Source organism: Plecotus auritus (genome assembly GCF_963455305.1).
Source record: "Plecotus auritus genome assembly, chromosome: 12".
Classification (NCBI taxonomy): Eukaryota; Metazoa; Chordata; class Mammalia; order Chiroptera; family Vespertilionidae; genus Plecotus; species Plecotus auritus.
Genome location: NC_137778.1, coordinates 27427972 through 27500060, shown reverse-complemented (window position 1 = coordinate 27500060; position 72089 = coordinate 27427972). Strand labels below are relative to the sequence as shown.

The 72089-nt window shown below is 39.1% G+C and overlaps 1 protein-coding gene across 1 annotated transcript; it reads left to right on the top strand.

Moving 5' to 3' along the window:
• Positions 1-24520: 24520 nt before the first annotated feature.
• On the top strand, positions 24521-51515 carry GORAB (golgin, RAB6 interacting). Its single transcript, XM_080649120.1, has 5 exons — positions 24521-24684; positions 31522-31879; positions 38839-38940; positions 40889-41029; positions 48658-51515. The coding sequence occupies exons 1-5, from the start codon at positions 24624-24626 to the stop codon at positions 49112-49114; spliced, it is 1119 nt and encodes a 372-aa protein (XP_080505246.1). The 5' UTR covers positions 24521-24623; the 3' UTR covers positions 49115-51515.
• Positions 51516-72089: the final 20574 nt, after the last annotated feature.

Genomic DNA, 72089 nt, shown 5'->3' with positions numbered 1-72089 from the left:
ATGGCTAATTTAACTGACTTCAATGTTACAGACACTTCTATAAGCATAAAATTTTGGACAGGGGGTAAATACAGTGTAGGCAGCAGCAGAGAAATTTCCTGTACTTCTCAAGTTCTTAATAGAAATTGGCAAATGTTCTCTGCAATTTGCTTTTAATGTGGATAGAACTAGTCTCTCATGGAAACATACCTTCCTGTACATTTATTGCATGTAAAAAAAAATGGGGACTGTATCTGGCTATAAGCCACACAGACCACCTCATCCTCTTGCTTAGAGGAAATTTAACAGGGAATTTAAAATTCCAGTTTGTTCATCACACAGAAAACTACCCAACACTAATGGGCTAACAGCAAATCAAACTTGCTGGTATTACAGTATTCAAACAAAACAACAGGGGTGGAGATGTTCAGTAGTGGTTGATTTGTGATTATTTGCTTAGCTGTTAATAGGTATTGTGAGAACAATGACCTTTGTGAGAAAGCATTGCTACTCGTGAACAATGCCCCTCTCACTCAAGAGACTTTGAGTCTCTGGCAGCAGACACTAAATTTTAAATTTCTTACACCCAACACAAATCTATACAGCAGCCAATGAAGCACGGAGTGACTGCATACCCAAGATGAACTGGATAGAACACCTACTTTATGGCTCATGAATGATACTGAAGCTGAGGGTGGCATGTATCAGGGATTTGGGCACAATTCTACTACCAGGTTAAGAAAAATACTGAAAAATGATGGTGTAAAGTGATATTACTAGGTGTACCGGTTAATAATACGGATTTTTTTTCAATAGATGAAGTTACACATATGTTGATATATATGCGATTTGATATGTATACTATTTTGTTGTATTGACAACAAGCTTCAAAACTTCATATGTCAAATTTGCTGAAGGTGTTAAAATCATAGGTATTTTTACACTTAAAAATGTCGAATTTCATGCCTTTTAAAAAAAGAGCATTTGCGGGAAGTTTTAATTCATTACTTTATTTTAAAGAAAAGTGCTGCTGAATACTTTGGGAAGCTTATGGTGAACATGCTCCATCTCAAGATACTTGTGAATGCTGGTTTAAACGCTTTAAAAGTGATGATTTTGATGTGAAAGACAAAGACGTCCAGGTCAACCAAAAAAGTCTGAAGACCAACAATTACAAGCATTATTGGATGAAGATGCGTGTCAAACTCAAAAACAACTTGCAGAAAGATTAAACGTTGCCCAGCAAACAATTTCTGATCGTTTACAAGCAATGGGAAAGATTTTAAAGGAAGGAAAATGGGTGCCACATCAACTGAATGAAAGACAAATGGAAAACTGAAAAGTCATCAGTAAAATGTTGCTTCAATGGCACGAAAGAAAGTCTTTTTTGCATCAAATTGTGACTGGCGATGAAAAGTGGATTTATTTTGAGAATCCCAAATGCACAAAATCATGGGTTGATCCAGGTCAACCATCAACATTGACTGCAACAACCATCAACATTGACTGCAAGGCCAAATCGCTTCAGAAAGAAGACAATGCTCTGCATTTGGTGAGGTCAGGAAGGTGTGGTGTATTATGAGCTTCTAAAACTGTTAATACTGATCGCTACCAACAACAAATAATTAATTTGAACAATGCTTTGATAATGAAACAACCAGAATGTGCCAGAAGACACAGCAAAGTAATTTTGCTTCATGATGATGCACCATCACACACTTCAAAACCAGTTAAAGACACATTAAAAGATCTTGCCTGGGAAGTATTAACCCAACCGCTATATTCACCAGACCTTGCTCCTTCAGATTACCATTTGTTCTGATCGATGGCACACGCACTTTCTGAGCAGCATTTCAAAACATATGAAGAAGTAGAAAATTGGATCTCTGACTGGTTTGCCTAAAAACAAGAAAAGTTCTATTGGGATCGTCTCCACAAATTACCTAAAGATGGGGAAATGTGTAGCTAGCATTGGACATTACTTTGAATAAAGCACTTTTGATGTTTCTCTTGAAATTATCGTGTTTTCTTTGATTACAAAATCCACTACTATTAACTGGTATGCCCAGCATGTGGAGAAAAGTCTAATTTGAAAGTGGACCTTAGTCTTGAACTTGATATGACTCAAATTCCCAGCGCTCTTTGGTATACAACCAGGTAGTCTTAATGAGGTCATGGAAGATGATGTGGACTGTTTAGAGAGGAGTGCTGCTGTTCTGAAGAGAATTCAGAGGACTTTTCAGAGTAAACAGTTTTAACATGCTCAAAGGAGCTTCTAGAAATGGGAATTACAGCAGTGAAGTTAAAGAAGATGTCAAAAGCACTGACCTCTAAGAAAGTGAATGAGGAAAAAAGGGAAAAAGAGGCATCTTTAGACAAACTCAGCTCTGTCTGGATTCACAGAAAGAGGCAGGGGAGTATTAACTCAGGAAGAGAAAGCTGAGGAAACTATGCCTCTAAGCAGTCTGGTCTTTCTTCCAGGTGGTGATATTTAACTTTCTTAGAGAAAATAATCTGGGAATGTTAGAACTAGAAAGAATATTATTGAAATCTTTTCAATTGCATCTGCCTCAATCCCATTATCATACAGATGGGGAAACTGAGGGTCCAGAGGTAGTGAATGACCCAAGGCTGCACAGCTAGTAACTGGCCAAGTACTAGAACTCATCTTTCAGACTCTGGGGTTCTCTGGTTTAGGACCAGAACACTCTGGATCTAGAACTTGTTCCTATACCAACTAACTATTGCATATGAAGCTATTCTGCGAGCTCTTTGCCCAGGTTTCTCTTCTGCACTGTTTCATAGAATTATTAGAATGAAGATGTGGCATGTAGCATTAAAAAATAAATAATTACTACCAGATGGTGTTTCTTAGAGTAGCAATGATAATTAACTTTGTATCTTTCCCAGGTTCTAGCATAGATATTATGTAAATAATAATGAAATATTTCCATTTTAATAAACTCAAAAATAACCTGAGATTGTGTACAACAGGAAAGCCTACTTCCAAGAAGTCTGTTATGTTTTCAAAACAATGAATGTACTCTTTGAGATAAAACAATACTCCTCTGCAACATAGTCTTAGACCTAGTAAGAATTTAGAGGTATAGAGCTGGTTGGAAAAAAAAATTGATTACATTTCCAAACTTTGGAACTTGACAAATAATTTCTAATTACTATTAAACTTATTTTTATTTCCCTATTTTAGTAGAAGAAAACCCTACTGAAACTAATCTTTCCTACATTAGCAAACTAAATAAATTTTAAAAGATATACAAGACCACTGAGACATTTAATAATTCAATGCAACTGACATCTACTTAAAAATATTATCAGCATTTATGAACCAACTCATTCATCAAATATTTCAGTCAAGTTATAATTCAAGGTTAGCATTTGAATTTTCTAAAAATAGAAGTACTCCACTGATACAACCTGACATTGTTTCATTCACTACCCATTTTATGTGGAAGAATACATACCAGATATCTGAATTCATAAAATGTTGGCCTTTAAAAATTTACCGTTTCTATTCATCTGTTTTCTTAAATGTATTTGCTAACAAATTCTTTTGCATCTTCTCCAGATGACGTTCATCATTCCGCACATAAAAATGACACCCTCTCTCATTTCAGAAGTGGCAGTATTTCAATGGGTGTATTTTGTGAAATTTGAGTAGCTTTCTGCCAGTACTGCCGGGGAGGAAAAACTGATCCAAATTGGCACACTTGATTTTGCCTCCAGCTCTACAGCATAGCAATGTTATTGTCATCATCAGAAAGTTCCAGGACCAAATTCTATTGAGTGAAATAGGGCTGTTGCTAAGGAAATAAGATACCTAACAGAAATGAAGTTGATCCTCAAATTTGGTTTCCCTCACTGAAGAATTCCAGATAGCATATTTTAACATATGGAGCCTTCATTGCCATCAAGGCTCTCTTGGGTTCTTAAATTCCTATAGATTAAAATCTTTCAATTTGCAGACTCTGAAAAGTGTTCCCAGAGACATGGTTGCCATCCTTATATCTTGACAGAAATGCCATGGAAAGTTCTCACACAAGAAGTTTGGTGTGTCAAAATGTAGTTATTTGAGGTGGACTTTGCTATCTCAGGACAGGCAGCAATATTTTAATGTCCATTCATAGCTTCCTGCATTTTTTAAAGTTTAGGAAAATCTTATTCCTATTTCACTCACAAAAAAGTTCTACAAGAAGAAAGAAAGAAAGAAAGAAAGGAAGGAAGGAAGGAAGGAAGGAAGGAAGGAAGGAAGGAAGGAAGGAAGGAAGGAAGGAAGGAAGGAAGGAAGAAAGAAAGAAAGAAAGAAAGAAAGAAAGAAAGAAAGAAAGAAAGAGGGAGGGAGGGAGGGAGGGAGGGAGGGAGGGAGGAAGGAAAGAAGGAAGGAAGAAAGGAAGGAAGGAAGGAAGGAAGGAAGGAAGGAAGGAAGGAAGGAAGGAAGAAAGGAAGGGCTACAGAGGATAAAAGACATCCATATACTTGGGCCTGAGCAAACTGGAGAAGAAACTCAGAAAACAGAAAAGGAGTGGAGTAATCATCCCTTCCCCTCTCCTCACCCATCCTGGTGTTCCCCAGTAAGGCATAAAATAATTTCCAGAGAAACATGAGATTTTTCTTTATCAAAGAGGGGCAGAGGTTATAAAAAGGTTGAGAAAAACCTTTAGAAACCCACCAACTGGAGAACTATTTCAACCTCACTGAGGACAACATATTCTCCCCAAGAGGCATGCTTTAAGAAGATGATGAATTGAAGCCTTTAATCTCCACGGTAGTAAATGGAGCCCAAAAAATCAGATTATAAACATTGGAATAGTAAACTGGTTCCATCAAAGATTGTACAGTAGTGTCTGTGTCAGACCTTTGTTGTTATCATTTCTCTCAGAACAAGATCCTGGAATATTCAAGGACTCATTTTTTTTACACAACTGCTTATTCTACATTCATTTGAAAAGGAAAATAAAAAATAAATATTACTCATAATTGTCAGTTTATGTGATTTAATGTTATTCTTTTTTTAAATTAAATTCATTGGAGTGACACTGATTAGTAACATTGTTTCAGGGTACAATTCTGTAATACATCATCTGTATATTGCACTATGTGCTCACCACCCAAAGTCCAGTCACCTTCCATCACCATATAATTGACACCTTTTACCCTCTTCATCCTCCCCCTACTTCCCTTTCCCTCTGTTAACCACTATACTGTTGTCTGTATCTATGCGTCTGCTTGTTCATTTGTTGCTTTCTGTTTTACATCCCACATGAGAGAAATCATCTGGTTCTTGTCCTTTCCATCTGACTTTTTTCACTTAGCATGATCCTCTCAAAATCCATCCATATTGTCACAGTTGGCAGATTTTATCCTTTCTTATAGCTGAGTAGTATTCCATTGTAAATATGTACATCTTCTTTATCCAATCATCCATTGAAGTTGTTTCTGTGTCTTGGCTACTGAGAATTATACAGCAATGAACATAGGGCTACATATACCTTTACAAATAAATGTCTTCAAATTTTCCAGGTAGAAACCCAAAAGAGGGATTGCTGGGACATAAGGTAGGTCTATTCTTAATTTTTTGAGGAACATCCATACTGTTTTTCATAGTGGTTGTACTAGCTTACATTCCCACCAGCAGTGTATAAGCATTCCTTTTTCTCCACATCCTCTCCAACACTTGTTTTGTTGATAACAGTCATTCTGATAAGTGTGAGGTGGTATCTCATTGTGGTTTTGACTTGCATTTCCCTAACAGCTAGTGAAGTTGTGTATCTCTTCATATATCTATTGCCCATTTATATGTTTTCTTGGGAAAAGTATCTGCTCGGGTCCTCTGTCCATTTTATAATTGTATTATTTATTTTGTTGATAAGTTATATGAATTCTTTATATTTTTTGGACATTAGCTACTTATCAGAGGTATCACTTGCAAATATTTTCTACCATTAGATTGGTTGCCTTTTGTTTTATTGATGGTTTCTTTTGCTGGGCAGAAACTTGTTAGTTTGATGTGGTCCCCATTCACTTATTTTTTTATTTTACTTCCCTTGCCATGGGGGTCAAGTTCACAAAAGCCAATCTGAGACCAAGGTCCATAAGTTTTAATACCTGTTTTTGTGTATGTACTTTATTATTTCAGGTCTTATATTTAAGCCTTTTTATCTATTTTGAATTAATTTTTGTGCGTGGTATCAAATAGCATTCTTGTTTCATTCTTTGTATGTGGCTATCCAATTTCCCAACATGTTACTCTTTTTAAAATGGCTTTTCGCTTAAGTGAGACTTGCATCAATATACCCATTTTTTTCTATAAAAGCAAAATATTTTTGCTTATACAAAATAAGTTGCCTTCTGCTACTTTAGTACCTCCCATTCTATTTTTCTTTGCATTGAGATATCTCCTCAGTGTGTATTTTTAATCCTGTATCTTGAATGCAGTTCCTCATTAAGGTTAAACTTTTAATAAAAGTATTTCATGCCAGTAGAAAAAAATCACCTCTCCTTTGGGCAATAATAACTAGTTCAAATGATTTACACAGCTCTGAACAACTGTAGAAGTGGCAAGTTTGATATCTCATCTGCTGCCAAATTCCTGAATGTTCCAGGAAAGTTTATGTTATTAATGACAGTTCATGATTATAAGCACAAATTTATATTGTCAAAATTATCAGCTGATACTTCACTTTACATTAATAGAAACACTTCAGTGTTTACATTATAAAGGGAATGAACACACTGGAGACAACTGAATTGTAGCAATACTACGCTGTGGGTGATTGTTAAGCACATTGTGACAAAGATTCAGGGTCTGGTTGATAATGCAGTTAGAATAAGGATGGGCTCAAGGCCAAGCAGACGTCAAGAGCTCAGAATCTCAAACAGCAGTGGAGGTATTGTTGAGTATGTAAGAGAAAGGCCTATGCAGCTAGTAAACATGTTACATCTCCCTGGGTGAGGGATACATAAAGACACCATTTACTGCCATTGACGTATCCTCACTGTTTAAATGCCACGGTTGGGACTGGCTGACCTGCTGAACAGAGCTGCTATGCAGATAAAATACTGGACAAAACAACTGAGCTCATCCAGATATGAGTTGAAATAAGGTCATAAAATCAGTCATGGAAAACAGCTTTTGGATCATCTGTAGCAACTGGGTCAATCTTCCCCTCATGCCCAGATGAGCAACTCCAAACTCTTTTGCTGTATGCAGATGTTTTATCCCAGTTGACAGTTTCAGATGAGGCAACAACTGCATAAGGTGGACTTAATTCTAGAGATCTTCATTGGCAGTGGGTCCCTGACATCAAACTCAGAAGTGCTCTTTGAAAACCAACTGTCTAACTCTGGGTACCCTGCATAAGCCATTACATTTGTAATTCTGACGACTGGTTATCTTTGTCATCTTACTGCCTTGCAAGCCAAGACAGGTTCACATGAGCCAATTTTCCAGGGGATGAAGAAAAGGAATAGACAATAAATAGTAGATGCCACTGGTGATTGGATACAAATTAAGAAAGAAATCATGACATGGAGGATTAATTTCAAAGGACCCACTATAGTTAGTTTGGTGAAGAAAACAAAGTAAGAGTAGCATCTCCTAAGACTTTAGTCCAAACTCAATTATTTGCTTAGGATAGTGAATTCAGGGAATCACTCTTTGGCTTAATGATAATTTCTAGATTTTCTTTGGAACCTAATGAATCATTTCTGACATTTGAGTCTCCACATAATATAAAAAGGTATCCAACAATTTGGAGATCAGAAAAACAAATAGTCTATATATTGGTTTGCTTTGAATCAATATGGACTGGATAAACTTAAGAGTATTTTCAGCATTTTGATGTCAACTTCTTTATCACTTATATGACTAAGGCTAATATTCCATTTCTCAATCCTTATGATGCCTTTATTTCAAGAATGCAAATTCTACTTAGCATTTGAATATCCACTATGCCCAAAACACTAATAAATAAATAAGGAATGTCTCTGTTCAAGGGGCAGTAAATGCATAAAAATGTAAGTTAACCTCAAAAGGAAGTAGAGCTAGTCACCTGGGGTAAAGATTCTTACTAACAGACACATAATTGTGCAAGTATGGAGGTAAAATTTCATTTCAATATACTTTTTTTTTTCTAGAAAAAGGGACCATGGTTTTTATCAAACTAAAAATTGGTCAAGATCATTATTTGCAATTTGAACTTTCTATTTCTATTTCTAAATAGCACCAGATGTTTGTTATTTCTAAGATAAGGGAGAGAATACCTGATACAATCCAAAGTGACCTTTAGTGATTTTAGTTTGAAAAACTGTTTTTCTTGGAGTAACTGGCCACAAATCTGCCATTCAGATGGAGCTGTTTCATTGACTAGGAAAGGGAGGAGAAGAAAAGGGGAAAGCCTCAGAAAAAAAGTAAAGACAAATCTTAAAATATTAAAAAGCAATTAGAAATGTGAAAATAAGCAGCAAAATATTTCTTAACATAAATACCTGAAGTAAACTCAAATTCTAAATAAACTTAGGACTAACAGTTTTTAAATTACTTTTTGCCAAAGCCAAACCTCTTAAGATACTAACTGGTCTATATTAAGCTAAAAGAGACAGATAGGTAGGTAGGTAGGTAGGTAGGTAGGTAGACAGACAGACAGACAGATCAATCTATCATTGATACCAGTCTCCTAAAATTCAAAGTCATAGTGACCTTATTTTACTACCGGTAGTAGTTTCTGAACAGCAGAATACACCCTCTTAGTAATATAAGTTTTAAAATGTTGTGAGCAATCTGACATAACATAATAGTCATCAAAGCAATTAATGGGAATTAAGCATTAAAGGAAGTTAATTAAGTAAAGATTGCCTACCTATTTTCATGCAAGCCAGAATCCATTATTTGAAAAATTAATACATTATTTGGGGCTCCCAGCATTGGAAAGGAGGAACTATCTTGCTGAATATCATAATCCTAGAATAGACACTTGATAAATTTATGCTGAATGAGTGGAGTCTGAAGATCCCAGAAACTCGGCACTCCTGGGCTAGTTGGTATTAGCCCCCCTGCCATCATAAAACCTGTAGCACTTGCAAGTGGTAATGTATGGGCTCTACAATGAATCCACAGGGAAGAGAGTTCTCAGCAATATTAAAAATGTGGGACTCATTTTTTTGGAGCTGAGTCAGAGGATGGTAATGACCTGGGGAGGAAAGAGAAGAGGGTTACAGGTAAGGAAGACTTTGTAAATGAAATATATACATTACATTCATTAAAATACCTAGACCAACTTATGTACAACCAGTATCTAAGTGGTAGAGGGGATAGTACTTTATTCATTCTTATAAACTATAGTGGTTGCTATCATATATAAGCTAGTCAAACATTCCATGATTTAATAAATGCCTGAACATGGATTTTTCTTACATATATATGCATGCTGGGTAAGTGCAGCATGCATAAATCAGAATCTTATCCAAAATTCTACTCACAAATGACAGATTTTCAACAGTCTGATCTTACCATTCAGTTAATAAAAGCACTTTGTGTCTGAAATATACCTATTCATGACATGCAACTCGTTTTATCTTGTTTCCATATGGATGGGACTGGCAATGGGGAAAACAATGACAAATCTGTCTCCACTGAAAGTATTCTACCAACCTTCCCTGCTCCCTAATTCATCTCCTGTTCCCTTGTTCCCCAACCAAGTGGCCCCAACTAGATGCCATTGGTGATGACTGCTGTTGGCTGCATCTCCTCACTTGGGCCCATGTCTGTCCAGCAATGTGAAGGTCTCTGCAGCCCAGTACCCAGTGCAGTGCCATCTGTCTCCAGTATTCATTACAGAGTGAACTTGAGGGCAAAACATTCCATTCCTGTCCTCAGTCCCCTCCCCCAGTTGAGCACGGGTCAGGCGTTAGGTAAGGGCTCCTTTGCTTCCCCCACTTGCACACTCTCACAAGCCCCCTTTGTTCCCTGCCCTCCACCCCATCTATATGCTGCAGCAGCAGCCGCCCAGATGTTCTCTATCAAAGCCTGAGCCATGCCAGCAAACTTTGGCACGCATGAAAGTGCACTGAGTACTGGCCCTCCAGAAATAACCCCCCCCCCCCGATTTCTGCAAATATTTTTAAATGTTAATGGGTTCCACTCACCCACAGCCTAGAGGAAGGTTACAGAACAGGGCTCTGTGTGTCCAGCAAATTAGCAGCCCGAGGATACTGCTTGGCGCCTGGGTTCTGTCCCACCCTCCAGTGTTGGCTGGGGTTCTCCAACCTTGAACTATGGAGGCCAGTTTGCCAGCACATAGCTTTCTAGTGACAGGGGTTAGATGGGTGGTTGACAGGAAAGTTGCTTCAAGCTACAAAAAGAAAGGGCTCTATCTTGCTCAAGTTTCTGAGAGCATGAGAGATCCTTTGAGCATAACTGAATAAAAATTTTAAATGTTTATTTTTTTCCTCTTCCTTCTCATCTTTTTTTTCTGTTTAAAAACTTTTTTTTCTGGTTCAACACATAGGCACAGAACAACTTTATGTGTGCACTGGTACTCTGAGGATCATGTCCCTACTGTACCAATGATAGAAAATTGGTACAGTAACAAAGAAGCCTTGGTGCCAATTTTAATAAAATGGAAATTTCGATCTTTTCTATGGTGGTGGGAAAGTGGCATGTATTTGGAGGAATAAGAGTGAATGGCATATATTTATCACAGGAGTCACATTTATCTTACTTGCATTGTGACAGCTGTTTTAGGGCCCACCTGATTAAAAGCCATTCTTAAAAGATTCTTTTTAATCCTGTCCTGATCATCTCACTTGTCACTCTGGAACAAACTGCTTAGATGTTATCACCTCTAGGCCCTTGTTTCTCCATGGCTACAGCTCCGTTGCTTATGAGGTCACAATGCTTTAAGTTGGTAGCCCACCCACATGACTTGCCCTCCCTGCCCTCTCCCCCGACACACACACACTCCCCACCCCTCACCCACACACAGAGTGGCTCTCAGGTCTTGGGTCTCCTAGATGCGAGCTTCAGATAATCACACCATGATTCAAAGACCTCAGAATGCGCCAATTATACCACAGCAGTCCTGCTTCAAGTGAAACTTTATTCTACCACTTTATAGTGAGGAGCAGTGAATTAGGAGGACACCAGTGAGATCTAATGGCAGAGAAAATACAGGGTTACCCCATTCAGACAACAATGAGAATCTTGATAAGCAGAACCATCTACTGACACAGCAGCCTGGGCACTGAGAATGGAAACCAAATCTGACTGCCTATGTTCACAAGATTTTCCGTTATGCTGTCTTCACTAGCATTTTTAAACGCTTCCAGAACTGTCCTACCCAAGCAAATGGTTTGATTGTTTTTTACAGGAATTTCCCAAAGACCCACTTCACTGGAAAGTATCAATAAACAGGTGAGTCCTCAAGATTCTTTGGATCCCTTGCCTCAACTCTTCCTCTTGCTCTACCAATCCTGGACTTATCGCCCTAATCAAGTCCCCACAATGAAAGGGCATATTTAAACCAAACTTCCAATTCTCAATAAATTCTGGCCTTACCTTTTCCCCTAGCCTAGCCCGTTCCCAGACATTGCCAAAGCTTCTCGAGGTGGTACTTATTACCTCACCACAGTAAACAATAAACTCAGCTCTATCTTACCAACAGATTGTACTGATGATATTTAGGGAGCCAGCTCTTGACACTTTTATTTAACTATAACCTGAGATGGTACTAAGATTTTTAGATTCTGAATTTTAAGCTTAAAACTAGGGAAAGTTGGGTAACTTTTCCAATTCTATCTCTTTCTCTAAAAGTTCTTTTTCTCTATTATTTAAGAAGTTCTGAAATAATTTTTAAAAACTAAAATTAAGAATTCCAATGAGTTCATTCTAAACTGAAATTAAATAATTTTAAAAAGCAAAATTTTACTTAAAAAGCTAAAAATATAAGCAGGGACCATGCCTTTAATCTCCAAATAAATAATGACAAATTAATTTGATTCAAACCAAAATGCTGCTAAATGTTTCTATCAATGTCAAATCATTTGTACTTTTCAGAGGTGAAAACAGCTAGAGCACAGAATTTTATTTTTAGCAGTCCCTGCAAGTGTGACTCACCCTGGGCCCATATGGATAAGGCTCCAGCACAGGAACTATCTGGATATCAGGCAAAAGAGTGAAACCAGACAGATAATGCACACGTGGGACTTCACTAAATACATGGCATGAATTACTTTTAATCGGCAACTGGAGCACAGTAATACATGCCTGATAAAAAATACGTATCTCACCCAAGAGCATGATGATAATTATGATAATCATACACAAACTAAACACTCTGGAGGAGAGGTGTGCTGGGTCAAAGGGAAGAACTGCAGGTTAACCACCGCCCTATTTACACAAGCCTTTGTTAAGGGGGGAAAAACAGGAACTGTCAAACCAATGGAGATTTTAGGTACAACAGTATTTCTCAGGCTAAGTCAGTGGGGCCTGCAAATTTTCTTAACTTTTTTTTAAAAGGAGGGTCTGAAAGTTTGAGGACCACTGCTATATACTCTAAATCCTTACTTAAGCCAATAAAAAGAAGATAGACTTCTGGTTCAAGAAGAGAGTTAAATATATTTATCTGTTCTACCTCCCAAAAATCAAATAAAGCATTAAAAGTAAAAATAAATCCACAACAAGCCTGGAATGCTGTAAAGGAAAGCATCAGGGTCCATGAACAGAAATAATTTTCTACATAAGATCAGACTGACTATAAATTCCAAAAAATGACACACATCTTAATTCCATAAAAAATGAAAGGGAGGATATCTTGAAAAGTTGAGTTTACCCAGTAGAACCCTAGATTCAATCTGTGAATCAGAGGCACAGGGCTAGGAGGAATGAGCCCAGAGTGGGCAGGTAATTAATAAGGGCAGCACAACTGAGCCAATCTCCACACACAAAGCCACTTGCCTTGACTTTGTTTCCACCAAGCAAAAAGCACAAGTACTAGTCTCCCATAAAAATGGGAGTTCTAATTCAGAATGGATAGAATGGGCTGTAGGAGAAATCTCTCCCCCTAACTATCACAGGCCTGAGAGATCTCACAAAAGAAAACAAGTACCTCCTACACCCAAGCTTGCCCTGGAGCAAGTCAAACCTCTCCTCTACACAGCCAACAGAGTCAGGGCTCATATACTCAATAAGGAACAAGTATTCTTACCCAGACTGATGAAGTATGTCCTAAAAAGCAGCAGTGATCAGCCTAGCCTGGAGGGGTCTTAAACTCCTTTGTGACATGAACCCCTCTGGCTGTCTAATGAAAATTATGAACCGCTTCTCAAAATAATGGTTTGAAATGTATATATATAAAAAAATAGGATTTTAAATGATGTAAATTACATTGAAATGAAACTCAAAGTAATTTTTAAAATATAAAATATACTTGCTTTTTTATTAACACAAAGGACAAAATCTAGTAGGTCTAATACTACCAAAATTCTGAAGCAGTGATTATAATCCATACTTACAAATTAATGTGATATGAAATATATGTGATTTCTACCAGTGACAAAGTCACAGATTCTGCTAATAATACTCCTGTAGTTTTCATTTTGAGGCCAGTTGAAAACAAATGTGATTTTTCCCATCTAAATGAATGGACACCCTGAATTCTATCCAAGGGCTCCTTAGTGATCTCTGCCTTCAAGTTAAGAACTCCTGAGGTAGACCTTCATCTTCAAATATAAACAAATGACCAAATATCAAACATATGAGAAAGTGAGCCAAATGTTTAAAAAAGCACCAAACTTCCTTAAAAGAAGTAATTCCCGAGGAAAGAAAATTATAGGAAATTAGAAGATTAAAAAAACTTAATTAGTAACTACACATAATTTCAAAAGGAAAAGGTGTCAACTAACAAAATACCTCAGTCAAAACAGGATGCTATGAAAAAGAAGCAGAGCTTTCTTGGGAAAATTATTGTGATTAATAAAACGTAGACAATTGTAGAATGAATGAGACTCAAGATTAAATTAGTGAGCTGGGAGGATAAATTGATTCTGTCAAAATTCAGTGAAAAGGACAGATATTAAAAGGGAGAAAGGCACTTGCAAGTGTGTATGTACATATTCAGATATGTTATGTCTACATACATATATTGAATTTAAAGTGAGATTGAATCTATATATCTACCTACCTACTTATTATAAATTCTTCATAAACTCACCATAAATTCTATCTAGCCTTGGCAGGGATATAAAGAGTACAAATTATTTTTCCTTGATATATGATTTATATTAACTAAAGGCAAGGGTACAGTTTAGCCACATTACTATTTAATCTCCATTTTATTAATGGTATCAAAAGATTATCTGACCCAGAACTGTCTTAACCTTAAAATGGTTTACAGTCTGTATATATACTATAATAATAACAGCATAATATGCTAATTAGACCAGATGTCCTTCCAGACGACCTTCCAGACAAAGCCAGGGCTGTGGGGGAAGCCCAGGTCCCTGGTGCCTACTGAAAGCCGGAAGGAAGCCCACGTCCCGGAGGGAAGCCTGTGCCAGCAGCCAGGGGAAGGCCTACTCTTGCATGAATTTTGTGCATCAGGCCTCTAGTATACACTGAGTGGCCAGATTATTATGATCTCTGAATGCATAATAATCTGGCCACTCAGTGTATATCCTATATAATAAAAGGCTAATATGCAAATTGTCCCCTTGACCAGGAGTTCAACCAGCAGGCAGGCCGGCCAACCGCCCATGTCCCCTCCCCCTAGCCAGGCTCGCCGGACCCCACCCATGCACGAATTCATGCACCAGGCCTCTAATACATACACACACACACACACACACACACACACTGAGTGGCCAGATTATTATGCATTCAGAGATCACAATAATCTGGCCACTCACTGTATATATATACACATACACATACACATACACATACACATACACATACACTAGTGACCCGGTGCAGATTTGTGCACATTGAAAGGAAATTATTTAGAAGGTGGCCAGTGGGGTGGGAATGGTCGAGATGGGCCAGACATGTCCTAGAGCCAACTTCCCACAGTCCCTTCCTGGCGTCTGCAGAGTGAGCGGGTCCCTGTCAGGTGGGGTTCCTCGGCCTGGTCTGCGGGGATCAGGCCGAAACTGGCTCTCAGACATCCCCCAAGGGGTCCTGAAGTGCGAGAGGGCACTCTGCAAAGTTGCCATCGTACAGGGTGTGGAACACAAATGCAAGTGTGCAGTAAACCAGATTCGGGACAACTGTGCCCCAGCACCAACATAACTCCACGGCCGAAGGTGGAATCACATGGCCCCGCGAGGAATTGCGCTCCCTCTTCTCTGGTTTCAGGGTGTGTCACCCGAGAACCACCACTGCCAAATCACTGAAGCTCGGCAGCTCCTGTGTTGAGCATCTGCTCCCTGGTGGTCAGTGTGTGTCATAGCAACCGGTCAGACGGTCGGACACTTAGCATATTAGCCTTTTATATATTTATATATATATATATATATATATATATATAGAGAGAGAGAGAGAGAGAGAGAGAGAGAGAGAGAGGTATATATATGTATATATGTATATACATGACAATAGACACCATAGATCTTTTAATCTTCCTTCTTCCTTCTGGATTTTTAAAATTTTAATTAAATTTTTTATTTTTTCTATCACCATTTATCCCCTCTATGTCCTCTTCCACCTCCACTCCCCCTCACAATCACCACACTGTTGTCCATGTTTGAATATCAATAATAGCTTTACCATATCTCTTATTCACATATGTTGAATCTTATATACTAGTAAATTCAATTACCTACAAGAAAAACTTTAAAATATTCAATGAGTAGACTTCTAAAAAAATACTTGAGTCAAAAGTGTGCACAGATTAAGAGCACAAACTTTTGAGTCAGACTGGGTTAATTCCAATCACTAAGTGTGGCAAGTTAGAGAAGTTACTTATACTCTTTGTTCTTCAGTTTCCTCATGTGAAAAATGGGAGGGATAATAAGGTGGTTGTGGAGGTTCAATAAAATAATACGTGGAAAAACTCTTAGAAGAGAGACTGGCAATAAATGTTAGCTACAATTATATTAATAAACTTTTTCCCTGGAAGACATCTTTCCCAGAACCATATTAGCATTCTATCATACAAATGATTGTTTTGAAGAATCCAGCTCAAGGTTCATTCAGGGCAGGACAAAGATTCTTTCTGAATAACAAATAACACATAAAAAGCGATCACTTCAACTTTTTCCATTTCCATTCCTTTTGTCATGCCACTTTCCCAGTAGTTTCTAACTTGTCATTTGTTCAAAATGCTCCCTCTGAAAAGGTAACTAAAATCCTGTCAAGGCTTTTCCTGGTGGTCTATGCCCAAAGTAACAGTACTAGTCCATCTGACTCAGTTAAACCAACTTTTCCCGTTTAACTTAGACCTTTATGATGAATGGCTTCCAAGTTGCACATTTAGCAAATATAAAGGAATCCCACCGCGGTGGTCTGCTGTAGCCGGCTGGCATCCGCTGGTAAGAGGTGCCTGCACACATCTCATGTGAAGTCCCAGAGTTAGAGTGCCCACATTATACAAAAGGAATATGGTGTAAAAAATAAAAACCAAAACAAGTGTTTCTATCTGTAATATTCGTATTTGTGAATCTAGCTGTCTATTCTGGTTTAAAACTTTGAGCATAAATATTTTCAGATGCAATAGTAACTAGTGCAATAATGAAATGGCTTGATGAGTCCACATACTAAATTAATTTGGAAACAGTTATACATGATGTATGTACTCTTAGAAATTCAGTCTGATTCAAAACTGTTTAAATACAGAATATTTTATTTTGTTCTGGAAATTTTATAAAGGTGTTTTGCCAAAAGCATTAAATATTTGATTCTACTTGTTAAGGTTTGTAGGAACTGCTTTAAATTTATTATAAAAAATAACAGCAACAGCAACACATTTTCCCCTTTCATTAAGGTGGTAAAAAAAAAAAAGAACTTTAAGAGCTTTTCCATAAAAATGCTCTGAAATATTCCATTAAAATTAAAAGGCAACTGCCATTTCACACGTGGTCAGATTTAACTATTCAAAGTTATTTTAGGTCTATCACTCCCCAAAGACCAAACTACCTGAGAGTCCAGCTGTGTTCAAAGATCTATAGAACCCAGCCTCCAGAGTTGGATTGGCTAACACAAAGGGCTGTTAGACCAGAGCTAGGAAGAATAATTCTGAATTCAATATTAGTATCCTGCTTCCCCAAATCCTCACTTGATTATAGGTTTCTTCATGAGAAAATCAGCCTTCAATGGTCAGGGAGAAATCCACGCTAGAGCCAAGAGCTTGAAACAAAAGCCCAATTCCAAGTTTGATAGCGCATGACCCCATGTCAGCATTGGTGAACTTAGAATCTTAATAGCAAGCAATCTTCCAAGATTGTGAGAAACAGTAATTGCATTTCAATTAAAATCTTATGCTCTCATGATTATATCTTTAAAATACTATAATAATATGCATATTAATCATTAAATATTATACTCCTGATATGGCTCTCCTTGCCTAGTTTTGTTTTATAGCAATATTTCTGTTTTTTAAACAGAAACATGGTTCAAACATGTTGCCAAAGAGATACGTAGTTTCACTTCTTAGGGTGGTCCATTATATACAGTATATGTTTAATTAGCCCTAGAATCAGATTGTTAAACACTTGTTTAAATGTCCCAAATATCAAGAAATAAGAGCACTCTGTATTTTTCAGGAATTTACTATTACATTTTGTACTTAAACCTTAACAATCTTTTGCTAGGATCTTTGTTAGGGTCTCCTAGAACCCCAACAAACTGTGACATACTTATTTTTACCTTAATAACGGATGCTAATATCTTTGGAATTTCTTTTTTTGGCATAAGAGAACTGTCAAAAAAAAAAAAAAGGAAACTAAAGATTACGAGATAAAAAACCACAGACACAAATGATACACTAACTAAATTAAGAGGCCAAAAGACTTGTCAAGGAGTATTAACACCTTACTTCCTAAACCAGTGTTAGAAATAGGATATGGGTGTGGAAGTATTTTGCTTGGTTTCCTTTTTTTGTTTCAAGTGAAAAATACAGAACTTAAAGCCATATTTGGGGTATAATTCTGACTCTCCCATTTAATCATTTGCTTGACCCAGACTGAGTGACTTCTAGACTTCATCCAATCTCTTTTTCTCATCAAAAAAAAAAGAGAAAAAAATAATAAACAATATTTTTATGATCTTACTTACACAAATATGGTATAAATATTGATAACTTTCAGGATAGGCCACTGCCTTCCCTTGAAATATCCCTGTTAAGATTTCTTATTGTAAAGTATGGTTATAATGTTATTTCAGGTAAAGGATTTCATCAACTTCACACACCCACAACCTGCATGTAGGCCTCTGGCTTTTCTTCCACTTGACTCAAGGAAGGGGCAATTTCCAGTCTACTTGCCTACACATTTACTGTGAGCTCAACTCCATTTGCTGGAAAGCTGCCATACATTTATGAGAGCCAAAGGGATATTGGATAGTTGTCATCTTTCTCCTGTTCCCTCCCACCGCACCAAATACCCTGGCCAGGTTGCTGCACCTGGACAATGCATTCCCTATGGAGCACCTTGTTACCAAAACTGTGGAAAACTTGGACCAAGTTCAGAGAAGAGCTACTAAAATGATTAAACGACTGAGGGGACCAATTTATAAGGAACTCAGAAATGTTTAGTTAAGTGGTAATTACCCTAAAAAAGGTGTGGTGGCTCTGGCATTACCTTTGCATTCAAAGCTATAATTGGCAAAAGGGCCTCCTTTCAGGCCTTTATATGCAGAAATACTCTGAAGAGGGGGCAGAATCTCACGCTTACTTGACCCTCTGTCATTGCACAGGCTGCTTGGGTGGTATTCACAATCCGGTGTGATGACCTCTACAAACACAGAAGGCAGCACTTCTGAAACAGAGAGCTCATTTAAAAGGCTGAAGGATGCACGAAGGAAAATCTTCTCTGGAATCACGAGAAGCCTGAGCTGTGAAAGGCCAGTCCCTCCATCCCAGTCAAGCACTGTCCACACCCCATCACCTATCTCTGCTTGATGGCTGGCACCATTTCATTAGAGCTGCCGGATGAACACAAGTGTGCAAGTCTGTCAAAACTACACTGCTGGGAGTGTTGGTTAGAATGACAGTTCCCACTTAGCCAAAGAGGAAGACCTAAGAATACCTGTAACAGTTAAGGAGGCCAAAAGAGATCATTCCTCATAGCCCAGCATTCCCCAAAATGTCTTCCAGGTGACATTACTATGTGTCACACACTTTAAAAAGGAAAAGAGCTAAAAACTGGAATAAATGAAGTTAAACCTTGTGTGTATGTGTGTGTGTGTTTCAATAATAACATCTCTCAGAACGACTAATATGCCCAAGTCTCATGTGCCTCATGATAGGGTGCACACTATTTCCCAAATTCAAATTGAGCATGGAATGTTTTATTCCCTAAGCACAGGGTCTTTGTAGCCATAGCCACTTTCATAATGCCTTTTATAACGCTGCTTTCAGTAAATGACAATGAAATGTATGAATCAGCCTAGGCTAGAACGCAGGTCTTAAGTCCCAATTCACTCCTCTTACCGCCACATTGATATTCTAGTCACTCTTCACTTACATGAACCTTTTTGTCCTATATAAATGAAACAAAATTTGTTAATTAGAAGCTACTAAAGCTCAAGTTTGAGGGCCTTCCACTTGCTTGAGGTTTCCCTGTAAGAGAGTATTTACAGTGTTGTATTCTTTCTTCTTAAGGAGTTCCCACAAAGTGGTGTCGCCTTCATGTCATGCAAAACCTACTGCTACCATATAAATTAAAAATGACTCAATGGGTGTTCGCCAAATTTATAAGCTGTGATTGAGAAAGTGTTAAATTATTGACGTTATGACATTAAAATTCACTTTGGATTACTCTGGGGTCACCTTTGAGAAATAGGTATTCATCCTCCTGGCTTGCTAAATTGTAGCTCTAAATAAGAACTAAATCTACATTGACTCTTTGTATCCTCTTCATAATTATATTACCTTCTACAATCTCACTGGTAGAATTCCTCTTTTCTTCTTAAAATATTTATTGCCTCTACCATTCTGTTTTCTAAAAAAAAAACCAAGCACCTTACCCAATAGTCTTACTTCCACTCTCTCTCCTCTCAATATTTTAAGTATATGAATAGTCACACGGAAATCATCACATTGTAAGTATTAGCACAGTTGGAATTTCTTCTGAAGACCATCTGAAGTTTCTGCATCAATTTTTTTCCCCAAGTAGGGACTGACATCTTTAAACTTGAATCTACAGTACTGCAATTTGGCATTCCACTTCAATTCTTTAAAAGCCTCATTTATATTGATATTGTCTTGGAATTTCCTGTAGGCTGCCTCAGATAAAATAATTCCCAGCCAAATCTTCATCTTGTCTTCTCTCTACTTTGACATTATGCCTTCAAAATCAAATCTTATTATTTAATCCAAAACAAAAACACTTTATTACAGAATATTAAATCAATAACATTAACAGACTGACCTTGGTAATTCATTTTACCATGACTGATAAGCCAATGTTTAAACTTTGACTACTGATACTCAAAGCTTTGCAAATTTATTCCAGACTATTCATAATTGAACAAGATATATTCTAACCGCCACACAGAGAAATCACTATCCAACCACTTTGTGTCTTAGACCAAGTCAATACTTTACTTTCTCATTTTTCCAATAAACTTACAGCCAAAATTACAATACGACTGATTGTGAAGGCCAAACATTTTACCTTCCTCTGTTTCATTCCCATCATCTTCCTGAGTTGGTGCCTGTGAAAATATGCTAAGCCCAAAATAGCAGTTGTGCACTGCCAATTCAGCCTCAGTCATTTCCAAGCCCAAGGGGAATTGACAGAAACCCCCTTTACAAGTCTAGTGTTTGTAAATATCCAATGAAATGACTTCATCCAGTCAATTATTTCTGGAGAAAGCTGGCAGAATAACATGGTAATTAAACTGAGGACTGGTGGAAACTGTTAAACAGGAGAGGTATTTTGTTGAGCAGTTCTAGTTAATGCTTTTAATGCATTTTCATTTTTTTAAAAAATGCTTGAGATACTAGTACAATTAAAAAGGAATTGCCTCTTCATATAGATCAATGGAACAGAACAGAGAACCAAGAAATCGACTCAAGCCACTATGCTCAATTAATATTTGACAAAGGAGGCAAGAGCATACAATGGAGCAGAGATAGTCTCTTCAATAGATGTCGTTGAGAAAATTGGATAGATACAGGAAAAAAAAAAATGAAACTAGACCACCAACTTACACCATATACAAGAATAAACTCAAAATGGATAAAAGACTTAAATGTAAGATGTGAAGCGATAAAAGTCCTAGAGGAAACCTTAGGCACTATAATCTCAGACATCTCCCAGAGCAATATGTTTACCCATACCTCTTAAGACAATGGAAACTAGGGAGAAAATAAACAAATGAAACTACATGAAAATAAAAAGCTTCTGCACTCCAAAGAAACCATCAACAAAGTAACAAGAGAGCCCACTACATGGGAGAACATATTTGCCAACGATCCATCTGATAAGGGGTTAATCTCGAAAATATATAGGGAACTCATACAGCTTAACAAAAGGAAGACAGACAATCTAATTAAGAAATGGGCAAAGGACCTCCAAAGTGGACATACAGAAAGCCAAGAGACATATGAAAAAAATGCTCAAAGTCACTAATCATATGAGAGATGCAGGTCAAAATGACAATGAGATATCACCTCACACCTGTCAGAATGGCTATCATCCACAAACGACAAGTGTTGGCAAGGTTGTAGAAAAAAGGGAACCCTAGTACACTGCTGGTGGGAATGCAGACTGGTGCAGCCATTATGGAAAACAGTATGGAGTTTCCTCAAAAAATTAAAAATGGAACTCCCATTTGAACCAATGATCCCAATTCTAGGAATATATCCTAAGAAACCTGAAACATCAGAAAGAATATATGCACCCCTTATGTTGATAGCAGCACAATTTACAATAACTACGATTTAGAAACAGCACTTAGGCTGAGGTACACAATGTAATACTATGTGCCAATAAAAAAGAACAAACTCTTACCATTTGCAACAGCATGTATGGACCTGGAGAGTATTATGCTAAGTGAAATAAGCCAGTCAGAGAAAGATAAGTATCACATGATTTCACTCATATGTGGAATCTAATTAATCAAAATGGATGTACAAAAGTAGACCCAGAAGCATGAACATACTGTTGAACCTCAGAGGGAAGGCAGGGGAGGATGGATGGGAAGAGATCAGCCAATGAACTTGTATGCATATATGCACAACCCGTGGACACAGAAAAATGAATACTTCTCATTTCTCTTTGTCAGAATACACGATATTTCACTTACAAAAGATTCCACTGGATGAGAAGGCATAATCTTTTAAAAATGTAAACACAGGGTGTAAAGTTAAGAACTGTCAGTCATTCTCACACTGCTCGTATGAGCTACAGAAGAACTTAATGGAATGTTTGCCAGAGGAACACTATAAAATCAGAATGGCAGGGTAGTTAAGATCTTAGATTCTAGTACTGCTTGAGTCTGAGTCCTAGCTGCATTACTAGCAAGCTAGGCAAGTTTGCACAACCAGAAAACTAACACCTGAGGCCTGTATCATATAAGGCGGTGTGATCCAAATTTATATCACAAGTTGAAAAAAAAAAATAACCTTAAATCTGGTTTAAAGCAACTGCAATTTCCAGAGCCCAGGAAAACCAACCTGTAGAGATAATCTCTCAACCCAAGGTACAGAGAACTCTCACAGAACAAAGAACTTCTTTGAATTTAATCTCCCAGCAAAATATTTGAAGAAACCCATTTCCCCTGAAAGCCAACAGACTTAGAACCTTGTAAACTACAAATTACAAATTTACACAAATGATGTTATCTTTTACTATAATCTTGCTCATGCTTTTGTTCTCGTTCAGGGCTAACAAAACCTTTAAAAATACCATAATATCCATGTCTATTAAGATTATTGACAATTTTGGAAATTCACACCTTGAGCTAAAAAAAAGTTCATGTACAAAATGTAACATGGGGCATACAACGTGATTCATTTTTATTAGATGAATTAGATGGCTGGAATCTATAAATGGGAAACTGAATTAATTACCAGACTGCTACGATCCCCATCTATTACTTTGAAGCTAATCTGTAACTTACATTAACATATTTAGTAGACATTAAAAAAAAAAACTGGATTAATGTCTCCTCCAATCCTTTCGGGTGGCATTAAAAATCTTAAATTTGGGGGAAATGATTCCACATTTAAAAAGAAGCGCTTGTGCACCTAGTTTTCAGAAACCACTTTTAAATTTAAAAGCTCAAAGTTTATAAGGTAAATTCCTTTCCCTTCTGACCACCTATCTAAACCTGAAATACTTATTTCAACCCTTTTCTTTGTGTGGTAGTTTCAATCTACTCCTTTATTTCAATTTGTGTAAAAATATTGACACATCAGTGTCGAAACTCCCTTTGGCTTACATTTGACATCTTAAAACGTTTGCCAAAATAAAAATGTTTTTTTAAATGCTAAATATAAGAGAAATATGGAAAATGTAATAACGGGCCTTTTAACCACCCTGTATGTTTTTTACAACGCTTGCATCTTTTAATCTTCGAAATGTTACTAAACATGAGAATACGGGAGCCCGGAGAGGTGAGGTGTCCAAGGGAGAACCGGAACAACGAAAGCGGGACTTCAGGCTAGGGAAGCCTAAGGAACGTTTGCCCACCCTCCGGGGCTGTTTTCCATTGCCTTCTCGAACCACAAAAACAGAAGAGTCCATTTTTAACGGGGGAGATGTAGACATCTCTTAGGAGAAAGGTCGCAGAATAGCAAGAATTATTCATAAAGTATCAAGGACACAACCCAGTCAACAGAACTCGGAGACGCTACAGAGACCTTGTTAAATGTCTCTGCTCCCTTTCCACGAATTCAATCCCAGTTCTCTGAAATGTACCTTCATAATTAAACACCTAAATCTGAACATTCTCTCGAGTCAACCTGCAGGGCAATTTCAGCGCAGTTTTGAAAGGAACCGGTACAACGACCCACAGAGCACACACCTCCAGACCACTAGGTAGAGGGCTCCGCCCCAGGGAACTGAGAGGACCCCCCCTCCCCCACCCCCAGGTAGTTTGGTCCGCCCTTTCGCGCCACCGACTCGTAGCCACTTCCTAACTGCCTGCTTATCTCCACCCTGATCCTCCTTGATATTTGTCCCCTTATCTGTTGAAGTTATTAACCCAACGATGATAAGAGACGGAAGAGAGAGAAGAGCAGCTCAGGGAAAAGGAATGTCTGCGTAGCCAAGATTTCCTTAGGCAGTTTGTACGGCACTGCCGTGGGCAGCCTGAGACGGAAGAGGGGGGCCTTGGGTCCAAAGCGCGACGCACCGATTGGTTGACCCACCGCTGCGGGGAAGAATCCGGATGTGCCTGAGTAGTCAGTGTTGGCACTCGGGACTCTAAAATTTGGGTACTCTAGGGGTGCTGGCAGCCCGGACGGATGGCGCAGGGCTGGGCTGGCTTCTCTGAGGAGGAACTGAAGCGACTAAAGCAGAGTAAAGGTAACAGGACGTGCCTGCGAAGATTGAAATCTTGGGTCTGTTAGGAGAAGGGGCGGGGCTGCTGCTTTTGAGGGGAAGGGGACGGGGAAGAGGATAAGGTGTTTACGTTGGGGGATGGATCTGTAAATGGGAAGACAGAATTGAGGGGCTCCGGAAGTGGACGTACTTGGAGCCGTGGGGGGAGGGGCGGGCTCAGGGGCCTGGGATCTACTTTTAGAAAAGAGAGTTCAGGGATCCGTTGCAGGGGTTGGTTTTTTCCCTGGGAAAGGAATGGGACCTGGGAGAGGGGGCTGAGCCTATAGCCTGGCGGGCTCATGTAAGAAGATTGTGGTGTAGGTCCAGGGTTGGAGAGTAAAGGAAGGAGGAGGGTCACTCACCATTTTAGAATTGTGATTTATTTATAGCAGTAGATAATGACTGAGCAAAGGGGAACACGGGGGTCTTAATGCAAAACGTCGGTGCTTTTCATAATACATCTGGAGTCTTGCATTCACTTCTGGTTGCCAGATGATTTTTGCTCTTCTTTCCAACCCAGAGAGTCAGCAAACTAAAGGGGGCCTTTGAGAGGTTAGAAGTGATATAAATACACACACACACACACACACACACACACAGACAACACACACACACACACACATCTGTGATATAATCCAGAATTTTGTCCTTCCCTCTCTGGCTTTATAGAATAATCACTGAATGGACTTGTACTATTTTGTTATCTTTTAATAAAGGAATTAAGTTTGTTGATACTTGGTGAGAACTCTTGTTGATATAAATGAGGCTTTGTTGGTGGTTGAAATTTCATAAAATTCTGTTTAGTGATCCCGGTAATGCATACAACTTCTGTGAGTTTATACTACTCTTGGTACACAACTTACACACTGTACTTTGGGAAAAAATGAAAACCCTGTCATGCCTTTTATTAGAGTTTTTTTTTCAGAAAACTGCATGTTGCTCAGATAGGCCTCTGCATTTTTAGATGGGAGGATAATCTAGGGTTGACAATCAGAAAAGGAAGTAAATAGGTAACATAGGGCCAGTGAAGATTACATAGATTGAGGAAAATTTGACTGGTCCAGAGGGCTTTAAAAACTATATCATAAAAGTCATGCTACAGTGTTTAATTAACTGATTCTATCTTGCTTGATGTCATCAAATTCTCTTGCTCTGTGTTTTCAACATCCATTCACTTATTCAGATGTACAGTGTTGCAAGTACGTCTGCTTCTTGTCTGACCTGAAGTTAAAGACATCAGCTTCTGCATTTAGGATGCTGAGATGAACATGGCCTCATCCCTGCCTTCAAAGAATTTCTAGTCTACTGCGGAGACAAACTATAAAAAATGTAATAGTAGATGTTGTTCAAGAACTTGCTACCTATGAGCAGGGACCTCACACTGCTGGGGGTTGGGTGCACTTTGGGAAGATATCACAGAGATTATGTGTGTTAGGAGAGGTGAGTTTGCTGAGGGAAAGAAGACTTCGTGTATAAGTCTAAATAAAGTAACAGATTATGTAGAAGAACATTTTTAAATAGCTCTGCAATTTGGGATAGAGTGGGTGGACCTTAATTTCAAAGCCTATCATTTCATAGCCAGATGTTAGAACATAGACACCAACTGACTGGTCTATAATCCTTGAAGAAGAGAAAAGATGCATCTTTGCATACTTATAGCATCTTTGTATACTCATAACCAAACACAGTGATTGTCAGATCATCCAAATCTGCATCTAAATCTTTTTGCCTTGGATTTCTCATTTGTAAAACTAGAAGAGCTGGATCTTTACTTTTGAAGGTTTCTTCCAACTATTCTCCAGCCATAAAAATATAATTAAATAATCTATGAAAATGAAGTTGGTTACCAGCAAAAAATAAGGATAACAACTCTAGAAAAACCCATTTATGCAGTGGTGGAGATTGAGAATGTTCTCAACACTCTTCATTATAATATTGAAAATCTGGGAATAAACCAACTGTTCATTAACAAGGAAGTGGATAAATAAATTGTGGTATAATCATCCAGTGGACTACTATATAGCTAGTAGGAATATATGAACACATGCATTAACACGTATAACTTGCATAAATACAATGTATGAAAAGAGCAAGTTGCAGGAGAATATATAGTCTGATACCATTTATGGAAGGTCAAAATCACATAAAGCCGGTATATTTTAGGAATATAGGAAGTCTATAAAGAAAGTCAAGGGAATGAAACACAAAATTCAGGGTGGGGGAGGAAGCAAGGAGTGGAACATAAGAAGTTTCAAAGGTAGTGGTAATTATGAAATTAATTACCAACTTAAGCGGCAGTAATAAATAGCCCTAACATATCAATTGTGTAAAAAAATAAAGATTTAAAAAAAATTTTATTCCACCTTTCTGTCTAACATGGGTTGGCAGGTGACTCTACTCCATATGGTCACTCCACACAATGCCTTGGTACCATCCTATAGGAGTTCACCATGGCAAGAGAAGATTGAGAATTAATCATTGGCAATAAATACTTCCACCAATAAATGACATGTGTCACTTCTATCTCATTTAGCAAAAGCAAGTCATATGACTTGGAAGACAGGAAATATAGTTATCTTGTGTATTCCAAAAAGGGGGTAATGTTCTATCTTTAAATAGCAATTATATCTACTATAGCATGTTTTATTTGTTAAACTGTTGTTAATTTTTTATAATCCACTAGTGCCCGGTGCATGAAAATTCATGCACTGGAGAAGGGCGTCCTGACCTGCCCCCTCTCACAGTCCGGGAGCCCTCAGGGGCGGGAGGCAACCCGGCGATCAGGGGAAGGCAATGCCCCCATCACACCTCTGCTGCTGCCACTGCTGGCAGCACAAGCCTCAGGCGGCCCTGAGCGACTGGGCAGCTGCCATCTGAGGCTTGCCTGCACCTTGGGCCTGCCCTGGGCGGCTGGGCAGCTGCCATCCAAGGCTTGCCTGAGCCTCGGGCTGGCCCTACGCAGCTGGGCAGCCAACATCCAAGGCTTGCGTGCGCCTCAGGTGTTGGCTGGGCAGCCGACATCCGAGGCTTGCCTGCGTCTCGGGCTGTCCCTGGGCGGCTGGGGACTCTGGAGGCAGGCGTGTGGAGCGGCCAGGGCCCGGCTGTGCCACGCGCCTGCCACTCTGGTGGGGCTGAGGGGACTGGGCACTGCCATCCTGTGGCTCTGGATGCCGCCAACTTTGAGGGTGTGGCAGTCAATTAGCATATTTCCTTATAGGCTGTGGGCGCCACCATCTTTGTGAGGGTGTGACAGTCAATTAGCATAGTCCCTCTTTATTAGGTAGGATACTGGATGGATTGTGTGTGTGTGTGACACATTATAGAATGTGACTTATTTCATAACTAGAGGCCCGGTGCACGAAATTTGTGCACAGTGGGGGGCAGTGGAGTCCTCCAGCCTGGCCTGCGCCCTCTCACAATCCGGGACCCCTCGGGGGATGTCTGACTTCTGGTTTACAGGCCTAAACCGGCAATCGGACATCCCTCTTGCAATCCCGGATGCTGCATGCACCAGTGACCATACTTTTCATACAGGTGAAAGGCATCTTGCTTTTGTATGGGCAGTTACATTTTTTTGCCCTGATTATAAAAGTAGTCCATAACATGATCCTTCTGAGGCAGTATTGCCATTTTCCCCATCTTATAAGTGGAAAAACTGAAGCAGAGAGAAGTTAAGTAATTTGCTTTGTCACACAGTTATAAGTGTCAGAATCAGGGCTGACCACAAAATGTGCAAGCCAGAATCCATGCATGTCATCACTGCATCATCCTGTTTTTTCAGTGTTAGAGTAGCCTTGCCAGGTTTTAATTTTTAAACCTAAAAGACTGTTCTCAATATATAGGGTAGGGTCCCTAGGCTTGGCCGACGATCAGGGCTGATCTGTGGGGTGGTGACTGGCAGGGCAACCAGGGAGCTCCCATTGGCACCCGCCTTGGCTGGCCTGGCACTGCCCACTCGCCAGCCCCGCCCCCTGTGGACCGGTCATTCTTCAGGTCATTCTGCTGATCAGTCAATTTGCATGTTAGGGTTTTATATAGATAGATGAAAAATTTTGGAAATAAAAAAGCAGTGCAGCTACAATGCTTTATGTTTTCCAGTTGTTGCTGATATATAAAAATACAAATAAGCCAAAGAAAATTTGACAAAAAAATGAAAAGGTAATATGAAGAGATGCTTATCACCATCTATAAGCAGAGAATTGCAAATCAAGAGCATAGTGAAATACTGATTCATACCCATTTGACAGAAATTTAAAAGTTCTTTATCAGATGTGTCTGTTGCAGTGAGTTTTCTCACTCCCTTAACAATGTCTTTTGCACAGCAGAAGTTTTTAATTTTAATGAAGTCCAGCTTAACAATTATCTTCTTCATAGATAGTGCCTTTGGTGTTGTATCTAAAAAGTCATTGCCATAGCTAAGGCCATCTAGGTTTTCTCCTACATTATCTTCTAGTTTTGAATTTTGCATTTACGTCTTTGATTTGTTTTGAGTCAATGTTTGTGCAGCGTGTAAGGTCTGTGTCTGGATTCCTTTTCTTACATGTGGATGTTCAGTTGTTCCAGGTCCATTTGTTGAAAAGAAATTGCTACCTTTCCTCCTTTGTCAAAGAGCAGTTGACTATATTTTTGTGAGCCTGTTTCTGGGCTCTCTATTCTGTCTCATTGATTGGTTTGTCTAGTCTTTCGCTAATACCTACTGTCTTGATTACTCTAGCTTTGTAGTGTCAGTCCTCCAACTTTATTCTTCAATATTGTGTAGCTATTCTGGGTCCTTTGCCTCTTCGTATAAACTTGAGAATCAGTTTGTCAATATCCACAAAATAATTTGCTGGGATTTTTATTGGTATTGCAATGAATCTATAGATCAAGTTGTGATGAATTGACATTATTGAGTCTTCGTATCCATGAATGTGGAATATCTCTCCATTTATTTAGTTCCTTGATTTCATTCATCAGAGTTTTGTAGTTTCCTCATATAGCTCTTGTACATATTTTGTTAGATTTATACCTAAGTATTTTTTTGAGTGCTATGTAAATGGTATTGTGTTTTTAATTTTAAATTCCACTTGTTCATTGTTGGTACATAGAAAAGCATTTGACTTTGATATATTACTCTTGTATTCTGCAACCTTCCTATAATGGCTTATTAGTTCCAGGAGTTTTTTTGTCATATGTTTTATTTTTAAATGGCCTGATTTGTTTGTTTGAGAGTTTAAAAATTAGCGTTATGAATCTTATAGGTGGGTTCTGTGAAAATGCAAAATGAAATGGAAGCTAATGTACAGAATTTGAGAGTCATTATTAATTCAGCTAATGAGTATAACTGAGAAGTAAGCAAGCTCAATCATATTTTCTGATGGTGTGAATAAAGATCAGTAGCCAAGAATAAGTTCCTGTCCCAAGATGCAGGAGGCTACTTTATGTTTCTGGCTAAAGTCAACAACAGTAACATTTTACTTTAGATAGTACAGCTATTTTTAAAAAATGTTTTCTTGCCCTGACTGGTTTGGCTCAGTAGATAGAGCGTCGGCCTGCGGACTGAAGGGTCCCAGGTTCGATTCCGGTCAAGGGCATGTACCTTGGTTGCGGGCACATCCCCAGTAGGGGGTGTGCAGGAGGCAGCTGATCGATGTTTCTCTCTCATTGATGTTTCTAACTCTCTATCCCTCTCCCTTCCTCTCTGTAAAAAAATCAATAAAATATATTTTTTAAAAATGAGGAAAACTACAAAAAAATAAAAATAAATAAAAAATGTTTTCTTTACCCGTCTCATTAAATCTTTACACCAACTCCATATGTGTTAAGTAGAGAGGTAATTTTCAACCAGTTTGACAGATGAGGAAACTGAGGTATGGAATAAATAATTGCTTGATCTGGACAGAAGCAACTCTGGAACTGTGACTCCAGAGCTTTGAACTCTCCCTTGGAGAATCTAAATAATAAGTTTGTATTGCTTCAAAGGTCAATATGCAGAATTTAAAAGCCCTATTTGAGTTCATTTACAAGGACTTATAATATCATTTCCTGAGCATTTTGTAAAGAATATCATTTATAAATTTTATTAAATATAATATGAATATGAGTTAAATTCTCCAGTTATCTTCCCTACAAGGTTAATACTGATATGGACAATATAAAAAGTGTAATAGAAGTCTTATTACTCAGTTTGTAATATGACTTGTTTTATCTTCCTCTATTGCTTTGATCAGGCTGCTATTAAAGTTAGGTTGCATACATTGATTAAAGTCTAACTAGACTTTGGGGAACACAACCTTGGACTGTTCTAGAAGATTAAAGAAAACAATTTAGGATAAACTAGAAATAGGGGACTTCATTTAGTTATACTTTGTGTATAGCATCTTCTTATGTATCAGATTGCCTTAAAATCTGTGAAAATTTAAGAAAGGTGAAGCTCACTTAAAAATTCAACCACCATTTTATTTCTGGAGAGTAGACACAACCGTAAATCAAATTTAAGATATATCAGAGAATTCACTTGTCTACCTATCTTGGTCTAATAGATGATACTTTTGATAATAATCAAATCAAGTTGAAAAACCTTGTTTTGTATCCTAAGGCCTTACTCACAGACAAATAGCTCTCCCTGAAGATAAATTGAGAGGTAGGACAGTTTTTGTTAAATGTTAACAGTAGATTGAAGAACTATCTAAACTCTGCAGGAAAATGCTGTTTTTCCCAGGCTTTTAAGTTAGAGAAGGGGGATTATCAAAAAGTTTAATGTTAATCCTTTATTTTCCTAGAGAAATTATAATTATTTGCTGTTCACACAAAGGAATTTTCCTTCATTTTTTTCTCATGTAGATCCATTTGAACCACAGCGGCGTCCCCCTGTGAAGAAAAGTCGACAACAACTTCAGCGAGAAAAAGTCCTTCAAGAGCAAAGCCAAAAACTTGGACTGCAACATGGATCAGTCAGATTATCTCCAGAGCAGCTGCTCTCTGCACCACAACAGAGATTCAATCATCAAAAGCCACATTTTTCTCCCCCTGCTGCTCCTAATCCTCTTACACTCAACTCTCCTGTTGGCAATGGAAAACCACAGGGCACTGAAAGTCAACCAAGGGAACTGGGACTTGAGAATTCCCGGGATGGTCACATAAGTGCTGAGGTTGTACCTCTAAAACCAGATTGCAAATTGGAGAAAAAGAAAGTGGAATTGTTAGTAAGTCTATATATCCATGATATATTTTCCATTTTACTTTTTTTTCCTATTGGGCTTTGAAGAAATGTAGTTTTAACATTTTCTCTCTTTCATATTCTAACCTAGAAATGTGATAAGCAAATTGTTGAGAAAGAGCTACTACCTAAATGTATTATAAGTCAGTCAGTGTTAGGCATTTTATGTTTAATGTCACTTAGTTCATTATTTTCACTTTACAGCTATTTTGGACTTAGAATAGCTGTTGTATTCTCAAAGCCAATACACAACTAGTAAGTAGTAGAGTTAGGACTCAATAAAAGTCTCTCTGAATCCAGAGTCTATAACCTTGACACTCACAGAAGCATTTCTTATATGCGTAGTACTCCTTCCCAAATTTAATGCATTCTTCAACTTCCAGGCTGCATCTTCATTGGCCCAGAAAAGGGTACTTGTGAAGAGACATGTAGGGATGGTCAGAGGAAAGTATGTAGGAAATTAAGGGGACTGATTAAATAATTCACATGTGTCATTAGATTTCTTTTTATTCTTATTTAATTTGTTTGTATTTGCAACCACCTCCAGAATTTAGTTTAGCCACATTCTTGTGAAAATTGCCATTCTATGACTTGTAAATTCATATAATCATATATTATTTACTTTGACAGGAGATGTATAGCTGTGAGAATTATGAGAGCAAAATATAACATGTGCATACATTCAAATAGTTTACCAACAAAGGCCTGAGACAAATAGGGGGTGGGTTTGAATTGAGCTGGGCAATTTAGATTGCATGTCATGAGGAAAATTATTCTTTTCTTAGGTACTTGGGAGAATTTTCATAGAAGACATGTAATGTCAGGAACTATTGTTGAAAAGGAGGAATTCTGAGGCTCTAAGAAGGGGAAAGGAAAGCTGTCTTCCAGAGACTGTTCAAAGATGACATCTCGCTCCTCTGGAAGAGGCAAAGATCAGGCTAGAGAATAGTAAAGAATTAAGAAAGAGCAAAAGGACTTGGGAGTAGAGATCCTTGCCTAGGAAGTTCCCAGATGCTGTGTACAGTGGTTGCCAACCACCGGTCGTCCGTGAGATCCGAAATGTTGGTGACCACTGGTTTAAGGATACCTTTGGAGCAGCGGTCGCCAATCGGTGGTCTGCGAGGTCTGAAGGTTGGCGACTGCTGCTGTAGTGGACCACCAAGCCCTCTGAAGGAGAGAGGCCCTGATCAGAATAATGGTGAGAAAATATTCAGGTGTCAGTGTGGCAGAACATTTGGGATAGGGTGCTGGCTGAGCTGGAACTAAGGCATCTAGTGAGGAGGTGACTGCGATAGTAAAAATGAGAAAGGACCAGCACTAAGATGGAAGTTGTAGGAATGGAGAGAAGAATAATTGTGGAAGTGGTTACTAAGTCTGGGAATAGATATTTTTGATATATGGCTGTAAGAAATGTCAACAGTAGGAACAAATAGCTTTTTCATTATCTTGTTGAATTTGAGTTGACATCAAGTTGATGAATTTATAGGAAATTTTAATATACTTCTTTCAGAATTTGATTGGAAGACAGTTCATGTTTTCAGACCTTTGAAGTTTCTCTTTAGCCCACCATTCAAGTCTTAGTTTATAGTTTTTCACTTTGTTTACAAATATTTAAAAGCTGGAAAAAAAGTGAGCAAATTGAAAGAAAATGAATGAAATAAACATTGCTTATTGTCCTAAGGGTGTTTCATGGTGCAGACTTTTATTATAGAGTCACTTCTGGAGAAGATGGCGGAGTAAGTAAATGCTGTGCTCACCAGTTCCCACAACCACATCAAATTTACAGCTAAGTTGTAGAACCACCACCCTCGAGAACCACCTGAAAATTAGCTGAACAGCCCAGCCAACATGGCTCTCAGTGGTTAAGCGTTGACCTATGAACCAAGAGGTCATGGTTTGATTCTGGTCAGGGCATATGTTGAGGTTGCGGGCTCGATCCCGGTGTGGGGTGTGCTGGAGGTGGCCAATCAATGTTTCTCTCTCATCGTTGATGTTTCTATCTCTTTCTTCCCTCTCCCTTCCTCTCTAAAATCAACAAAACTATATTAAATAATAAAAAAAGAAAATTAGCTGAACAGAACTCTAACTAAAGATACAAAGAGAAAGACTGGTAGAAGGGACAGAGACAGAACAGGTAGGTCCCACACTCATAGTGTGGCGGTAAGATTCAGGAGGGCTATCTCGGCTGTGGAAGTTCCCTATTGAGCAGTTAGGGGTCCTAAACCTAGGCCATCTCTCCAGCCCAGGGTACCAGTGCTGAGAAGAGGAGTCCCCACAACATCTGGCTGTGAAAATCAACAGGGATTGCACCCCTGTGAGACGGAGGGCTGCTGGAGGCCCTGGCTTTCTTCTTGAGTCTGTGCATGGAGTTACTCACAAACTCCTTGCTCTAAGCCTGCAGGGGCAGCAGCTCATAAAGTGCCAGGGACATGCAAGGAGTACGTGAATTGCCTAGCTTCAGATGAGGACTGGAGGGACAGGGGCCAACTCTCTCGGGACAGAAGCACTGGCAGGTCCATTGTTCCTTTGTTGAGCCCGGCACATATGAGTGCCAATCTAAGCTATCACCGTTCTCCCCACCCTGGTGAATCCCTGAGACCTCGCCTCACTCAACTCATGGACTACCTCAGCTCATACTGTGGACTTTTCCTAAAATGTTAAAGGTTCACAAAGCAAACAAGCAGCAGCTGTCCTCAGCGTGCTCTGTACCTCTTGCTAAGCAACCCCAAGCCTGACACAAGTGATGACTAATCTCAACTTGCATTTGGCTAGCGTCAGCTCAAATCCTGGTGTCCACCAAAGGGTCCCAAGCCTGGCACTACTGGCAGTGGCGTTGGTCTGCAGCAGTCTCTCCCAAGCACCTCCATGTCTGGCACAAGCATCAATCAACTGCAGATCACTTTGTAGCTTTGACCAGGTGGCCCCAAGCCACCAGAGTCTGACCTTGGCCTGCAGTGGAGCTCCTTCTAAGAGGCTTCAAAACCAACACAATTGGTGACCAACTTCAGACCACACCAGAGCATCACCCAACCAGCTCCACAAAAGACACACCCAAAGGGTGAACTTAGCTGGCACCACAGCCCACCTGAAGAGACTCCCTCTCTATGGGATAAGCCTCTGCACAGCAGCTTCTCTGCTGTAGTCATAGCTAATCCTCACAGCAAGTAAGCCAGGTGGGCAATCCTACCCATTGATGTGCCAATAGCAATCAGGGCTCAACTACTACAGGAAGGCACACACAACCCACAAAAGGGATGCCCCTGGAGCACCTGGCTTAGGTGAACAGAAGGACTGCACCATGGGGCCGCAGAGGACATCTATATAAAGTTACTCTGCCAAGACTGGGAGACATGGCAGATCTACCTAATACATAGAAAGAAATACAAGGATTCAAACAAATGAGACAAGCATTCCCCAAATGAAAGAACATAAAAAAGAGACAAGCAGTCTGCCAAATACAGAGTTCAAAACAGTGGTTGGTTATAGAATGCTCAATAAACTTAGAAGAATAGATGAACTTAGTGAGAACCTCAACAAAGAGAAGGAAACCATAAAAAAATGAATATAATAACTGAAATGAAGAATACATTAGAGGGAATCAACAGCAGGTTATAAGAAGCAGAGGACTGAGTCAGTGATCTGGAAGATAAAGTAGCAGAAAACACCCAATTGGGACAGAAAAAAAATTTTTTTTTAATATATTTTAATGATTTTTTACAGAGAGGAAGGGAGAGGGATAGATAGAAACATCGATGAGAGAGAAACATCGATCATCTGCGTCCTGCACACTGCCTGTTGGGGATGTGCCCACAACCAAGGTACATGCCCTTGACCAGAATCGAACCTGGGACCCTTGAGTCCGCAGGCCGATGCTCCATCCACTGAGCCAAACCGGTTATGGCAGTGGTCGGCAAACTGGTTTGCCGCTCTGTTGACTAATGAGTTTGCCAACCACTGACCTAGACTCTCGATTCCAATAATTACAGGCTGTTGTTGTTCCTTGTGATTAAACCTCTATCCCAGTGGTTGGCAAACTCATTAGTCAACAGAGCCACAGTTTGCCGACCACTGGGTTAGGGCAAAAAAATTTTTTTTAATTAGGACACTTTAAGGTACCTTTGGGACAACATCAAGTGTATCAACATTCACTTCATAGGGGTGCCAGAAGAAGAGAAAGAAAGCAAGGGACTGAGAACCTATTTGAAGAAATGATGGCTGAAAACTTTACTAACCTGGCAAAGGGAATAATAGACAAGCCCAGGAAGCACAGAGTCCCAAACAAGATGAACCCAAAGAAACTCACAGGAAGACATCATAATTAAAATGCCAAAGGTTAAAGACAGAGAATCTTAAAAGTAGCAAGAGAAAAGCAGTTATGTACCAGGAAACTCCTATAAGACTCAGGTGATTTCTCAACAGAAATGTTGCAGGCAAGAAGGGATTGGCATTAATACTCAAATTGATGAATGGCAAAGACATACAACAAAGGTTGCTCTACCCAGCGAGTTTGTCATTTAGAATCAAAGGAGAGAGAGTTTCCCAGACAAGAAATAGCTAAAGGAGTTCATCACTATTAAACCAGTATTTCAAGAAATGTCAAAAGGACTTCTTTAAGTAGAAAGGAAAAGATCAAAACTATGAATAAGAAAATGAAAGAAAATTCTCACTGACAGGCAAATAAAGTAAAAGCAGTGGATCAATCAACTGTTGAGGTTCTCACTGAGTTAATCTATTCTTCTAAGAGGAAGGTTAAAAGGCAAACGTACAAAGACCATGTTTAATTACAATTATACATAAACACAAAAGAAGTAAAAAAGAATGACAAAAACAAACATGGAGAAGGAAGTAAAGAAGAATGACAAAAACAAACATGGAGGGGAAGAGTAAAAATTGTAGTGATTTTAGAACATGCTCGAACTTTAAGAACCATCAACTTAAAATAGACTGCTCTAGCACAGCCAGCGTGGCTCAGTGGTTGAGCATCGACCTGTGAACCAGGAGGTCACTGTTTGATTCCCGGTCAGGGCATGTGGGCTCAATCCCCAGTGTGGGGCATGCAGAAGGCAGCCAATCAATGATTCTCATAATTGGTGTTTCTATCTCTCCTTCCTTCCTTTCTGAAATCAATAAAAATATATTCTAAAAAAATAGTCTGCTATAAATATAGTTTGGTAAATATGAAGCACATGGTAACCACAAAGCAAAAATCTCTAAGAAATATACAAGAAATGAAGAGAGGGATCCAAACACACTAGAAAGTCATCAGTGTACAAGAAAAGAGGACCAGAGAACTACAAAAACAATCAGAAGGCAACAAAATGGCAATAACTACATACCTATCAATAATTACTTTATATGACCCAGCAATTTCACTTCTGAGTATTTACCCAAAGAGATTCAAAACACTCATTTGAAAAAGACATGTGCACACATGTTCATTATAGTCTTATTTACAGTAGCCAAGATATGGAAGCAACCTAAGTGTCCATCAATAGATGAATGGATAAAAAAGAATGGTACATATGTACAGTAGAATGTTACTCAGCCATAAAAAATGAAATCTTGCCATTTGCAACAACATGGATGGACATAGAGCAGTGGTTCTCAACCTTTCTAATGCCGCGACCCTTTAATACAGTTCCTCATGTTGTTGTGACCCCCAACATAAAATTATTTTCGTTGCTACTTCATAACTAATTTTGCTACTGTTAATGAATCGTAATGTAAATATCTGTGTTTTCCGATGGTCTTAGGCTCTACAGCAGTGGTTCTCCCCACAGGTTGAGAACCGCTGCTGTCCATTGGAAAACACAGATATTTACATTACGATTCATTAACAGCAAAATTAGTTATGAAGTAGCAACGAAAATAATTTTATGGTTGGGGGTCACCACAACATGAGGAACTGTATTAAAGGGTCGCGGCATTAGAAAGGTTGAGGACCACTGGACATAGAGGGTATTATGCTAAATGAAATAAGTCAGAAAGACAAATACCATATGATTTCAGTTATATGTGGAATCTCAAAAACAAATGAACAAAATAAACAAATAGAACAAATTTATAGTTGCTAGATGGGAGGGGGTTTGAGGTGATGGGTGAAAAAGGTGAAGGGATTAAGAAGTACAAATTGGCAGTTATAAAAATAGTCCCAAGTAAAGTACAGCATAGAGAATATAGTTAATATTGTACTAACTATATATTATGTTAGTTGGGTACTCAGTTTATCAGGGTGATGACTTTGTAAGGTATATAAATGTTTAATATGTTGTACATCTGAAATTAACATAGTATCATGTCAACTGTAATTGAAACACTTTTTTAAAAAATTAAATGCACATTCAATCTGGAGAAAAAGAAAACTTTCTAGGCATTCAAAGAAAGGAAATTGTGATACATAACCAGGAGGAAAGTCATCAAGAAAAACAGCTCACAAACAATGGGAATTATCAGGCAAAGAATATTTAAACAGCTATTACAAATATGTTCCATGGGCCCAAGAATGTAGACTATAAAGTGATTTAATGATTAAATCCCTAAAATGATTTTTAAAAGAACTTTGGAAAATATAACATATTAGCTACAGAACTACTTATTTTTCTCCCCATTTTGCATATAATACATAATTAACTTACACAGGTTTCTTTGTAACTTCTAAAAAATGCCACATTATTCTGGCTTCCAGTTTGTGGGTTCCTAGGTTATATACATATAATGGATTTCAAAGGGCCAATTTACGGTATGTAAGCCTTCTTTACTTCAAATCATAATTTTTGTTTCTATTAGAACAAAATAATGAGCTGCAGATGGGTTCCTTTCAAAAGGACTTTTAAAAAATATATACATAATCTGGCTGATTAAATTTTATACGTGGGGGACTGAGACTGGGAAGGTGTGGGGTGGTGGTTCAGAAACTCATTTTTACACTTTTTGCTCCCTAGGCAAGAAAAGTCTCGTTGGGAAGTCCTCCAACAAGAACAGCGGCTAATGGAAGAGAAAAATAAACGTAAGAAAGCTCTTTTGGCTAGAGCTATTGCGGAAAGGTGAGGCACCTGAACCAGGGAAGATTGTTTGCAATCTGCAGTCAGCTCTGTCATGTTTTATATTTATTTTCCCATGTCTATTCTAATAAAGTGGCATTTTCTTTAAGGCTGATTAAACAAATTATGCTTTATAAATGATACTGAAATCATTTAAGGATAGATCATAGCAAGTTTACTGGTAATACAGGTACAATTAAAACTTAAGGATCAGTGTCAGTGCTTTCAGTTTTAACCTATGCATTCATAAGGGAGCAGTAAGTAGCTGTCAATATAAGTAAATTAAGAAATGCAAGTTTCCATTTTGACATGAGGGGGCCTTTATCATCTAACATGTAGAGGAGCAGATTGTTCCATATAAATGTTTTATACTCCCACAAATCTTATGTTTCCTATGGACATTTTTCTTAAATAATTACTCTGCCCCACTGATAGAAGATACATGATATAATTTAAGCTTTTATTGATGACTTGGGTCACCATTGCGAGTACTGTCCCATACTGTTTGCAGTTCAGTTTTTCTCTCGCCTCCCAATGTCAGTGTGTTCGAAATCCCCCTCCCCCATTTTTTACTGTGTTGTGCTGGCTTCAAATAAGAACATTCCCATTAGAACCCTTTTCCCATCCCTCACCCACTCTTTCTGCCCTTTATTATTTTTTATTTTTATTTTTGGTTAATCCTCACGTGAGGGTATTTTTCCCATTGCTTTTCCGAGAGAGTAGAAAGGAGGGAGGGAGAGGGAAAGTGACGGGGGAGGGGACGGGGGGGGGAGAAAAAGAGAGGGGGGGAGAGAGAGAGAAAGAGAGAGAGAGAGAGAGAGAGAGAGAGAGAGAGAGAAACATCCATGTGAGAAAGACACATCAGTTGATTACCTCCTGTACATGTTCCAACTGGGGCCGGGGATTGAACCTGCAACCCAGGTACATGCCCTTGACTGGGAATCAAATGTGCAACGTTTTGGTGCACAGGCGTCTGACGGTCTAACAGCTGAGCAACGACGGCCAGGGCTCTTTCTGCAATATGAGGTTTTATGTGGGAGTTTTATTCTCCTGTGAAAATGTGTGTGAAATTTTGAAATGAGTGAAATCATGATTAAAGGTTGGCTTTTGTCTTTGTTTTGTTTTTTATGTTTGTAATGTACTTGGGGGTGGTGAGGGGACTGAGAGATGGTGAGGTTGGATGTGCTTTTAAGCAAGAAAAAGAAGTGCTTGGCTTTGAGGCCCAGAAAGAAAAATTTTGAGGACCTGTAGTTTTACCTAAAGAACAGGAATCAAAGCAATAACGGTTTGGGGAAACGAGTCTTAAGAAAGTTAAAACCAAAATAGATGTTTCTAGACAAATAAATCGTGTTTGATGCAGGCATCCGTTCTTGGTTTCCAGGTATCAAATAAAATGGGCTAGAGATTTGGAGAGTTGTATTTGATGTTTCAATGTAAAGAGACTACAGATATATTCTTTTAGTGTGTATTCTCGTCCTTATGGAATGAATATACCTATGAGTGAACTATTTATTGATAAATTTTTCAATCTTTTCCCCTTGTATATGAAAATCATCTATAATAATAAAAGCATAATATGCTAATTAGACCAGACAGCCGAACATCCTTCCGGACATCCTCCCAGATGACCTTCCGGATGAAGGTGGGGCTGCAAGGGCCGAGGCAAGCTGCCGCGGCTGCGAGGGTTGAGCCCCTTGCAAGAATTTCATGCATCGGGCCTTTAGTATCTACTAATAGAAAATTTGGAACAATAAGGAGAAGTGCAAATCTTAGAGATACACCAAAATGTTACTGGCATTTGATTTATTTCTATTTTTCTTATCTAATTTTTAAAAATTATACATTATATTCATATTGTAAATATAGTAGCTTGCTTTTTTCGTTTACATTCTATATGGATATATGGTTTTAGAATGTTTTTATTTCCCCATTCATGTTCCTAATTTTCTAGATCTAAAAGAACTCAGGCAGAGACTGTGAAACTGAAGCGGATCCAGAAGGAGTTACAGGCTTTAGATGACATGGTTTCAGCTGACATTGGAATCCTCAGGAACCGGATTGACCAGGCCAGTCTGGACTATTCAAATGCTCGGTGAGTTGGAGAAATTTGATTCAGAAAAAGCAGTTCGATTTAATTAATGTGTATTGCTAGCTGGGTCAGGACCTTTTATGTGTATCATCATTTTAGCCTCATAACCACCACAGTAAGTGTTGTATTCATTCCTGTTTTGGAATAAGTAGTGTCAAGTGTGTCTCCTCTTCTTGAAGTTTTCCTTTACTTTGCCCTCCCCCTTAACCTTGTTCATATTCCCTTTAGATTATTTCCTTATTGTTTATTTACATTTTAGTCTTTCTTACTAAAGCATCAGATATTTAATGATTGAGATTCTTTAAATATCTGAATGACTTGCCCCCAAATTATAATTCTAATGCCAACTGTATGGTTTTTTTGTTAAATTTTGATTGAGGTTCTCCTTAGGGATTAACCTAGTTCCCATTTCAGTTTTCATTAAAGAAACACCTAGTTTATTTTTTAAAGTCTGTGAGTATTTAAAGAAAATATCACTGTCTTGAAAGCTTGAAGTTTTTTCTTTCCGATTCTATTCTGTATAAAATGGTTCACTATCATGTGTTTCCTTGGTTTCAGCCATTGGCATTTTTTAAGAGAAAAAATCATAGAGTATTTTCAAAATGAACTAACACATGTAAAGAATTACATGAACTTTGCAAGCAGATAAAAAGGCAAAAAATTAAGTCCAATTTCAGGGTTTTCAGTCCTTTCAACATTGCTTTAATCATCCCGGTTTGTCTTTTTTCACAAGGGAATGCTGTGTTAATGACTCCGTTTTGCATCTTTCTCTGTAACACTAGAAATCAATCAGAATGCCTCATTAGTCCAGGGTAAACCACAGCATCAGAATGTTTATATAACAATTTAATAAAGCGGAAATGCTTGATTGTGGTTTTTAATTCACTGTTTATTATTTAAGAAAGAGGTTTGTGGTGTCCTCATGATTTTTGTAATTGTTGTTTGACCATGTGCTGTTAGATTTAATGGGTTGCCTAAATTAATGCCATCAGTAGCTGATAACTAGAGGTTCCAGATTTCTACTAATAAGGTCATTAAGGAGGTGACCAAGATTTTATTAAGATTAAACAAAGCCTAGATGTTTAGCACATTTTATTCTCTGTAACTTAAGGTTGCCAGAGGAACTTTTTTTGTTGTTTGTTTTTGTTTTTGTTTTTTGGCCTTTATAGCCTTTTATATGAGTAATTCAGATTATTCTGGATACTTCAGAAAAGTTATCTGATTATGTTTTAATTCTGGCCTAGAGGAGGCTGAGAAAGGATGCCTTTGTATACTGAACATTATATTTTTAAAATTTCATAGTTTTAACCTTTAGAGGACCACAAAGAAGGTGGAATTACAGGTTAAAGGAAGAAACATCCCATAAAATAGAAATGTTTGTAATGAAATTTCAGTAAATTTTTACAAAATAAAAAATTTTATATCTCTTAACAAGCTCAAAATGGTAGTTTCTTAAGGTATTGATATTGACATCATTGTATGTGAATATCCATATTGCATGTGTGGGGCTATTTTTTAAAATCTTATTAACAATTGTGTCCAGAACCAGCATTGTATCTTGTTCATGCATAAGATTAAGACATTTTCTAAATTTATGTCTGTGGTTATTGAGAAATTATAGATTGGTAATATACTGTTATGGTCTAGATTTCTACTACTCCCTGGGGTAGTCCATTTATTTATTTGGGAGATTTTCCTTGATTTTTAAAAAATATATAGTTCTCTAGTGCCTGGTACAGTGCTGTGTCCACAAAAGGTGCTGGGATACTGAACAGGCCAGAGTTCACTGTGGAATTGGCTTCTGTAGAACAACATCAGGGCAAACACTTTGGAGTGAGCCAACTTGAGCATTGCTGCTGCTGCTGCTGTTGGCAGCAACAATGACAGTGTTGCCATATGCTGTGCAGACCAGCTTGTAAAACTCAGAGTGGCTGCATGTAGAACATTTCTTTAACCCTCAATATACCAGGAAAAACAATTATCACTATTTGCCACCTCTGTTTAACAGACGGTCCCACACACACATGTACACACATGTGCACATGCATGTATAATTTTAAGTCATTTTATGAGTAATCGACAGAAGTGAGAATAAAAGGGGTTGTGGAAAACAATTTCATTAAAAATTGTAATAAGAACCTAAGCATCACAAACCTCTTTGTATCAAGTAATGTTTGACTCCAAAACTTATTTAAAAAAAAAAAAAAAAAACAACGGAAAGAATGCAGCTACAGCCTCCCAGCAATACAGGATGGTCCAGATACTTGTAAAATATGGATTAATTAAGTTCTTCCTATTGAAACTATTTACTATGAAAAGTAACATTTTCTTTTTATCCTCTTTTCACTCATTGATTCGTGAGTTTGAGAACATTCATCTAGGATGTGTTTTTTTGAAGACATACTTTGAGATGTCACTTATACGAATAGATTCAAATCTAGACTGGCTGTATGTGCATTTGTGTTGGTTAACTAGGGCTGCTATAACAGATTACTACAAAATGGGTGTCTTAAAACAAGAGCAATATACTCTTACATTTTCTGGAAGCCAGAGTCTGAAATCAAGGTGTCGGCCGGGTCACACTTCCTTCAGGGACTCTAGATTTTGGAGATTAGGAACTGAATATCTTTGTGGGATCACTTTTTAGCCTACCACATTTATCTTTTGACCTAATAACTGCAAAATGTTTTCATCTGTCAATTTTCTCTACTTTGCCATTAACGCAGAGAATAAAAAAATACTAGTTCTCAACTGTGTTCAATGAAAGCTAGAGCAGATTACAAAACTGGGGTTTCCAGTCTTTCATACTTTCTTGAAAGATGATATAATACTTTGGACAATGCAGTAAGGAAATTGAACCATAATGATTTATTTCATTATAGTATCATCCTTTTAGGTCATTTCACCATTCTCTTTTTTCTTATTATTTTAATTTGTTAGCATAAATGGGAATAATTGGTACAAGGAAATACATCATAGAGTGATGAAATGGCAAAATGTTAAAAAAAAATAATATCTCAACGATCTGGTAAAGTAACCTAGATTTATAAAAGGATCCAATGGACCTATGTAGTAATTGTAAAATATGATTAGTTTTATTCTATTTTTTTAAATATAAATATATTTTCTCTTTGTTCTCTAGAAGACTTCTAATAAAGGACTTTAAAAATCATGATATGTTTGTTGATCCTTACAGATAGTTATAGTTGCTAATAAAAGAAACAGGAAAACTAAAAGTGGATCAGTGGAACCTAACGGCATGCCAAGGGTTATGATTGAGGGTTTTTTGTTGTTGTTGTTGTTATTGTTGTTTTAATTTCAGGGATACCAAAGCCAAGACACAGTTTCCAGAATCCTTTAAATAACAATTAAATCATTCAATGTCCCTTTAAAATAACAAACTAAATCTGTAATTACATTTCAGCTGAACTCTTACTGTGTTATATATAATGCACTTATTATTCTGTTCCAAAATGTGTCTTCAGGCTGATTTGGTACATCCACCTGACCCCCAGGCTCATAGTGCAGTTTGTAAAACTAATCAATACTTTAAGCATAAATCACTCTGTACAAGAATATATATGCATGTTTCTGGCCAGAAGGACTTAAATAAATAAACAAAATGCAGAATCTTCAGTAATTTATCCAGGGTGAAAGATTGATGGAAACCTAGGTAACTATTTGCAAATTTTCATTTCAATTCAGCATTCATGAGCCCGGGTCAGTAAATCTTTCCTGGCTGACTTTGACTGGCTGAGTGCGACCACAGCCTCGCAGAGAAGGGAGGATTGAAGGGGGGGAAGGGGCAAGGTAGTCATATACCTATAGAGAGTGTTGTTAGAGTGTTCATGCTTGATGCCAGAACATTCACAAACAGGATATTTTATACAGTATGGAAATCAGGGATCCAAATATCCAACAGAGCTCCTTTAGCACAATTCTCTTAACACAGAGAGGAGTGGAAAAACAGTTTTCCCATTCTCATATTTACTAGAGGACAGTAAAAAAAGAAAAGAAATATGATAAATAAATGTTATGTAAGTTAGAGTTTTCAAGTATAAGCACCAGATCCTTACATTTTGCATCATTTTCATTTTAGATACATGTTTAGTGATATACTGACAGTGCTTTTTGAGTCTGGTGCTCCAGAGGAGAAGTTCTGTTTCTTGGGTACCTATCAGGCCCTAGACCAGACACCTGCCCTACTCACATTACTTAATCCTTAATGCTCCTATGAAGTACTATTATCACCGTTTTACAGATAAAACAGAACTCAATTGAAGGAAACTACCTCAGGTCACTCCACTGGATTTTTAGTCATTGCATGCTTTGTCTCCAACCCCTCCCACAGGAACCTGGCTGTGTTTTATACTCATGATGCTGACCCTGGGCCATCTCTGATTAGAACAAAGACAAGCTACCAACTCCAGAACATTTAATCTATAGGCCACACAAGGGTTCAGAGCATGGCTTGGTACTATGAGCTCTGTGAAGAACAGAGACTCATTCAAACTAGCTCAGGTAAAAAGTGGGTTTTATTATTTTATAGGTTACAAGAGGGAATCTCACAGGCATGTGATCATAATCAAAGGCTATCCTCTTCAGTGCTCAGACACCACAGTTTCTTTAAAGCATTTCGGCTTTTCCTACTATACTCACCACCCAATATTGCCACCAGCTGTGCCTCTATATCAGATCCACACCCACTCCCCCCACTCTATCAGAGTTCCAAAATTCCAGAGGGAGGACGTGAGTTGGCTTTTTACCTGAGCTAGTTTGCCTGGGTCTCTCTTCTTCACACCCAAGAAAAAAACAGGTACACATTTAGCAAATGGCAAAGGCAGGTTTAGAACTCTGAGTTTTCTAAAATCAAAGCCTTTTATTTTTTCACTATATTTCCTTCCAAGACAGAGAATCTTGTGTTAGGAGATACACCTATTTCTTTTTTTCTATAATTCTAGTACTAGAAATTACTTATTACATTGAGTTGTATAGGCAATCATAAGACAGCATAGCCTTCACAACTGTTAGTGGACATTAAATGGAATAATTACATGATAAGTGGGGATCACTCTTCTTGGCAAAAATAAAAGCAACACATATAGAAAAGTCAAAACACAGTGAACCAATATATAATTTTTTTATATCAACTTAATGCAAAAGAAAAACAAAAGGGGAATCTCAGGGTGACTTTTCCAGTAGAATTACCTTACTTCAAGTAAGACTGGTGTTACTGTCTGTGGAGTTTACATATCTGACACTTATAAAATCCTGTATAATAAAACCCTAATATTCAAATTGACTGAACGGCGGTGGAACAACTGGTGGAACGACTGGTCACTGTGACGCTCACTGACCACTAGGGGACAGACACTCAACAAAGGAACTGCCCCATGGGGATCAGGCCTAAACCAGCAGTAAGACATCCCCTGAAGGATCCCCGGATTGCGAGAGGGCGCAGGCCAGGCTGAGGGACTACCCCCTCCCAACCCCCCCTAAAAATTTTGTGCACTGGGCCTCTAGTTTCCTAATAAAAGTCTAATAACACTGTTGTTGTAGAATGGAGAGGGTGAGAACAACTTAACCCAGGAATTCTCAAAGGGGACATTTTTGCCTTTTGGTGAAGATGTGGAAACATTTGGTAATGTTCTGGAGATATTTTTGGTTTTCACAACTAAAGGGTGCTACTGGCAGCTGGTGGGAGAAAGCCAATGATGCTACGCATCCTACAATGTCTAGGACAGCTCCCCATAACAAAGAATTACATGGTTCGAGTTGCCGGGAGTGCCAATGTTGAGAAACCCTTCCAAAACATATCCTGAGTTTTTCTTTCCTACTTGATTTTTACTTTTTGCCTGCACACAGTATCATTTGCTTGGTGTGCCCTGTCCCATTTATATTCATTTCCCAACGACTGTCCATACCCTTCTCCACCAAAATTTTTCTTCCTTTTTTAATCCATTAATCAAGAGATCCAGATTTCTCAACAACAAAAATATGATTAAAAATGGGCAAAGGGCCCTAGACGGTTTGACTCAGTGGATAGAGCCTCAGCCTGCGGACCAAAGGGTCCTGAGTTCGATTCTGGTCAAGGGCACGTACCTCGGTTGCAGGCTCCTCCCTGGCCCAGCCCCTGGTCAGGGTGCGTGCAGGAGGCAACCAATTGATGTGTTTCTCTCACATCGATGTTTCTCTCTGTCTTTCCCTCTCTCTCCCACTCTATAAAATCAATAGAAAAATATCCTCGGGTGAGGTTTAAAAAAACAAAAATACGCAGAGGACCTGAATAGATACTTTTCCAAGGAAGACGTACAGGTGGCTAACATATATATGAAAAGGTGCTCAGCATCACTAGTTACAAGGGGAATGCAAGTCAAAACCACAATGAAATACCACCTCATACCTGTTAAAATGGCTATTATCAATAAGACAAGAAATAACAGGTTTTGGAGAAGATGTGGAGAATTAGGAACCCTTGCACACTGCTGTGGGAATGTAAATTGGTGCAGCCACTATGAAAACCTCCACTCTGGAGGTTTCTCAAAAAATTAAGAATAGAGCTATCTTATGATTCAGTGATCCCTTTTCTGCGTACCTACCCCCAAATTTAAAAACACTGGTAAAGCTATATGTACCCCCACCATTATTCACAATAGTTCACTGTCTTTTGACTTTTATATATAATTTGTTGCTTTTCTTTTTTTATAAACAACCTAAGTTGGATGATTGTATAGAGTAGATGTGGTACATATATACAATGGAATACTACCCAGTCATTAAAAAGATAAAATATTACCATTTGTGACAACATGGATGGATCTTGAAAATATGCTAAGTGAAATAAGTCCCACAGAAAGGACAAGAACCATATAATTTCACTCTATGTAGGATATAAAACAAAAAGCAACCAATGAACAAACAAACAAAAAACTCAGAGACAGAATGGTGTTTAATAGAGGAGAAGGGAGCTGGAGAGAGGTAGAAGGGGCTAAAGGGGGTTAAATATATGTGACAGAAGGAGACTAGACTTCAGGTAGTGAGTACACAATAGAGTACGCAGATGTATTATAAAGTACACCTGAAACTAAGATAATGTGATTATTAACCAATGTCACCCTGATAATTTAATGTAAATAATAGAGATTCTTCATCTTTTACTGTTTTACCACTCATAAATTTAACCAGTTGTGTGCTGGAGCTAGTTCATGAGAGCAGATTTTGTGCATTTTTCCCCCTATTCCACATTCAATTATATTGATAGCTTGAAATTGGTCATGGTGGTATGTTCACACTAGAGAAGTTGACCAACACTACAAATCAGGACTTACCCCCTTTAGAGCTAGCATACCGCTGAATTAACCCTCTTCGCCTGCTTTCATTCAAGCACAGCTTTGGAAAGAGGAAATGAGTGCAGAAGAATGTTGATATATAGGAGAGTCCAAGTGTGGATGTTGTGGAAGTTTCAGCAGCAACAGCCTAGTTTGTCTAACGTGTAGACAAGAGTTCATATAGTACTAATAGTCATGTCTTCGTTATACCTTGTTACCAAATTCTGGAGTTTGTTTATTGCTGCTCGGCCCTCTTTCTGCTATGGAAAACGAATGGACCAACCTTTGTGCCTGTCCCTACAGGAAGCGGTTTGACAAGGCAGAAGCGGAGTATGTTACAGCCAAGCTCGATCTACAGCGCAAGACTGACCTTAAAGAGCAGCTCACTGAGCACCTTTGTACAATCATACAGCAGAATGAGCTCCGCAAGGCCAAGAAGTTGGAGGAGTTGATGCAGCAACTGGATGTCCAAGCTGAGGAGGAGACTTTGGAGCTTGAGGTGGAGGTGGAGCAACTACTGCATGAACAAGAGGCAGAAGCAGGGAAACAGAAGGTTCATGGAGAGAGGCCATTTCGGCCTTCTGGGGAGAGTGTGACATTAGGGTCTCCTCAGAACAAAGAGCATCAAGCACCAACTGCTTGCCCAAAGGTAGATGAACAATGTGAAAATCCCAAGAGCACTCCCCTTCTCACTCCAGACCACCCAAGTCAGGAAGTGAAGACTAGTGCTCATGACAGTTCAGCTGCTCTAACCACATGAAGGGCCAGTGTTTATTGTTTTCAGCTAATACGGTCTTCAGTAGACTTTCTATTGTAGAGTATGCCATGACCGCTGATAAATGCCTCTTTAAAACAATATTAGTTTTTTAATCTAGGATTAGTTTTAGAAATAACATGTTGGACCATTCTAAAGTCTCAAATAATTATAATTTTACCCATAGTTCATCTTGATTTTGGTCCAGTTTCCTTATTGTCCCCTTATTTTGGGCGAAAACAAGTAACTTAAAGGATAGAAGAAAAATTACATGGTTATGAGTGTTTTTAGACCAGGGCAATATAGAAAAAGTAAAATGAAAAATGATGATACCTCATCAAACTCATTTAACTTCTGGGAGAAGTGCTGGGACTGAGAACCCTGTTTTATGTCATCAGTAAAGAGACACAAAAATTAAACATGAAAAAGAGAACAAACAACTAACAAAAAGTAGTATTTGGGTCTTACTAGAGTATTATCTGTTTGGGTCTTACTAAAATTGCAAAACACAGTTTTGAAATTACCAGCTTAAGCCAACATTACATTTGTATTCACATTGCCTTTTAAGTGGCTCTAGTTTCCAAACTGAATTTTGATTGGTTGATATATACACACAAACATATATATATATATATATCAACATGCTATATATGTAATTTTACTATTAATAAATTGTCTTTAATCAGCACATTGATTAAATTTAGACAATGAAAACTTGTCTATAGTGAGACTGAAAATAATATAGAAAATCTTGCTACTTTTGATTATGAAAAAAAATACATTTTCTTTCTAACATTAAGTATGTATTTTATATGTTGGATATAAATTATCCTGTCATAAAGCATTTAAATTGTTAAAATGGCGATTTTCTTATTACTCTATTAGTTTATTAATTACCATCACTAATACTTGACCACTACATTGTGCTATATGTGAATTTGTAAATAAATATTATAATTTTGTTACAAAATCTGTGAATATCACATTAAATTCTGATTTATCAGAACTTCCAAACAGTAAAGTCACGCATTTTAAGTCTTAAAAAAGAAAGAAAAGAGGATGACAAATATAATATAGTATACATAATTTCTGAAAAAGAATTTTTTTAATGAGTTTGTTTGAGAATATTATTTTCTAGTAGTGAGGATGAGCTCTGTATTTTTATATTATGTAATTTGACCTGAAATTATAGCTCTCCATTACTGGCTTCTCTAAACAGAGGCATTTTTATAGACTGTTTTTATTTATGAATGACATGCATAAAAACTGAAAGCTTCATTGTCCAATATACTCCTATTTTTCTAAGGGATAAACAAATCTGATGCACTTAAAATGTGGTCTCTCGTTTATCTTTTTTTTTTTAATTTCACAGTTTAATATGTGTTCTTGAGCAGTGTGTGTCAGAAATGCATCCTGAATCTTCATATGGTAGATACAATCAGCTACTTTTGTATGAACCTCTGTTAGGGAAAAATTCATCCATAAATGAGGTTCTATAATATTGTATCCAAAAACAGATGGGTACAACTTAATACTCAGTTTAAGTACCTTAAGAATTTATCATATAAGGTATATGGAGAAATGAAAACCATGAAATAAATGAAATGGATGGGGCCTTGGAGATCATCTGATTTAATGATCTTACCTTACAAATGAGGAATTGGAAAGCCAGAGATTTCACTTATGTCATGTTGGCCGACTGGCTCACTTTAAACTTATAGGGCTAGTCAAGTTGCAGTTCTAAACTCTTGATGTGTCTCTTTCAACCTTGATGTATCTCCTAGAGTGCAGACCACGGAGTTCACTGCATCCCTCTTAAAAATGTTGCTGTAGAACCCACTCTGGGATTGTGTTGGTCCATGTGAAATGCTTTCTATAAATGGTCCACTGAAACGATTATGTTGAAAAACATACCTTGCTTGGCTTTCCCAGGGTGGTATCTGAGAGTTCAGGTGATGATATAAGTGACAAAGTTCTATTGCATCAGTTTTGTACAAGAGCAGCTGTAGCCCATGTGTGAGAGGAACACGAGCAAATGAACGAGACATGAGGCTCATTGGTATGAGGACCATATGCACTGGTTTTTCCAGGATAGCCGATATCTTTTAAAATCATAAAATACATTCAAAAGACTTTTGATATATGGATTCACAAATCCGCAGTAATTGTTAGTTTCTGTGAAGGAAATTATTGGTTCAAAATTGCTGCCATGAGTTTATTGGGGCACTTTGTAGAGCTGTCTTTCCTGGAGTTAAATTCCTCTTCTCTTCCACTTCTCAAATAGTTAAGAGCATAAGGTTATCAGGGCACTTGATGTGCTATGTAATTGAGGAGTTAACTGCTTTGGGTTATCTCGCTTGCTCTGTTTAAAAGACGGTCTTTACCAAATTGTAATTTTTACTCATTTATCTTTAAAAAAAAATACTTTGAAGAGTAAATTGAATTCCTGAATTTTCAGAGTTCTTTACCTTGATTCCCTACTACTTTCTTTAAATTAGAGCCATTTTTTATTAGTTTCAAGGAAACAGAATTTCTTAAAACAAGGTTTGTGTTGCATTGAAAACAGTTTTTTCTTAAGTTTTTCATCTCTGCATAATTCTACTGATGGAATTATGGCAATTGCAGGTAGTAAATCTTTGTACTCACTGCGAGCACAGCTGGTTTCCAAGTAAGATGATAAAAATCTGATTGCAATTCCTAGAGCATATTTCATTGCTGGATTGGCATTTGAATTATAGAGTAAAAACTCAGCTATAAACCTCTCTCATTCTTTGTTTGGATTTAGCAACATAGTATTCTCAAGGAGCTTTATCTAAGTATTTAGCAACTTCCTCTTCTGAGGCACTGGCACAAAACGGACTCAAGTTATTCTGACCCAGGCCATTCCCAGTGACCTTTATAAACGATGTTTTGGGTTTTGTATTTCTAAGGAGCCAAGTCAGCATTTTAAAAGGCCCTGATAGATATAACTCAGTCTGCCAGACCAGACCTGGGGCGCTCTGGACCAGGGTAATTATACCCCTTCTCAACATAGATCTACCCCAGGCCTGACTTGAACTACTCTCTGGAGGGATGAAGCAGGACACTGTTTTCCAGTCTGCCTTTACCTTAATGTCAGGCTACTTTTGCAAGCTCCTAATCCCAAACAGCTGTCTTAAAAATGCAACATCATCTCTATGCAATGGAGCAAACAACTGTATACAGCTATGTATATGGACAGAGCTGTATAAGAGATACATGACCTGTGCCTTTGTCCCTAAGAAGCTTCTAGTCTATGTGAAGGACTAAGATTGATACTCATAAAATAGAGGCTGATACAGAACATAATGTCTTAGTAATGGGAGGACAGAATAAGTGGTAGGAACACTGAATATAGATGCATCCTCCGGAAGTCCCAAATTTTGCAAACACTTAACTTTAAATATTCTGTTCAGTTGTTTTGCAATCCAAGAATGTATCTAGGACCTGCCATGCATTTTGGTTTGCCGTTAGCAACTGGGGAGCAATACCCACACACAACTAAAACAACAACAACAAAAACCTCTGTTAGACAATATGTCCAGATTTTGAGTTAAAAAGAAAATGTAGTCACCAGAACAAGAGTACATTGGAAAACAGGGAGGCTTTTGCATGTCACTGATTTAAAAAGTGAGCCCACTGGGATTTAGTGAAAACAACAAAAAACTTTAAGTATTGGGAAAATTAACTTTAAGCACATGCTTTTCTGACAAAAGGTTGAAGTATCCTCTTATGTGCAGAATAGTGTAATTATAAGGGCCCATTGCAATAATTCAAGGCATTGCTAAACCAAGGGGCAGTAATTATTGCCCAAGCCAGAAAAAGATGGAAGTGGAACAGACTGGTGTGTGAACTCAAGGAAAACTCAACATGGATGCATGTTCAAAGTCACACATAAGAGAGGTCTTTCCAAGCCAAATGGCTCTAGGAACCTAAAATAGAGCCATAATTAAGCAATAAGACATGACAGAGAGCACTTTTCTTGGTGATTATAGCATGCCTCAGGGATAAGTCACTAGGCCAAAAGTTCATATGAGGAGTGAAGTAACCTTGCAATGTATAGTGTCACGCTGCTTGAGGGGGGAGGAGGAGGAAATGAATAATGGGAGTTAGTAGAGTTATTTCATAAGCTGCTATTTCAGTTGTTGGGTAACACTACCTTGTGTATACTACCTGTGGCCATTAGTTGTATCCAGCATCCTAAAGCTCCATGTTTACACCAGAACCTTCATTTAAGTAAAAACCCTGTAGAACTTGTCCATCTTCTCATTTTCTTAGCCAAGCAAAAACCAGGCAATACAGACACAAACTTAAAAGTCCATAGCTATATAAATGGAACTATATAGTCTGGTGGAATTATAATTGCAGTTGCTTAAACCTGGCTTGTATAACTTAAAAGTAGCTGAAGCAGCCACATTGAGTCATGTTCAGTATTGTGGCTCATTTGTCTCATGTGCATTTAACTCAGAAACTGCCAGTAGACATGGCCCTGTGTCCCATAGGTCCAGAAACCTCTGCAGCCTTCTGTGCTGAGCTTTCCCTTCCTCACTGAGTTGCTGCTGGAAGACAGGGAGCACTCTAGAACTAGTGACCACCTGAACCCCATGTGATGGTGGAGGTGCACCTTTCACCAGGATGACAAGTGAGATACCCAGTTTCCAAACTCTGAAAAGGCCTGTAGATAGAGGCATCCAGCTATCTTATTGCCATATTCCTCTTATTCTTATCACTTTAGAAGATAATTAAATATCTTCTGAACCAAACAGACAAAATTTTTTGTGGTCCTTCACATCTCCTATGGTACAGGCCAGGGCTGTACTCTGGACAAATTTCTGGGCAAACAATGGTTTTTATCTTAGACAGCCCAGCCCCTCTTTCAGGTGACCCGTGCTCCCATTCTCTCTCTCTCTCTCTTTTTTTTTTTTGTATAGCAAAGATGGAGATTTATTGAAGAAAAAGTCCCATTCTCTTCAAATATGCTCTTAAGAAAAGATCTGAAGACGGTTATTATAGACTAAAAATGTTGTGTCCTTCCAAAATTCATACGTTGAAACCTAACCCCTGATGCGATGGTATTAGGAGGTGGGTGGGCCTTTATAATGTTAGGGCATGAGGGTAGAGCCCTCATGAATGAGACTTATGTTCTTGTAAGAGACCTTAAAAAGCTCCCCTACCTCTTTGACTATTTAAGGACACACAGAAGATAGTCATCTCAGAAAGCAGCTCCTCACCGGATACTTAACCTGCCAGCACTTTGGTCTTGAACTTCCTAGCCTCCAGAACTGTGAGAAATAAATTTCTATTTTTTACAAGTCATCCGGTCTATAGTATTCTGTGATAGCAGCCTGAATAGACTAAGACCGTGGTCGGCAAACTGCGGCTCTGTTGACTAATGAGTTTGCTGACCACTGGACTGAGACAACAGTTACTTACATCTTGGGGAAACTTTAAATCAGTAGGTTATTTTTCCCAAGTGTCTCTACATTTTAATGTAATGAGTTATTTTAAAGTAATGTATTTCAGTTTATGTTGTGGAAAGCTTTACCCCCAGCTAAAGGAATTTAAAGCATCAGAGAGCAGGTGTGAGAAGGAATTGAGATTCTGAAATGATACCTGACTGCATGAGCTGAGAATCGAATCTCTGAAGCTTCGCCCGTGCTGTAGTCTCCATTTAAGAAAGATGACCCAACCTGTCCTCCCCGACTTCCCATTGCTAGTGGAACACGTTGTTAGGGAAGTGAAATCAAGTCTGCCGTTCTAGCCACAAGTATCACTTCTCTGTGGTTGCATAATAAACTGTCCCATAACTCAGTGTCTGAAATAAAAAACCACTGTTGTTTGCTTATGATTCTGTGGGTGAAGAATTTGGTCTGGACTCTGTTAGAAGTTCTGCTGATCTTATTTGGGATCACTCAGGAGGATGCAGTACTCCACAGGGTTTCTTAGGTGTGGGTGGTCTAAGACAGCCCCATCTACAACCTGGCAGTTGGTGATGCCTGTCACCTGGGGCTTTTTCTCCATTTCATCTCATCCTCCAGAAAGCCTGCTTGAATTTCTATTCACGGAGGGCTCAGGGTTAGAAGATAGCAGGAGTGAACCTCAAAGATAACTCCTTGAGACCCAAGCTCAGCAGTCCCATCTATTGCATTCCACTGACCAAAGCAAGTCCCAAGACCAACCCGGATCTGGTGGTGACAAAATGGACTCTGCATCTGATGGAAGGGGCAGGAAAGTCACATTGCAATGGGACATTCATATAGGAATGAGAGTGATGGTTGTGCCATCTTTGCAAACAGTTTACCACAGTCTGGCCCTCCTTGCTACAATAATTCACATCTATTCCACACATAAAATGCACCCACCTTTTCCCTCCAACCTCTCATCCCATTGTGGTTTCAGGCATGGAGTCCAGGATCTCATCATCTGATCAAGTCCAGATGTGAATGCAGCTCCTCTTCATCGAAATACCTGTGAACAAAAATGAGACGTTCCCTGTCCTCACCATGCCTCAACATGCAATGGTGAGACAGAACAGATTGCTTCAGTAGACACTCCTTTTTAAAAACAAGAAGCACGAGGCAAAGAGAAGGCATTCTGAGAAGTAGCCTGGGAGACGTTGTCAGGTCTCCCTCTACTGGGGCAGAGTATCACGAGGGCCTAGTTCTGCTGTCTGGGGCTCCCTACTTCACTGTTCTCCACCATTCTCGGCTCCACACTTTGAAATATCTTTCCTTCTCCATAAGAAATAACCCATGTTTGCAACTGAGTAGCTCTCTCAGTCTGCTTCCCGATCATAGAAACTTGAGGGTCCAGAGACCTATTTTCATTTTGGAAAGCCTCTGTCTTTCCTGGTTCAGACCCATAGTGCTTTGTTAATTCAACTCTCTGAAAATTTCATACATTTTCTTTCAATCTTAGTGGGATTCACTCAGAACTCCAAAGCTACATTTACAGTGATTTCTTTATGAAAACCTCTCTTGGTATTACATTTCAGGGAGCTGTGACCCAATGCCCCTATTATGGACTTAATTATGCTCCCCCCCCCAAAAAAAATTGTTTGCAATCCTAACCTCCAAAGTGACTGTATTGGAGATAGTAGGGCTTATAAGGAGGTAACTAAAGTTAAATGAGGTCATAAGAGTGGGACCCTGATTCAATAGGATTGATGTTCTCATAAGAGACAATAAAGATTTCTCCCCCTCCCCCTTTTCCCCCAGATCCCTCTCTCTTTCTCTCCTTTTGAGGACACAGCAAGAAGATGGTATTTTGTTATGCAGCTTGAGCTGACTAATACAGATTCTGGTAGCAATAAGTGGGATGCAACTATAACTTACATCCCAGCAGCTCCAAAAGTCTCAACTCATTCAAGCATCTGAAGTCTACTAGTAAACTCCAAAGTCTCATCTAAATATCAGCTAAATAAGGTACTGTATAGTCTTACATGAAACTATACACCTACAAAGCATGAATTTCACTCTAAATAAATCATGCCTCAATAAACAAGACTTTGAGGAAAAATAGTGACTTAAAACAACTAATTTGTTTTCTCATCATCCTGTGGGTCAGCAATTTGGACTCAGGTCAGAAGGACTATTCTGCTGCTACTCTTTCCACAGGATCAGAAGCAAATAAAATAGTGGTTGTTTTAAGAGTAAGTTTTGGGGGTACTTGCTGTGCAGCAATAGATCATGGATATGGCACAGTAGATTGAATCAGGAGCTCCTGCATGTTCTATAAAGCAATGAAGTACAAGCTGGCCATAAAGGAGATCAACGACCCTTAGAATGATTAGCAGAAGCTCTAGCCTATCTAAGGAGATCTATGCCCTATCTAAATGATGCCTAAACCACCAATCAGAGCTTCCATTTGAGGAAGATTTTAGTGCAGAACTCAGAATTGCCCATCAAGTGGATCTGCTTTCCCAGAATTGCCCTTACATATCCCAAGGTCTAGTTCTTGGTGGTTATCTGTCCAGGCTGGCCTCCTCTAAGCTGCCTATGGTACCACTGGTCCATTGTACTCAATTCACGTAGATTACATCTTCAACATCCCTTGGACCACACTGTGGGATCCCTCCAGGTCTGGCTCTCTCTTAACCACTTCTCTACCTCTCTCAGGAGGTAGAGAAGATATTAGGCTCAGCTCCCTTACCAGTCTAGGACCGTGGAAAACTCTCCAAGGCAATGCATCCCCTTGTACTGTAAATGTGCCAGGCAGCTTGTCTGGCACAAGGCTGGGTAGAGGGGATCTCTCTGAGGCTTTCGATCTTTTGAATTCTAACCTGGAAATAAGACACAGTTCTCCTTGTTCTCAGAATGTGAAAGACCCACACTTATGCCAGCGTTCAGCCTGTGGAGAGGGCAGAAGCAGAGTGCAAGAGCCCCTTTCAGGGACTCCCCAGGGTCCAACACTCCTTGCTTTGCTTTAGAATAGCCTCTTGTCTCCCAGCCAGGGGAATTTTTATTTTACGTGGGCAGGAAAAAATTGGCTCAAGTTGATCAAATATTCTTCCAAACCTTTTTTGTCTGAAGCCCAAAGTTCAGCTTTTTAAACTCAAAAGCCAAGAATTTGTCTCTTTTGTTCTCTGGTACTGCTGTGACAACCCTCCCTGAAGGCAAGAAATGACTCATGGTCTAGCTGCCCAGATGGGGGAGGGTCAGGGGTAACAGGAAATCACGGGGAAAAACACATTTGTTAATACATCAAAATATTATCCTGCTACACTAGGATTCCTATTCTTTTTCTTATTCTTGGTTCAGTGGAGACCAACCAGTCCTCTCCTTTCTTACAAAGAGTTCTGCATTTGATAGGGCTCTTTGAAATGTAAGAAAAAGAAATCAACTCATTCTTGCCAACCCTCTCCCTAAAAATGAAATGCTGGTGCTGGGAGGAGGGGTGGGAAGGACTAGAGACTGAGGCAGAAATGTAACCTTGCTTTCAGAAGGCACCTGAGATCTGAATTTCCACCGGAACCATGCTTTCTGTTGTTTCGGTTCTCTCTGCCTATTGGCTGTGTTCACGTTAGGACTTTCTCTGGTCCATCTGTAGACAGGGCTGGAATTTGAACTTCTACCTACTGGGACTGATATCACTTGCTGGGGGATCTGAATTCTAATGGAAGGGACTCTGACTCCATGAGCATGGTCAATGATCAAACAGCTGTGGCTGAGGCATGCTTAGAGGGCAGGACAGAATCCCATCTACACTAATAAAAGAGTAAGATGCAAATTGACCGTACCTTTGCGACGCCCACCAGCCAATCAGGAGTGAGTATGCACATTAACCCAACAAAGATGGCGGGTTAATTTGCATACACAGGTGCCGAGCGGCCAGGGGCAGGGATTGCCATGGTGATGATGCAGGCATTCCGCACTGCCCCAGCCACTCTGGGTCTCTGGGCAGCGTGGGAAGGTGGAAAGGCGGCTCCGGGCCGGAGCGAAAAGGTGGCTCCGGGCTGGAGCAAAGGTGGTGCTGGCAGCCAGGGGAAGGAAGGCCCGTTCTTGCACGAATCTTCGTGCATCAGGCCTCTATTTTTATATAAAGGCTGCCAAGTGCCCATCACCAATGAAGGGAGGGAAAATTCTTGAAAAACTGGAGACTGGACTGATAACCCCTATGTTAACATAAAAAACATTCAAACCTGTAAAGGATTTTTGTGAGTTTATTTGAGCTAAACTGTTGACAATTGCTGAGAAGCAGAATCTCAATGTATTGGGATAATACTCCAGAGAATGGCAGTTTTTCACCTTGTTTTATACATTACAAAGGAGGAGACATAAGTGGGTGACATGAAATCCAATGGAGGCTGGAGAAAGCAAAGGAGCAGGGGAACCTCTGGGATTGGGTAAAAAGTAAAATGATAGACACATACTTCTTTTACTTAGGTGGGTACAGGATAGTTAACAGTCAATAATTAACATCCTACCTAATAAAAGAGTAATATGCAAATTGACCATCACTCCAACACACAAGTTGGCTGCCCCCATGTGGTCAAAGATGGCTGCCCCCATATGGACACAAGATGGCCCCACAAGATGGCCAGCAGGGCAGGGCAGTTGTGGGCAATCAGGCCAGCAGGGGAGGGCAGTTGAGAAGACCAGGCCTGAAGGGGAGGACAGTTGGGGGTGACCAGCCCTGCAGGGGAGGGCAGTTGTGGGTGACCAGGCTGGCAAGGGAGGGCAGTTAGAGGTTACCAGGCCAACAGAGAAGGGCAGTGGGGGCGACCAGGCTTGCAGGTGAGGACAGTTAGGGGCAATCAGGCCAGCAGCGGAGCAGTTAGGCGTCTATCAGGCTGGCAGGGGAGTGGTTAAGGGGTGATCAGGCTGGCAGGCAGAAGTGGTTAGGGGCAATTAGGCAGGCAGGCAAGTCAGCGGTTGGGAGCCAGCAGTCCTGAATTGGAGAGGGTGCAGGCTGGGCTGAGGGACACACCCCCCACCTCCCATGCATGAATTTTGTGCACCAGGCCTCTAGTTATAACAATAACAATGAAGGAATTTGTGGTATCTGTCCTGGGGCCCAGGGCATTTGGTTGTGCCCTGAGGGGTCCTGAAAAAGGGAAGCTAACAAGTTACCCTGACATTTCAAGGATATGTTATCTTAGATGCAGAAAGGCTCAGTTAAGGTAAAGATTGACCTTGTCAGGGAAGATCTTAGTCTAGGACGTGACTACCCACCATAACTGCTTTTAGTTATAGTTTTAATTTCAGACCATCCTTTGTGGTTACTGTAGGTCTTTGAGCTTGCAAGACTGCCATGCAGGCCTTCCCTGAGCTTGTCAGGTTAGCTTGTGGCCCCTTTTTGTCCACACCTAGATGTCTAATTTATTGTTCCCAGGGTGGAAGTGATTTTGCCTTAATTAAATGACCTTGGCAACTTATCTATACCTATCATGTCACCTTTATCCCACTTGGTATGTTATAGCTATTAATGGACGTGTCTTGTTTCTCATAGATCACCAGCAACTGTGGGCAAGAACTTAGTTTCTCTCTGCAAGAAGTCAAACACAGTGCGCTGCACGTAATAGGTGAAGGGTCAAATGAATCCATGGGAACAAAGAAGTTAGTTGAGTCAATAATCCCAAACAATCAATGGATACTATAAGGTGAGAAATATAAGGCATTTGTATGGTAGGTAGAGTTTTGAAAAAATATCCAGATATCTTCTATTATATACGACACTTTTCTTTAGGCAGGGAAAGAGTTAAGCAGTTTTGCACTGTGTTCATGGACTTCTGACATAATATAAAACACTACAATTTTGGCTCTTCCATTTTAGCTGGCATAGTTTAAGTTAATGAATATTTTGATTTGTGCCAGTCTCGGGGCGGTTTTATTTTATTTATTTATTTGCTTATTTTTTAGGGCTGGCTCTTTATTTTATTTTTTCCCCCTGTCGCATGCCATCATCCCACCCCCCGCGCCCCCACAGTGTCTTGTGTCCATTAGTGTGCTTATATGCATGCATACAGGTCCTTTGGTTGATCTATTTCCCTCCCTCCCCAACACTCCCCAGCCTTCCCGCTGTAATTTGACAGTCTGTTTGGTGCTTTACTGCCTCTGTATCTATCTTTTGGTTCATCAGGTTATAATGTGCTTTATTTTCCATAAATGAGTGAGATCATGTGGTATTTTTCTTTCATTGCCTGGCTTATTTCACTTAACATAATGCCCTCCAGGTCCATCCATGCTGCTGCAAATGGTAAGAATTCCTTCTTTTTTATAGCAGCATAGTATTCCATTGTGTAGATGTACCATAGTTTTCTAATCCACTCATCTGCTGATGGGCATTTGGGCTGTTTCCAAATCTTAGCTACGGTGAATTGTGCTGCTATGAACATAGTGGTACATATATCCTTTCTGGTTGGTGTTTCTAGTTTCTTGGGATATATTCCTAGAAGTGGTATTACTGGGTCAAATGGGAGTTCCATTTTTAGTTTTTTGAGGAAACTCCATACTGTTCTCCACAGTGGCTGCACAAGTCTGCATTCCCACCAGCAGTGCACGAGGGTTCCTTTTTCTCTGCATCCTCGCCAACACTTGTCGTTTGTTGATTTGTTGATGATAGCCATTCTGACAGGTTTGAGATGGTATCTCATTGCCGTTTTGATTTGCATCTCTTGGATAATTAGTGACTTTGAGCATGTTTTCATATGTCTCTTGGCCTTCCTTCTGTCTTCTTTCAAAAAGATTCTATTTAGGTCCGTTGCCCATTTTTTTATTGGATCATTTATCTTCCTTTTATAAGTTGTATAAGTTCCCTGTAGATGTTGGAGATTAAACCTTTATCAGTGATAAAATTTGCAAATATGTTCTCCCATACAGTGGGCTTTCTTGTTGTTTTGTTGATGATTTCTTTTGCTGTGCAAAAGCTTTTTATTTTGATGTAGTCCCATTTATTCATTTTCTCTTTAGTTTTCATTGCCCTAGGAGCGGTATCGGTGAAGAAATTGCTTCAGCATATGTCTGAGATTTCTCTGCCTATGGATTCCTCTAGTATTTTTATGGTTTTCCATCTTATGTTTAAGTCCTGTATCAATTTTGAGTTTATTTTTGTGTATGGTGTAAGTTGGTGGTCTAGTTTCATTTTTTTGCATCTATCTGTCCAATTTTCCCAACACTATTTATTGAAGAGACTGTCTTGACTCCATTGTATGTTCATGCCTCCTTTGTCAAATATTAATTGAGCATAGTGGTTTGGGTCGATATCTGGATTCTCTATTCTCTCCCATTGGTGTATATGTCTGTTCTTGTGCCAGTACCAGGCTGTTTTCAGAACAGTGGCTTTGTAATACAGCTTGAAATCTGGTATTGAGATCCCACCTACTTTGTTCTTCTTTCTCAGGATTGCTGTGGCTATTCAGGGGTCTTTTTTTTATTCCAGATGAATTTTTGGAGAGTTCTTTCTAGGTCTGTGAAATATGCCGTTGGTGTTTTAATGGGGAGTGCATTGAATCTATAGATTGCTTTGGGTAGTACGGACATTTTAATGATGTTGATTCTACCAATCCATGAACATGGTATGTTCTTCCATCTGTTTACGTCTTCCTCTATCTCTTTTTTCAGTGTCCTGTAGTTTTCCACGTATAGGTCTTTTACCTCCTTAGTTAAGTTTATTCCTAGGTATTTTAATTTTTTTGGTGCGATGGTAAATGGGATTGCTCTTTTAGTCTCTCTTTCTGTAAGTTCACTATTGGTTTATAGAAATGCCATAGATTTCTTGGCATTAATTTTGTATCCTGCTACATTGCCGAATTCATTTATTAAGTCTAGTAGTTTTTTGATGGAGTCTTTTGGGTTTTTTATGTACAGTATCATGTCATCTGCAAATAAGGACAGCTTTACTTCTTCTTTTCCAATTTGGATGCCTTTGATTTCTTCTTCTTGTCTGATAGCAATGGCTAGTACTTCCAGTACTATGTCGAACAGGAGTGGTGAGAGTGGGCATCCCTGTCTTGTTCCTGTTCTTAGGTGAAATGGTATTAGTTTTTGCCCATTGAATATGATGTTAGCTGTGGGGTTAACATATATGGCTTTTATTATGTTGAGGTATGATCCTTCTATTCCCACTTTGTTGAGAGTTTTTATCAAGAAAGGTTGTTGGATTTTGTCAAATGCTTTTTCTGCATCAATTGATATGACTATGTGATTTTCGGGCAGTTTTAAATGCTATCCCTTGCAGGAGTCAAGAAGTCCCGTCATAATCATAACAATATGCTTGTCAGTCAAAAGCACCGGAAGATTGTTTAGGTGCAAAGAAAGCATTTTCCCTGAAAGGAAACAGGGCAATTGAAATCACCTACTTTTCAAGGCATTGAAGTCAAAACTGTTACCAGCTTCATGGTGTGAAAATCCAGGTCTCAGGCAACCCCTTGGTCAGACTCCACTATGTCCTCAGGCTATGCAGCCAGAAACAAATTAGTCTGAAGTTCAGAAGAAATGAGACTAAAGGGAAAGCAGGGTGACCAAGGTTGATGTTCCCATCATTATATGCAGGTCACAATTTGAGCAAGGAATGCATAATGAATTTCCTCCCATCTCTGGGTCAAAGCACCTTGGGATAGATTTGCTGAGCCAGCTAAATCAGAGAATTTGTGCAATTACACAAGATCTGGGCTGAAGAAAGTGATTTTATTCTTTTTTTTTTTTTCTGAACAGACTGAGCAAATAATATTTGATAGAATTGACCTAAAGGTTATACCATAGGAACTGTTTCTATTACAGCAAGCAAAATTTAAAAATTCACAGAGCATTGGGTTCATTAGTAAAAGGGGAAAAGCCAGAAACCAGTGTGGGAGAAAGGAAAGAAGAAAGGAACAGCCTGGAGAAATGGATTTTAAAATTGGAGGCAGCCCAGAATTATTCAGATCTCTGGATATCTTGGTGTCAGGACCTTCTTATTTCAATGTTAGTGTGACCTCAACAATTCCAGCTGCTCAACAAATTTGCTCAGCAACTTCGCCCAACCAGAGGAAAATTAAAAAACGAATCTGGTGTGCCTCTTCTAATTTGATTGCACCAATAGCAGTTTTTACATGGAAGTGAACTGGTTAAATAAAAAGTTACTATAATAGAAAAGACACCTTTCACCCCCAAAGAATTCCATAGACCCCATGCTGATATCAAAAGATCTCCTCGTGGGAAAGAGCAATGTGGAAAGCAGAGGGGAACAAAAATCTGGTGTGCGGCGTCCGCTGGGAGCTTCAGACAAATATGAAACAATGACTTCATGCAGTAGATAAATTTCTCACATTCTTCAACCAGTTTTATTGGCTAAATACTCATGTATCTATCCAGTTGTGTGAGCACCAAGCCTGTCCAAAGAAGAATCTGAGTGGGTATTAAAACATATATCCAGGGTGGAATTCTCATCAAATGCTAGTCCTTTTGTCCCACGGTTTACCAATGTTGGTCATTCTTGAAGTCAACCAAAAACATGTTGATGATTATCCTCTATTTCACTGATAAGGAAAAGATAAGTTTGAAGAGTTAAAAAAAAAAATCTTTAGCAATAATAGAGCAGGAGGACATTGACTGTCACATCTAAGTCCACCCTCCCACATTCTCTACCGTCCCAGGTTGCAGTGTGAAGTCTGGCTTTCCTGGCACACCACAATGTGCCCCAGACCTCCCTCTCTCATTGGCTCTGTCTCCTGATTTTCTCCTATGAGAATCTTTTTTTTTTTCCCCTCTAAGCTGTCTCTATTCATTGTCTAACTCAGCCATGCACACATGTGCCTCTGCCCCTTTATGTTTTCCCTCCCTTCTTTGTCTAAACTCTGTCTTTGTATCCTTCAGCCTGGATGCCTCCATGCAACTCTCAGGGGCTGCTCCAGCCTTTGCCAGGTCTCTCATCTGGATCCCTCTCAATTGGCACTCTGCCTAGTGGGCCTCACCCTCCAATATCTCTCATGATTTCATTAGCCTCTGAGGCCATGCGGATAGCAGAAAGTAGAAAGGCTTTGGAACCAGATAAATTTGTGTGGAGATCCAGGCTCTTTCCCTGAGGAACTGTGATCATTTAACCTTCTGTCGTTTCATTTTTCTCATGTGTAAACTGGGAATCATAATATACAGCTTACAAAGTTCTCGGGAACATCAAATAAAGTCCTATGTACAAAGTGCCTTGTCCCTTACACCATCAAGTAAGTCAGAGCTTCGTCTCATGTGTTCCCCACTTTATCTGTGGCACCTAGAAGAGTTCTTAGCACAGAGTAGGTGCTCAGTTAATGCTTATTAAATGAATTAATGCATATTCAGTACACAATAATCTATTTTTTCAATAATTTTTGCAGGGCAGGATGTATGCATGTACTCACTGGGAGGAACTTTGATAAGTGTTTTCTTGGAGTTTCTTGGTCTCCCAATGGCACATAAAGATCTATTTATTATGGCAGTTAACCCACTTGTCTATGAACTTCAATGCTATTCCCTACTGATGAAAGCAGTAGCAGAGTAAAAATAATAATAATCTTAGAAAATAAATGAGGGAATTAGAAAAAGGCATTTGAGAGATATTTATCAATTTTTAACCTTTTGTACCTGTCCAGCATGCTGAGAAATACACCATAAAACTCAAAGATAAAGTACAAGACATCAATAATAAAGGTATGAAGTAGGAAAGAAGGAAGGAGGAAGAGTAGGAAGGAGGAAAAAAGGAAGGAAGGAAGGAAGGAAAGAAGGGGGAGTGGAAGAGAGGGCAGGGAGGAGATAGAGGAAGAGAGTAATAAAAAAGAAAAACAGAAGAAGAAAAAAAGCTGTGAACATACTGCTGTTGCCTCAAGGCTGCATGTCTTATGTTTGTTCCCAGGCCTCTTGTGATCATCTGGCTCAGGCTGGGAACAGCCTCAGAGGAGTTCTGAAATCCCCAGAGGATAGTGGTATTTAAAGTCCAGAAATTTCATATCAGAGACCATGCCAAGCCACCACACGTCAGCCTCTTCTCTATGTGTCTATCAGCAGAAGAAATGAGATCTCAGGTCCTAGAAGACCCCTTCTTGATTTTAATCCAAGGAATTCTTCCTATTTTTTTTTTTAAATCAGCTTGGACTGTGATCTCATACACCAGAGAGACAGTTTGGAGCAGCGAAGGCAGGTTTTCCCGTTGGCATAATGGAAACCATGTGTGCCGTTACGGAGTTCTAATGCTCCAATGAGGTGGGTACAAGTTGCTTTGAAGAAAAGGAACCCATTTCCAACCACATTTCTCCTGATTTATGTCCGAGTCACAGAAGGTCCAGACAGGTTGGAAAAGATTTGGTAACTAGAGAAGTGACAGGGGGTGAGAAAGTATACTTTGTAAAAGACTGCGAACTTGACTCTCACTTTAAATTCTTGCCTTAGGCAACGTGTGCTTTTCAGAGCTTAAATCATGTTAGTAGTTTAAATCGGATTGAGGGTGAAAGACTACACAGCTCTATGAATTAGGTCTGGATTGTTTTGGTAAAAACATTTTCCAAATTGGCCAAACATAAATCAGTCCTAACAAGGCACCTGTGATTACAAGCAGGCCCAATGCCCTTTACCATACTTCCACCCATTCTTATTTTGCTTCTATTCGCATTTTTTTTTCCCAACCAGAAAAGCAGGAAGCAATGAGGGTTTTTAGAAACATGTTGCATTCGGCCCACAAAAGAAAAGAGTCCAGAATGATACAAGTCCAGAGCAGAGGACACAGATCACTCCATAGGTCTTAGCAAGGAGGCCAGGGACAGGCAGAATCTGATGGTGACACAGTGGAGCTTTTCAGCAGACAGCAGGGACTGAAGTCCTAGGTTTAAGTGTAATGTCCAGGAGCTGGCATCAGCTGTCACCTGGCAGCTGGCATTCCACACTTCTGCTCCAGGGGCCTCCATAACAATACACACGTGTCTCATCTTTCTCCTCTTTCTTTTTGACCTATAAGTTCTGGTTCAGGAGACTCCAGTTGCCCATCTTTTCAGGTGACTCTTGTGCACCCAAGGAAAATCTCCATAGCTGTTTTCTTATGAAACCTTTAGTTTTGACTTCAGTACATTTTTTTTTCTTTATTGATTAAGGTATTATATATGTGTCCTTATCGCCCCATTAGTACATTTCTTTATGGTCACATTATTCTTTATTGCTCTTGTGAAAAAAAATGGTCTCACCTTCAAATCAATGCTGTATTTCCACTAGCAAATGCCTTTCTTTATATCTCATCAGAAACAGAATAATAATACTGGGGGGGGAAAAAGACACCAGGGTTATTTTGCCCTTTTGCAAAACTTGTAAATTTAATTTACCTTTTAAACTAAGGTAAAAATAGCTTTGAAACGTTTTGTCCACTAAATCCAGCGGTGTTAGGGGAAAGCTGTACGTGTGACTATTTCCAGTCTTATCTATTTTTGAAACTTGACTTAAATCATTGAGTCAACTGAGAAAAAAATGAGTGACAAACAATGAAAGTAAGAAGGTTTTACTCATAAAAATGTTTACAAATGGTAGAGAACTTAAGACCCAACTACTGCTCAAGTCAGTTACTGTGTTCTGAGATCTGATGGAAGACAAGTATTCTGCTTGTGAGCATCACGTGATCAACGCATTGCTGATTGGTTGAAATTTCTCAGGTTCTCCTGGGTCTTGTCACTGGTCAGAAAATAGATTATGGCCTCCCTTTTCAAGAAGTTAATTTAATCTGCATTACATATTTTATACAGTGCATCAAAGTTTCCACTTATTTTAGTAAATAAATGACAGTCCAATTTGGCAGACTCTTGAGCTGAAAGCCTCCACAAATGTCTGTTCATTTGAAATGATCACAATTTAAAACCAAGTTTATTTTTTGTTGTTGTTTGTTTTTTTGTTTGTTTTTTCAAGGGAAGCCTACACCTTATTTTAGTTTTATGGCACTTAACCACAATTTGTAATTTTATTTTATTTATAATTACATATTTATTTATATGTTATTTTTTTACTATCTTCTCCCAGTGAAGGCTGGAACGATGGTTTTCCATTGACTTTGTGATGCACATTTTTCACATTTTAAAATCTGTGAATTCAGGATGCATCTTAAAATTAATGTATTTAGGTTTAATTGGCAGCATTTTACTTTTTCTCTTAGAGTGTTACATAAAATAATTATGCATCTTATAATTTTTAAAATATTTGATTAAGTATGTGTTTTATTTATTTATGTATTTATTTTTAACTTAAATTCTTTATTGCTTAAAGTATTACATAAGTCTCCTTTTTTCCCCATTGACCTCTCCCCAGTCACCCCCCAACCCCCAGCACATACCCTCACACACACACCCTTCTGTGTCCATTGGTTATGCTCATATGCATGCATACAAGTGCTTTGGTTGGTCTCTTATCCCCTCACCCCTGCCTTCCCTCATAGGTTGGACAGTCTGTTCGATGCTTCTATGACTCTGGTTCTATCTTTGTTCATCAGTTTATGTTGTTCATTATATTCCACAAATGAGTGAGATCATGTGATATTTCTCTTTCTCCGACTGGCTTATTTCACTTAGCATAATGCTCTCCAGGTCCATCCATGCTGTTGCAAATGGTAAGAATCCCTTCTTTTTCACAGCAGCATAGTATTCCATTGTGTAGATGTACCACAGTTTTCTAATCCACTCATCTGCTGATGGGCACTTGGGCTGTTTCTAAATCTTAGCTATTGTAAATTGTGCTGCTATGAACATAGGGGTGCATATATCCTTTTTGATTAGTGTTTCTGTTTTCTTAGGATATATTCCTAGAAGTGAGATTACTGGGTCAAATGGAAGTTCCATTTTTAATTTTTTGAGGAAACTCCATACTGTTCTCCACAGTGGCTGCATCAGTCTGCAGTCCCACCAGCAGTGCAAGAGGGTTCCTTTTTCTCCACATCCTTGCCAGCACTTATCGTTAGTTGATTTGTTGATCATAGCCATTCTGACAGGTGTGAGATGGTACCTCATTGTCGTTTTGATTTACATCTCTCAGATGATTAGCAACTTTGAGCATGTTTTTATATGTCTCTGGGCCTTCTGTATGTCTTCTTTTGAAACGTGTCTATTTAGCCTAAGAGGAAAGCCTGTTTAGATTTTTTAGAATAGGAGATGGTTTTAAAAGATTTGACCCATTAGAGTGATTACCTTTGATAAATTTCATTCTTTATACATACATTCCTTGAATATCTACCATATGTCAAGTGCTATGATACTGAAGATACATCAAGGAAAATCAATAAAATTTGATCCGTGGGTTGAATTTAAAAAGTTATACCAGCAGGTGCGGAGGGAGGGGAAGGGCAGGGAATGAACAGCAATGCACAAGATCCATTTGTTACTTTTGTGTATACATCATAATGTATATCTAAATATGACACAATTGAATGTCAACTAGAATAAGCAGTAGACATTGATGTTAAACCTTAAATCTTGCCATGTGATAAATAAAATAGATATTAATAAAGTAGATTTTAAACCTTAAATCTTGTTGTGTGATAATTCTGAAGTTTTATTGCTATGTCATTGCTTTTACTTTAAATTTCAAATAATAATCATCTCTCTACTCAAAGATAGGGTTAAAAGGAAAAAGAAATCATAAGATTCCAAAATAGGGATTTAATGAGTATAGCTGGTATGAACTTTTGAGCTATTTTGACTAGCTTGTGGGGAATATGTTCATGACTGCAACTATGTTGTATTCATCTCCTTGGTATATAGACACTTATGCTATACCACTGGGCAGGCCCCTCTGTTGTTCCTGGATTTGGAAATTGTGACACAGGTAATCTAAGATGTAAATGAAGAAGTCTCATTCTGCTGTCTTACCTACCTGTTGTATTGTTGGCTCTTTCCTGTAGTCACTTTTTCCCCCAAGTTTAATAATCTCTATATATATATCAAAGCCCAGCGACCAAACGGCAGAACAACCAGTCGACCAGTCTCTGTGATGCACACTGACCACCAGGGGGCAGACACTCAACACAGGAGCTGCCCCCTGGTGGTCAGTGTGCTCCCACAGTGTGAGCGCCACCCAGAGGGCGAGTCCACAGCCGCTCGGCTGACCGGGATGAGCGGCTGCTCCCACAGCAGAAATAGCTGCTCAGCTGACTGGGATGAGCAGCACTCCCACAGTGGGCTGATCCCCGCAGGCCACACCCCCCCCACCAGTGCATGAATCGTTGCATCGGGCCTCTGGTTACTAATAATTTCTCAAGCATAATTTGAGAGTATCTGGAAGCTTTCATTATAAACAGAGGGTTTAGAATAAGGAGCCCAACCCCTAGAACATATCTTTTCAAGTGTCAACTTGAATGTCCTAGTCAGAAATCTTGACATTGTGGTGTAGTATGGTATGTTCCTAAGAGAAATGGAGTATCTCTCAGATTGGCTAATGGGCTTAGGATGTAGGAAAACAAATAAAGTAGAGCCATTCATGGCATATCCCATTAGTCAGTGGCCTCATAGTGGTCATTCTGCTCCACAGAAACACCGCAAGAGTAGACCACAAATAGTTATCACACTGTGGCTAGCTAGTGTAAAATGCTGCTAGTCACTGTTACTCAATGACTGCATTATCAAAGTTGGCTTTGGTCCAACTTGTATTTCAGAACCGTTAACCCTCTCTCAATCCTCCCCTTTCCCAAATTTCCAAATAATTCTAATACTTCTAAGAGGGACCTCACAAGTTCTTCTGAGCAAGTTCTCTCAAACCTCCGGGTCCCACCCACCACACTCTCTCCTCCTCTATTTCCCTGTAGAGGATTTCCTGTGAAGATCCCTCATCACAACCACTAAGGCTGGGCTACTTCTATCCACTGGTTGCTGAGGGCCACTCTGTGTCCACGTAGTCCTGCAGACTTGCTGCTCTGAGGAGTCACTAAACCTGTCCTCCCCTTCCCTTCATAGACACATATTTGGGCCCCCTCTTCTCTTGAGATCTTAATGGGGGACTGTCTAGCATCCCCAGCATCTCAGAGGGATTTGTACTTGGACATCCTTTTTCTACGATTCAGACAGCAGTCCATCCATGAGGGTTGTTGAGAAGACTAATTTCTCGATAGACTTCATGCTGCCCTCCTATCTTAGCTCAGGCCTCTCAGGAGACAGTTCCCCAGGCAAGGGTTGACTACTGATGCTCTAGTCAGGAGGTCAGATGGAGGGAGGAAGAAGAAGCAATACTGTGCTGGCCAGTGCTTTGCAATGACAGTAAAAGACGTATCTGGGGGCACAGCAGACATGTCCAGTAGGAACCTGTGCACACAGGCTGTATTCAGAAATGATGTTTCAGGGCGGTCCATGGGAGTGAGGGAGAAGAGGGAATTTATCTGGCCAGTTCCCACCTATTTCTTCTCGCCATTGGGTGAAGTTTGCTTCGTGGGGTGGAGCACCCCACCCTCTGGATTCCATCATGTTGGTGGCTGCTGCATGGTAGACACGGCAGCATGTATAGTATGTGTACTAGGCCTGTGCTGTATGGCTTGATCCAAGTCTGAAAGTGGTGGGAGGAGAAGAAACTCTGGGCATGTGAGAGGATGAGGGGGAGAACTTAGCATTTGCAGAGCAAGAAATTGCTCACTCAGCAGGTGAGCCACCAGGGCCGCGAAGGTGGAAGGCTGTGGCACAGCAAAGCCAAGGAAGGGGTGAGGGTCCAGAAAGTGAGAGGCCCCAAGGGAATGTTGAGAGATGCTTAAATATGTCAGATCACCCCAAGACCCTCTCCTCACACCTCCAGCCCACCCTCCCCACAGTCTCATGAGCATTCAGTGCTGCCCCCCACAACTCTGTAATTTGGCACAAGACTTCCTTTATGTTGAGGTTGTGCCACGTAAACACAATCGGTTAAATTTTGACAAAGTGTCAGGTATGAATCAGTCACAAGGCCGTTGACCATCTCTTTTTAGCAAAACTGAAGGTATAAAGTGAACAGAGTTTTAATTGACTAATATTTCTCAGACACTTGTTAGCTACTTTCTTTAAAGAAGAAAAAAAAGAACCTGAAACTTTATATTATCATAAAGATGACACAATGAATAGTGCTAATAAAAATAATCGAGAAAAACTACTTTCGTTCCTTAGACACCTCAGACTCTTTTAAAGAAAGGCAAAATGAATGCCTGAATGTAAATAAGTGAAAATAAAAACCAATACACCCTGAGGGATGGGATTGTTGTGCTCACAAGTGGAATGAAAAGCGGTTTTAGTTTGTTTGGGTCTTTTTCGTTTGTTTTATTGTTACGGTTTTAAGTTCTCCATGGTTGGGGCGCAAGTGATTTTCTTCTTTTCTATTATATGTTGCTGGCGGGCTGGTAACAGTTCAGTTTCACGCTAATGTTTTGAGAAAATGATCTTCCTGTTCCATATTCAAAGGTAAAAATATCTCCCGGCTACAGAGCTTGTCATTGCCAGGGCCAGGTTCCTTTTCAGGAATTTCCTCCCTGAACCTGGCCCTCCCTCCAACTTCCGAAATAACAACTGTTTTTCAGCTTTTCTGAAATCAAAATATTTACC

Excerpts from the sequence above, each read along its gene's own strand:
- GORAB (XM_080649120.1), top strand. The coding sequence starts at position 24,624 with ATGGCGCAGGGCTGGGCTGGCTTCTCTGAGGAGGAACTGAAGCGACTA. Across the intron at positions 31,880-38,838 it reads GAGAAAAAGAAAGTGGAATT|GCAAGAAAAGTCTCGTTGGG; the intron begins GTTAGTAAGTCT and ends TTTGCTCCCTAG. Across the intron at positions 38,941-40,888 it reads GCTAGAGCTATTGCGGAAAG|ATCTAAAAGAACTCAGGCAG; the intron begins GTGAGGCACCTG and ends CTAATTTTCTAG.